The 64,418-nt window shown below is 48.3% G+C and overlaps 3 protein-coding genes across 3 annotated transcripts; all 3 read left to right on the top strand.

Moving 5' to 3' along the window:
• The first annotated feature begins 3,744 nt into the window (after positions 1-3,744).
• On the top strand, positions 3,745-13,649 carry LOC112105110 (membrane-spanning 4-domains subfamily A member 4A-like). Its single transcript, XM_024197775.1, has 6 exons — positions 3,745-3,804; positions 4,397-4,507; positions 4,762-4,818; positions 11,442-11,591; positions 13,079-13,201; positions 13,602-13,649. The coding sequence occupies exons 1-6, from the start codon at positions 3,745-3,747 to the stop codon at positions 13,647-13,649; spliced, it is 549 nt and encodes a 182-aa protein (XP_024053543.1).
• A 6,096-nt stretch (positions 13,650-19,745) lies between these two features.
• Positions 19,746-30,679, top strand: LOC112105070 (membrane-spanning 4-domains subfamily A member 4D-like). The gene is made up of 7 exons (XM_024197724.1): positions 19,746-19,786; positions 27,654-27,777; positions 28,077-28,187; positions 28,479-28,535; positions 29,398-29,553; positions 29,950-30,072; positions 30,450-30,679. Exons 1-7 carry the CDS (start codon positions 19,746-19,748, stop codon positions 30,534-30,536), a joined length of 699 nt encoding a protein of 232 aa, XP_024053492.1. The 3' UTR covers positions 30,537-30,679.
• An 11,068-nt stretch (positions 30,680-41,747) lies between these two features.
• On the top strand, positions 41,748-53,222 carry LOC113406319 (B-lymphocyte antigen CD20-like). The gene is made up of 6 exons (XM_026650506.1): positions 41,748-41,852; positions 43,014-43,133; positions 47,807-47,869; positions 52,173-52,394; positions 52,921-52,995; positions 53,127-53,222. Exons 1-6 carry the CDS (start codon positions 41,748-41,750, stop codon positions 53,220-53,222), a joined length of 681 nt encoding a protein of 226 aa, XP_026506291.1.
• Positions 53,223-64,418: the final 11,196 nt, after the last annotated feature.

Here is a 64,418-nt window from a genome sequence, read left to right as displayed (position 1 = left end):
TTGGTTGCTGTGGGCTCATGCTAGGCGTGTGGGTGTGCCTATGCAAACGAGATCCGCCCCTGGAGTTCTTTTCCACACTCGCCATAATTCACCACCAGATGTCAGGGTAGAGCTCATCCTGACTCTGCTTACAGAGGTATAAAAGAAAGAATCAAAATCACTTTCTGTCTGTGTAAGGGCCTTTTCTTACTGTAACAGTCTGAGGCCTGGTTCTTAGGCTAAGGCTTTTGGCTAAGCAGCAGAGGCAGCCATAAGCTGGGAAATGTATGGTCACATCCTCACCTTCCAAACTAGTCACATGGAAATAAGGTGCTATTGGGCTGTTAGGAATACAATCCTGTCCTGATATTCCTATCACCTCCAGAGAAAGGGAAGAGCCTAGAAGATGTAAAAGGAAACTTAGTTTAATAGCATCCTGTCTGGCAAGAACTCACTTATCAATAGCTGGGATGTGAAATCCTCATTTCTGTATTGTTCTATCGCTGTAGTCTCCACTTCCCTATTGTTTGTCTGTATAATCTCTGTCTGGTTCTGTAATTGTTTCTGTCTGCTGTATAATTAATTTTGTTAGGTATAAACCAGTTAAGGTGGTGGGATATAATTGATTAAATAACCATGTTACAGTATGTTAGGATTGGTTAGTTAAATTTCAGTAAAATGATTGGTTAAGGTATAGCTAAGCAGAACTCAAGTTTTACTATATAGTCTGCAGTCAACCAGGAAGTAAGGGGGGAAATGGGAACAGGGACTGGGGGTGGGAGAACTGGAATCATGCTTTGCTAAGGCGGGGTGGGATTGGGAACAGGGAATGGGAACAGGGAGACAGGCAGGGCTCTGTGGTGTCAGAGCTGGGAAGGGGGACACAGGAAGGAAACTGGAATCATGCTTGCTGGAAGTTCACCCTAATAAACATCAAATTGTTTGCACCTTTGGACTTCGGGTATTGTTGCTCTCTGTTCATGCAAGAAGGACCAGGGAAGTGAGAGGGTGAAAAAATAAGCCCCCTAACACAGAAGTCAAAGATTCAATCCCTGCTCCTGACAACTGCACCCAATGGCATCAGTGTTACATTAATGTAAAGAAAAGATTATGGGGTGACTTGATTGCATTCTATCAGTACCTATATGGAGTACATAAACTTGAAAATTAAGGGCTCTTCAGTCTAGCAGACAAAGACTAACAAGATGCAGCGGGTGGAAGTTGAAGCAAAACAAACTCAGACTAGAAATAAGATGCATTTAAAAAAAAAAAACAGCGAGGGTAACTAACCATCGGAACAATTTACCAAGGGCTGTGGTGGATTCTCAGTCACTAGCAAATTAAGTCAAGACTGGAAGCTTTTCCTAAGGAAAATAAAAAAGATGGAGAAAAGTTGTTCTCTGTTGCCACAGAGGGAAGGATAAGAGGAAATGGGTTCAAACTAGAGCATGGCAGATTTAGATTAAACCTCAGGCAGAGCTTCCTAACTATAAGAACAGGCCGACAGTGGAACAGACATGCCTAGGGAGGTTGTGGAAGCTCCTTCATTGGAGTTTTTCAAAAAAAGTCTGGCCAGCCACCTGTTTTGGATGGCTTAGACACAACAAATCCTTCATCTTGGCAGGGGGTTAGAGTAGGTGACCCTCCTTGCGGTCTCTTCTAACCCTATGGTTCTATGATCTGTGCTAATTCAAACAGTAATGAATTCAGGACAATCCTGTGGCCTGTGCTAAGCAGGACGTCAGACTAGCCGATCACAGAGGTCTCTTCTGGCCTTGGAATCTATTCTAGGTGGATGTTCCTGGCAATAACTGTGAGAGTTGGTGTCTCTCTCTTACACTGTAATGTCTGCAGTGATTGTATATGGGGCTGTGATCCATCCGTCTCCACTCCAGGCTCCAGCACTGGTTATTCTAGGAGTAGTGTGTGTGTGTGTGTGTGGGGAGGGGGGATGATTGTTGCTGGTGGGGTGCAGGGATGTAGCTGTACACTAGCAGAATTGGGGGGGAGGGATAGCTCAGTGGTTTGAGCATTGGCCTGCTAAACCTAGGGTTGTGAGTTCAATCCTTGAGGGGGCCATTTAGGGATCTGGGGCAAAAATCTGTCTGGGGATTGGTCCTGCTTTGAGCAGGCGGTTGGACTAGATGACCTCCTGAGGTCCCTTCCAACCCTGTGGTCTCCTGGCCACAAAACCAAACCCACAAGGTTTACTGGTTGCCCATGGCTGATGGGGTTGCTCCCAAAGAGAAGCCTTGTAAATCAACAGGCACTTGCAGCAGCAGCTTCCCCCAGCTGGGTCCCCTGTCTGGCCTGGAAGGGGCAAGGGCTGGGATTGCAACAGGTTGGTGGGGGCGGCTCTTGGACGGGCATAGAGAAATGTTGCTGTCTATTGGGAAGTGAAGAGGCTACCTGGGGCCGAGGTGTTTGCCCACCTGGGAGGTGTGTTGGGTGGGGGCAGACACAGGAAATGGCCCTGTGATTAGGCTGCTTTGGGGGGGGGAGCGCTGTGGCATGGGCACAACACCAGCCCCTGCCTCCTCAGTAGATAATTATCACCCTGGGTGCGACTGCCTGAATAACTGTCCCAGGGGGTGAAGGCTGTGTGTGGGGAGTGGGGTACTTGCCTCGGTGGGGAGACAGAGTGTTGTGTGGGGTCAATTGGGAGAGCTAGGGGTGGGGGGGAGATGTGTGTACATCCTGGAGGAGATGGGGAGGGGGGCAGCTCTCCAGGAATGGCTGATGGTTGTGATAATCTCTCTCCCTGAGGGCCAAAGGGTAGTGGAGTGGGTGGGGGAGAGAGGGGTGATCTCCCTGGCGTGGCCATCTTGGTACATCTCTTTCCCTGGTGGCCCTCCCCAACATATTCACATCTCCAGAACTGCAGATCCCCTCAGCCACTCATTCCCATCTCCTGGAGCCACCCAGCCCCACAGGCAGCTGTGTGACTTGGCCCCCAGATGGGCCATGCCCCTTGGCTCCTGAGGCACTGTGACCTTCCCTGGGCTGGATGGGAGCTGACAGGCCCGTTCCTGCCTCAGGCTCCCCATGCAGGGGCATAGTGACTGTGCAGGGAAGCATGTGTTGAGTTGTGTTGAAAGCTCCTTCTCTGTGGTAAGCATCCGGCAGCCCCACAGGAGGTTGGGACACTTCCTGGCAGGCCTCCAAGGAGACACGGGGGATCAGATCAGTCTGGGGGGAGCAGCAGGAGAACCAGGCATAAAGCTGGTGATTAGTACCCACACTGGGAGCCTGGAGCCCACCTCTGCACCAGGACAGAGAGACCCAGGTGACCCAGGTGAGTGTGGGGAGGGAGATATGGGTGGGGTGTGTGTGTCAATGGGGAGGGCAGTGGATAGGATGAGGGGTTTGGGGGCTGGATCACTAGAAGAAGGGGTGACTGGCCTGAGGGGGGTGAAGGACCCTCTGTGACAGGACAGGACCCCTGGCCCTCATTCCCCCTGGCCAGAGGAGTCTCTCATCCTGGGACCCCTAAATCTGTGCCCCTATCACAGTCCCCTCTGCTTCCAACTTGTCTCCTAGCTAGAGACCAGCCTGTTCGCCCTCCCTTGGGGCTTCTCCCACAGGGATCAGGCAGATACTCCTGGGGGTGCCTCTCTCATGAGGGGGCTGCATGGGCTGGGGTGGGGGAAGATGACTCTGCTCCATGTTCTCCTCAGATTGACACTACCCCATTACTCTCTTTGCAGGCTTGTTTTCAGGAGTCCACGAGGGGGTTGTTCTGTGTCACCACGCCTGGGGGCCGCCATGTCGGAGCTGGAATCCCTGCTGCACAGCTTCCTCAGGGTGCAGCCCAGAGTCTTTGGGGTGAGGCCTTTCCCGGGGTGAGGCCTTTCCCGGGGAGAGACAGAATTGGGGCTTCCTTCCCATGTCTCCTGCCTTGGCCTCCCTGATGTTCCCTCCACCCACAGCTGGGGCAGAGCCCCCAGACCTGGCTCTGTGGGCAGTGGGGACCCAGCTCCTTAGCCACCCCCTAGAGATGAGGGTGACACCCTGGGGGATGTGGAGAAGGTGGGTGGGGATCCAGCAGTGCCACTACCGGCTATGGGTATACGGAGAGGCCAATCTTCTCCCGGGCCTGCTCCTCTGCTGCCAGGACTCCAATCACCCATCTAAGGATCTTGAGTGCTCTGGGTCTTGGGGCTCTGCACTGGCCCATAGGGCTACTTGGGCTCTGATAAGGCTTGAAACTCAGAAGAGTGGGGGCAAGTAAATGCCCATGTGGTTTATCAGCACACAGCCCCCCACCCCGGCCCTGATGCCTGGCTCAGCAAGGCTGGCTTGTGCTCCCTGCATTCCAAGGGATGGCATCCCTGCACGTTAATATCTGACTGGCATCCTTAGTGACTGCGATGCTCCCAGCCCCCTTACCAATGGCTGCAGTGTCTCTCGTTGCCAGGCGGTGCTAGTGGTGGTGGGGCTGCTGCAGGTGGCCTTCGGAACCCTCTTCGTCATTGACAACTGCGCTTACACGGATAGTGTCGGCATCCACTTCTTCCCAGGAATCCTGGTAAGAGAATGAGTTGTTTCAGCTACCCCTGCTGGCCCACCCACCTCTGCCAGTGCCCTTCAACACTGACCTATAGCCCCCCTGCCCTGGGCTCCCCACATGCAGAACTCTGGTGCCCCTCAATCCCAGCCCTGCCCCTTCTGCAGCTCTGCTGAGGCCCTGAAGTGCCGGCCCTGCTTTCCTAGTGCTGAGTAGCTGTCTCTCCTCCAAAGCCCTGAGTGTTACTACTTGTGCTCTGACTCTTTTCCCAACAGTTATTCTTGGCTGGCATCATTGCCATCGCTGCTGACAGAGCACCTAGCATGGCCCTGGTGAGTGACCAATTCTGTTCCTCCCTCTCTCTCTCTCTCTCTCTCCCTCTCTCTCTCTCCTCTATCTCACTCCCTTGGGCACCATGTTAATCCATAGCAGCTGTGATAAATGGGGGTGGGGGGGAGGGTAGCTTCCTTTTGTGGACACCCAGCCAGCCAGTTAGCTAGAGAATCCCTTTTGGTAGCTGTTCTCTACTTGCTTTACCTGTAAAGGGTTAAAAAGTCTGACTGCATGCATAGGTAAAGGGAAGTGAGTGGGCACCTGACCAAAAGAGCCAATGGGACGGCTAGAACTTTTGAAATTCCCAAGTGCGCCTTCCTGGGTACCAAGGGGTTTTGCATTTGGGTGGTGGCAGCATCTACCCATCCAAGGTCAGACAGAAGCTGTAACCTTGGGAGTTTAATACAAGCTTGGAGTAGCCAGTATTCATTTTTAGAATCCTTGCGGGCCCTCGCCTTCTGCACTCGGAATGCCAGAGTGGGGAATCCGCCTTGACATGGGGGCAGAGGTGGGATCATTTTGACCCAGAAGCACAGACCTCAGGATTTTAAAAGGACACATTTTTCCTTTTGGCTGCTTGAAAGCCAGGGAGGTTGTTTTTCTTTTTCTTTGCTGCCTGAGGGGGAACAGGCATACAAAGGGTTCAGCCTGCAAAGCCAGCTAGTCCAACAAGCAGTTTATTTTTTTTCTAGCTTTGTGGCAACGAAATAGTTAGGCTAGAGTAGGGCAGCCTGTGCATGAGGCACCGAAACCTTAGAAAAACTAGTCTTCCCAAAGCGGCACGCCACGGAGAAGACAAACCGAGATCAAGCCCAGACATCCAGCTCCATGATGGAAATGCAGGGAGGGGATGGGGGATGGGGAACTTCCCGGGACTGAAGTGTCAGCCCTCCCCCAACCGAGACCCAGGTGCCAAGATGGAGGGATGCCCTTAACGCAGACTGAGTTCTGACTGTGGAAGACAGGATTTTTGTCCTATAGATGATGCACTTGGAAGCGGAGCAAAAATGAGAGGCAAAGCGCTTGGAGTTGGAAGTGGAGGAGAAAAGAGAGGTGAAACGCTTGGAAATGAAGTGCTTGGAGGCAGAGTTAGAGTTGAAGCTCTTAGAGCTGGAAAGGGCTAAGCTGGGTCCACCAGGTAACCCTAACAGTCCTTCTCCAGGTACTGCTCCCCATTCCAAGAAATTCCCCACATACTAGGTAGGCAATGATATAGGGGCCTTCTTAGAAAATTTTGAAAGGGCCTGCCTTGGGTACAACATCCCTACAGACCACTATATGGTGGAGTTGAGGCCACAACACAGTGGACCCTTAGCAGAGGTGGCAGCTGAAATGCCTAAAGAACACATGAATGAGTATAAACTTTTTAAACAAAAGGCCAGAATTAGGATGGGGCTAACACCTGAGCATGTCCGTCGGCGGTTCAGAGCCCTAAGGTGGAAACCAAACGTGGCATTTTCCCAATGCCTACCACATTGTAAAAAATTGGGATGCCTGCATATCAGGAGCAAATGTTAAATCTCTGGAAGATCTGTGTCTCCTAATACAAATGGAGCAGTTCTTAGAGGGTGTTCCTGAGGAAATAGAAAGGTACATCCTAGATGGGAAGCCCAAAACTGTAATCGAGGTGGGGGAGATCAAAGCCAAATGGGTGGAGGTGGCAGAGAAGAAGAAAGCTAGTAGCAGTTGGTGGGGATACCAGAAGGGGCAACCTGAGACGATACCCCACCATCGGGGTCAGCCCAAAGTCCCACCTTGCAAGGAGGAGCCCTCCACACATCCAGGGAGACCCCAGATGCCCTCTTGTCCCACCACCCCACTCTCCAGCCACCCACCTCACCCCAGCCCACAGTCAGCTGGGCGATGCTTTAAATGAAATGAGCTGGGGCATGGGAAGGCCAACTGCCCCAAGAGCACCAGCTGACTGCAACTCATCACCCCGGGATCCCACCAAGAGCCGTCAGGCCCAGATGCCTTGCAAATACCCCTAGAGTGAAGGGAAACTGTGAGTGTGGGCAGGAGGAAGATTACTGCATGGCGACACACTGGAGCACAGGTGTCAGCTATCCACCAATCCCTGGTGGACCCCAAATTCATCGACCCAGAAACCCAGGTGATGGTGCAACCCTTTAAGGGCAACTCTTTTTAACTTGCCTTCAGCCAGGTTGCTTGTCCAGTACAAGGGCTGGTCAGGAATATGGACTTTTGCAGTCTATGACGATTATCCCATTCCCATGCTGCTGGGAGAAGACTTAGACAACTATGTGAGGCTAACAAAAAGGGTGGGGATGGTCACCCACAGCCAGGCTAAACAGGCCTCCACACTGAACTCCATTCCTGAGCCTCCTACAGGGACCCAGCCAGAGGCGGTGAAACCAATCCAGAGTCTGACAGCAGTTGTAGCTCCAGTTCCTGGGACCCAGCCAGAACCAGCCCAAGGATCAGAACTGGTGGAACAGTCAGCACCAGAGCCCATGCTTGCAATCCCACCAGAGTCAGGGAAGCCAGCACCAAAGGGCTCCAGAAAGCCTGCACCTGTAGCAGCAGCTACACCGGTGCAAGAAGCTCAACCGGAGCCTGAAATACAACCCAGTGCACCAGCTGAGAGTGGTTCACACTCAACGGAGACACCCCCATCACCTGCATCACTTCCAGTGGGACCAAGCCCAAGTCCACAACCCAGCAAGGAACTAATGTCTCCAGCATCAAGGGAGCAGTTCCAGGCAGAGCAGGAAGCAGATGAGAGACTCAAGGGAGCTTGGATGGCAGCACGGAGTGACCCACTGCCTCTCAGCTCTTCCAATAGGTCCAGGTTTGTTATAGAAGGAGGACTCTTATACAAGAAAACCCTTTCTGGTGGGCACAAGGAGGACTGGCATCCTCAGAGACAGTTGGTAGTTCCAACTAAGTATAGGAAAAAGCTCTTGAGCTTAGCCCATGATTGCCCTAGTGGCCATGCTGGGGTGAACAGGACCAAAAACCATTTGGGGAAGTCATTTCACTGGGAGGGAATGGGCAAAGACATTTCTACCTATGTGCAGTCTTGTGAGATGTTTCAGAGGGTGGGAAAGCCCCAAGACCAGGTCAAGGCCCCTCTCCAGCCACTCCCCCCATAATTGAGGTTCCCTTTCAGCATGTAGCTGTGAATATTCTGGGTCCTTTCCCTAAGAAGACACCCAGAGGAAAGCAGTACATACTGACTTTCATGGATTTTGCCACCCGATGGCTGGAAGCAGGAGCTCTAAGCAGCACCAGTGCTAAAAGCATGAGCCAGGCATTGGCAGACATTTTTTCCAGGGTAGGTTGGCCCTCAGACATCCTTACGGATTCGGGAACTAGCTTTCTGGCAGGGACCATGAAAGGTCTTTGGGAAGGTCATGGAGTGAACCACTTGGTGGCCACCCTTACCACCATCAAACAAATGGTCTAGTGGAGAAGTTTAATGGGACTTTGGGGGCCATGATATGTAAATTCATGAATGAGCACTCCAATAATTGGGACCTAGTGTTGCAGCAGTTGCTCTTTGCCTACAAGGCTGTACCACATCCCAGTTTGGGGGTTTTACCCTTTTTCAACTCGTTTATGGCCACAAAGTTAAGGTCCATTACAGTTGGTGAAGCAGCAATGGGAGGGGGATACATCTGCTCCAGGAACTAACATTTTGGACTTTGTAACCAACCTGAAAAACACCCTCAAGGACTCTCTAGCCCTTGTTCAAGAAAAGCTACAGGATGCTCAACAAGAGCAAAAGGCCTGGTATGACAAACATGCCAGAGAGCGTTCCTTCAGAGTAGGTGACCAAGTCATGGTCCTAAAAGTGCTCCAGGCCAATAAGATGGAAGCATCGTGGGAGAGGCCATTTATGGTCCAAAAGCACCTGAGAGCTGTTAATTACCTCATAGCATTCCCAGGCCCCATCCTGAAACCTAAAGTATACCATGTTCATTCTCTAAAGCCCTTGTATTCCCAAGAAATCAAGGTTCTCCAGTTTACAGCCCAGGAGAGAGTTGACGCTGAGTGGCCTGAAGGAGTCTACTATAAAGGAAAAAGCAATGGTGGCGTAGAAGAGGCCTTTCCATCACCCTTGGACATAAGCAGCGATAGCAAATCCAGGAGCTGTGCACCAGCTTTGCGCCAATGTTTTCAGCTACCTCAGGATGGACAGAACGGGCCCACTCCATTGACACAGGTGATGCTCGCACAATTGAAGCCCAACTCTACCGGATGGCTCCTCAAGCCAAAACTGCGATAGAAAGGGAGATCAAGGACATGTTACAGATGGGTGTAATCCACCCCTCTGAGAGTGCATGGGCCTCTCCAGTAGTTCTTATGCCCAAACCAGATGAGGAAATCTGCTTTTGCCTGGACTACCGTAAGCTAAATGATGTAACTCACCCAGAAAACTATCCCATGCCATGCACAGATGAGCTATTGGAGGAACTGGGACATGCCGAGTTTATCTCCACCTTAGACTTAACTAAGGGGTACTGGCAAGTGCCACTAGATGACCCAGTCAAGGAAAGGTCAGCCTTCATCACCCACGTAGGGCTGTATGAATTTAATGTACTCCCTTTCGGACTGCGAAATGCACCCGCAACCTTCCAGAGATTGGTAGATAACCTTCTGGCTGGATTTGGGGAATTTGCAGTTGCCTACCTTGATGATGTGGCCATATTCTCAGATTCATCGGCAGAACACCTGGAATACCTCCAAGCTGTCTTCCAGCGCATAAGGGAGTCAGGATTAACCGTTAAGGCCAAGAAGTGTCAAATAGGCCTAAACAGGATAACGTACCTTGGACAACGGGTGGGTCAAGAAACTATCAACCCCCTACAGGCTAAAGTAAATGCTATCCAAAATTGGCCAGTTCCTAAGTCAAAGAAGCAGGTCCAATCCTTCTTGGGCTTGGCTGGGTATTACAGATGATGTGCACCACACTACAGCCAAATTGCCACCCCACTGACCGACGTAACCAGGAAAAAACAACCAAATGTAGTTCAGTGGACTGAGAAGTGTCAGAGAGCCTTTAACCAGCTTAAGGCAGCCCTTACATCTGACCCTGTACTGAGGGCCCCAGACTTTGACCAACCTTTCGTCGTAACCACAGATGCGTCTGAGTGTGGGGTAGGAGCAGTTTTAATGCAGGAAGGACCAGATCAACAATTCCATCCTGTCGTGTTTCTCAGCAAAAATCTTTCTAAAAGGGAAAGCCACTGTTCAGTCTCCGAAAAAGAATGTTACGCCATTGTGTATGCTGTGGAGAAGCTACGCCCATACATTTGGGGACAGCGGTTCCACCTGCAGACTGACCATGCTGCACTGAAGTGGCTTCACACAGTCAAAAAGAATAACAACAAACTTCTTCAGTGGAGTTTAGCTCTTCAAGACTTTGATTTTAAAATACAACACATTTCATGAGCCCTAACAAAGTGGCTGATGCACTCTCCCGGGAAGGTTTCCCAGAATCAGCTGGGTAAAAATGTCCCTGTATTCTACGTCATTGTAGTCCTTGCAATGTGAAAAATACTGTTTAGTTCATGTAATTAGCAAAATTAAAGATGCATGTATCTTATTAACTTGGTTTCCTAAACCTCCAGGAAGAAATCCCAGCCAGTGTGGACCCAACCTGAACCAGGCTGGCCAGCACTGTCTATGATTTGGGGGGACGTGTGATAAATGAGAGGGGGGTACCTTCCTTTTGTGGACACCCAGCCAGCCAGCTAGCTATAGAATCCCTCTTGGTAGCTGTTCTCTACTTACTTTACCTGTAAAGGGTTAAAAAGTCTGACTGCATGCATAGGTAAAGGGAAGTGAGTGGGCACCTGACCAAAAGAGCCAATGGGATAGCTAGAATTTTTTTAAATTGCGGGCGGGGGGGGGGACTTTCTTTGTGTCTGTTGTGGTTCTCCGGAGAAGAGGGAAACAGGGCAGCAGTTATGCTGTGAGAAGCTGAAGGCCAGGTATGAAAATCATACCTAGAATTGCTTATTTGGAACCCAGATATGTAAGAGGATCAGAAAATGTCTAGAAAGACACGATTAGGTTTATTTTGTTTATTTCTTATGGCTTGTGGATTCCTCTGTGCTAACCCCAGATGCTTTTGTTGCTTGTAACCTTTAAGCTGAACCCCCCAAAAAACTATTTGGGGTGCTTAATTTTTGAAATTGCTCTTTTTAAAAATCTAGCAATAGTCTGAGTTTTCAGATGTATTTTATTTCTTTTTGTTTTTAATGAAATTTACCATTTTTAAGAACAGGATTTGGATTTTTGTGTCTTAAGAGGTTTGTGCATGTTTTTAGTTAGCTGGTGGCAACAGCTGATTTCTTTGTTTTCCTTTCTCAGCTCTTCCCTGGAGGGGAGGTGAAAAGGCTTGAGGGTACCCCACAGGAAGGAATTCCCAAGTGCTCCTTCCTGGGTTCCAGGGGGTTTTGCACTTGGGTGGTGGCAGCATCTATCCATCCAAGGTCAGAGAGAAGCTGTAACCTTGGAGGTTTAATACCAGCCTGGCATGGCCAGTATTAATTTTTAGAATCCTTGCGGGCCCCCACCTTCTGCACTTGAAGTGCCAGAATGGGGCATCAGCCTTGACAGCAGCATTGTTCATAGTTCTGCTGTCTTCCAGATGAAGGCCTGTCTGGTGATCCAGATCACTGCTGCAGCTGTTGTCATGGTGATCAACTTCCTCTACCTGAGGGACCTGCTCTCCTATCTCAGTTTTGCCTGTGATCTCCAGGACCAGCTCCAGAATTGCCGTGTGCATGATCAGATCATGGTGGGTCCCCCGCAATCCCGTGTCCAGCCCTGCCTTGTTTTGGGAGGCCATTGACTGTTTTCTGGGGGAGGTATATGATCCTGGGGGATTCAGCCTCCATCTTTTATGCCTGGACTTCCACTCCACCCCCTCAGTTGCTATAGATCTGAAGGCCAGAGTAGACTATTGTGATCATCTAGTCTGACCTCCCACATAGCATAGGCCAGAGAATGTCATGTCTTAGGTTCTTCTCTCACCCCATTACTGTAGTATCTGAATACCTTACATGCTTTAATGTATGGATCCTGGGAGGCAGGGCTGTGCTATTATCTCCATCTTACAGATGGGAAAGGCTAACTCTCATCACGCCTAAATACTCATGAGGATCTGGGCCTAAGTGACTTGCCATAGATCACACAGGACATGGATAGCAGAGCCAGGGATGGTTGGACCACCCTTCCTCTCCCAATAATTGGACTTTACCCAATAATTCCTGCCCAGCTGAACCTAATATCTTGTTGGTTGAATTGCAGCATCTATCTTAGAAAAGGATCCAGTCTCAATTTAAGAACTCCAAGTAGTGGAGATTTCAGTCCATGGGAAGCCGTCCCAATGGTCCAGTGTCCCAAGATAGGCACCCCCCACCACTAAAGCCACTGGATAGCTGCAGAGACTTGTGGGGGTTTTGTTTTCAAAATCCTGCTCAATTCTCCTTTTCCCACCCCAGTTTGTGTTGGAAAATCTGTGGGATAGTCCCTCAATGCCCCTGATATGAATAGGATGGTTGGCTTTTGGATTGGAGGTTACTAGAAATGGTTGACTTTTATTTGTCTGATCATTCGGTGTTTTCAAACAATTCTACTGACTTTATGCAATGTGCCTCTGAAGCTGCATGTCTAAGTTAGTGCAACCTGGGACTCAGGGGAGCTGGATTGAAGAAACCTTGTGGTTAAGGCACTGATCTGGAAGCCAGGAGTTCTGGGTTGAGTTTCTCAGTCTGCCACAAACTTTCTGTATGACCTTGGACAAGTCACTTCATCTCTCGGTGCCTCAGTTCCCCATCTATAAAACGGGGATAACAGTCCTTCCAGTCTCCCAGCTTTTGCCTGTCTTGACTATTTAGATTGTAAGATCTTTGGGACACAGATCATCCCTTACAATCTACTCTTAGCACAATGGGATCCCAAGCTTATAGGTCCTACTGTAATATTAAATCATAATCATAGTCTGGTAAAGTGTCCAGCACATATTAGGTGCTGCATAACTAATAAATGAATGATGACTATTAAATATTCACACAGTGTAGAATTCCTATGGTGTACATTTCCTATAGTCCCCGGCATCACTTACAAGGGGGCTGGATGAAGCTCTTAAGAAGATATTGCAGTAGTATAAGGGACCATCCCCCACAGACTGCCTGTGGGGATGGATGTAGTTGTGTAGCTATAGTTTCTATGCTGGTTTCCAGGGAATTTTCTGTAACTCTCTGTCCCTGGTCTGTTCTCTAGGTCTACTGCACAGGCATGCGGGGTATTGCACTGTTCACAGCGACTCTGGGGTTGTGCCTCACTGTTTCTCTGGCAGCATTTGGATGCAAAGTTGTCTGTTACCAGAACTCTGAAGATGATGTGGTAATTAAACAGCAGCTGAATAGGGGAGAAGGGGAAGAGAGATAGAATAGGAAAATGGGGATCTCTATTTTAACAAAATAGCTATAACTGAAGACAAACACAGCTCCAGTTCCAGCTTTGTCTCTCTTGTTGACTGCAGGCTACACTTTGCTTGGAACTTTATACAGAACATACACCTAGTGGCTGAGTAATATGCTACACATAAATTATATCATTACACAGACGGTGGGCAAAAATGGAGGGAGGCCTGGGGTGAAGTTCCTAGGTACAGTGCCTTTTTATAGCAGGGCAATCAGGATAGGTGGGTGCTGGGAGGAAGCAGGATGGCAGCCTGGGGTTGGGTTTCATCACTGCTGTATGTGTGGATTACTCAGCACACTGTGTTTCATTTCTTTTCCAGCCCATTGTTGCCCTTAGCTCTCATGAGGAAAAAGCAGATCCTGAGTGAGAGGGGGCCCCCTTCCTGCCACCAGCCTGAGTGACATCACCAGACAGGTCCCCCAATGGACATGCCAGTGGTTCCCCCTGCCCCGAGCAAGTGCTGCTTCACTTCTGAGCAATAACCCATGGCAAGGGGTGGGGCCAAGTACCCAAGCAGTGCAGGATTCTGTGCCAAGGGGCACAGCCAGGCAGACCTTCTCCCTAGTAGAGATTGGCAAATTCCCCACAACCCCTGCCCCAGTGACTATTCCCACTGGCTTCTCCACCCAGCTGGCAAATGGCCTGGATTCTTCCCTGGTCAATAAATGGCCTCTATTTCCCCACCTGGGTACAATTAAAAACTACCCAGCTAGGCAAAAATACAGGCCACTGACCAAATGGATCAGAACACTTCCATGCCCCTGGGCCCCCTGAGCCACTCAACTCCAAAGGAATGAGAAAGGATGGGGTTATCCACCAGAACAAAGCCACTGGGCCATTTGCAGCCCTGGCCTAGGGAGATGCCCCTACACTGACTTCAAAGGGAGTCTGAACCCATTTACACCCGGACTGAATTTGACCTGTTTTGTCACCACATCACATGATAGTGCATTTTCCCCCATATAGGACCTGTTCGTATAGGGCAGCACCATCAAAAGTGGGTGTATGCAGGGATAATAGGAATGGTGGTACTTGGTGAGTGTGTCTTCAGAGACAGACACAGGCATCAACTTGACCTGGGTTATTGCTGATCTAAATTGTCTCTTGCTTTCATTTTTTAAAACAAATTAAACATTTCATTAAACCCCAGAATTCCTTCTATTTCTGGTGTATCGGGAAAAAGATCTTCCATGGATGCAGTGTCTCCCATCCCGATGAATGCCACAGTCCTGACTTCAGAATGGTTCTATACACTAGAGCTGAGCAAACATTGGAATTTCCATCCTGTAGGAAGTTCTGACAGTTTGATGCTTGTTTCCATCCAAATCAGGACAAAATATTAATTCTTCACTGAACATGAAGTTCTGAAAAATTTTAATTCAGAAATGTCTGAACACTTCCTTTTGCCATTTGCTATTGAACTGTTTTGAGATACTTTAGTGTTTACAGCATCTGCCTTAGATGCTGTAGTGCCTCATGGGAGTTATAGTTTGGATGCAGGATGCCCTAATTCTTCTTTATGAGCTTTGTTCCCTTGCTGGACTACTCTTCCCATGATGCATCATGCAGCTTGGTTAGAGGGGTGGCTGAGTTGCATCATGGGAGATGTAGTCTGTCCAAGGTACCTGGCCCATGGAGGAGAATTGGAGAATGAGGCACTGTAGTGCCATAGGCAGACCTAATTTAATGTCAAACTATCACAAAACAAAACTTTGCTTCAGTTCAACGACCTGAAATGTGTTGATTAGGGTTGAAATGGTCCAAAATTAAATGTTTCATTTTGATTTTTCTGACAGAACTGAAAAAATTCAGCAGAAATCAAAATTTTTCCACAGATAATTTAGATTTTGTAGAAACTGTTTTCTGTCAAAACCCCCTTGAAAATTCCTAACCAGCTGTAATATATACCTTTCATATGGAAAGCCAATGGTGAAGGATAGAATCCTGTCATTGTGGTTACCCCTGTCACAGAACCCATAAATTTTGCCATTGATATGGACCCTGTGGCTGTGCATTAGCAGGTTGTTAGTTCACTTTGATTTAGTCCTGTTTCTAAGAGGACTAGATCAAAGCAAACTAACCAACTGTTAATGTGTGGAAGCTGACCTTATTTTTTTGTTGCATGAGCACAGTATTTAATGCTTTTTTTTTAAACCAAGACTGTGCTGTGACTGATACTATCTTGTCATGGTAAAATTATGCATCTGTACCAATGGCATATTACAGATGCTGAGTTTTGCATTCAGTCAGGAAGTGCCAGAGTTTTAGACTGCAAGCTCCCCAGGCATGCACTGTCTCTTTATCTGTACCTGTCTGCCACCTAGCCCTACAGAGCTGACTCTGAGTAAGGTATGTGGCTGCTACCCTGATATACTTCTTTAATGAGAAGAGAATTCAGAATCTCTCATCTTTCTTCACGTGCATGAAGCTGCAGTCAGCAAGACAGGAAATGACATGGACAGACAGCAGTATTCTGCGACTGGCATGCAGCCACCACAGTTATTGTGGACACTATGACAATCAGGATCCATCTCTCAGACTCTTTGCAAAAGAAATGGGCATGAGCAATGTTGGCCTAGATTTTACCCTGCCCCTTGTGGTCAAAGGATGAAAACATCAGTGATCATTGCTTTCCCTGGATCATTCTGAGGCTATATAGGGCCCTGCTTAGTACCCAGTGTACGTTAGGGCAGCTCTGAGGTTCCTGAACTTATGCTTTGCTTCCATGGCCCGAGGCAGCTGAGAATATCCATCAAGTGGTGCACTCTGGCCACATGTCTGCCTCTCCCCTGATCTTCCCCCTCGCAGGGGCTGGGAGCCTATCTGGTGTAGCTCCTCCATACAGCTCTGTGCCATGGGGAGGCAGGCTCGCACCAAGACAAGGAGAGCTGGATATAAAGCATGCTCTGTTTGGGGGAGGGGAGGTCTGGCTACAGAACCAACTCCCACAGGGGATCACTGCAAAACCTTCCTCCTCAGAAAAGCTTTTCCAGCTGGGAAGGGATAATTTATATACCCCATCCTGGCTTTGAAAAGGTTAATTGGCATGAGGCCAATTAACTCATCTGGCTGCCCCTGCAGGCCTAATTAAAAATGATGCCCAGCTGGAGAAGAAGCTGCAAAGTGGTGACTATAGTGTGACCAGTTGTCCTGATTTTATAGGGACAGTCCCGATTTTTGGGTCTTTTTCTTATATAGGCTCCTATTACCCCCCACCCCTGTCCCAATTTTTCACACTTGCTGTCTGGTCACCCCTAGGTGACTATAAAGAAAGGAAGCACGGATTAGGCGGAGGCTGCTGGGGCAGAGGGAAAGAATGGTACAGTCCCTCTCTGGGGATGGGTAACTAGGGAGATCAGGAGGGTCAAGGGGGAAGCCCAGGGGGAGAGTGAGACTGCACTGGAATCCTTTTCTGAGTTAGAGAAGTCTGGTAGGAGGCTAGCAGAAGCAGGCTGTGGTGGTGAGCCCTGATAATAGGGCAGACTTTGAACTTCCAGGGAGAGAACCCTGGGGCGTTTCAACAGAGGAAGGGACATGAGGTCAAGCCTAGGGAGGGCAGAAGCAGGTTTACATTTGTATTTCAGTTTGGGATTTTGGTGGGGGAGGGTCCTGAGAGAAGGGTGAACTTCAAGAGGGGGAGGAGAAGGCCTGGAAAAGAGGCTGTTGTAGGAAGAACTCCAGGCAGGTAGCAGCAAGGAGGCTGAAGGAGCAGACCTTGGGCGGGCGGGCGGGCGGGCGGGGGGGTTATAGGATAAAGATTGTGTGACATTCCCTGACATTAGAGGGTAAGGACTTTTGAGAGCTCTGACATAAGGACCATGGGGCCCACAGCAAACACAAGGAGTGGAAATATTATTTGTTAAACTTTCTGTTACCCAAAAAGCGGTGGAACTAAAATGTGGCCTGATTGAGTTGTGAGAAGATATGGACCACAGTGGAACTGGAGCAACCATGGACATGGGGTGCTAGAAACAAAAGAGCTGCTACACCATGCCCACCCGTGAGGGGGTGCACCTGCTGTGAGTCAAGTCTTCTACACCGCCATAAGAATGATGCTTGTCCAACAATCAAAACTCCCTTACCCAAAGCAGAGTTTGGACCCTCTCAAGGGAGAGGTGCCAAACTCTGTTTCTCTATTGCAATCGATTTTACATGGAAAGTAACCAGATACCAGGGTGATGAGTGGTAGCATAAAACTTTAAGATAGCTCTATTGTAGAGGATAATGGAATCCTCCTGGGGAATTAGTGGCACTGAATAACATCATGGCTAGAAAACGTGATGTTTTTTTGCAGGGGGGCTAGAACTGGCCAAAAAAGGGAGTGTGGTAGCGGTACAATGCAGATCTCATAGCCCAGGGAGCGGCCTGTGACAGCTGGGCACAAAGCGTTGTCAGTCGAGGGGATCTGGCTACGGAACTATTAGCCAGATGAGATCAAGCTAAGCCAGAGTCTGACTCTTTGGGAAATGTTGCAAAACATTCCTCTTTGGGGAAGCCGTTCCACCAACACAAACACTCCCTTTTCTTTCCAGCCCCTCTCCCACTAAACAATAAAACCCTGTCCCAAGCAGAGTTTTTGACCCTAAAAATAGAAAAGTGCCAGTGACCCCAGGAAATCTGCTAGGGATTTTATTATTTATTTCATGTGGACAGTACTCAGATGCCACAATGATGGGTGGCAGAATAAACCCCTAAAATAGATTAAATAGATTTATTCAAGGGATAATAGAATAATATATACATAACAAACAGCAGTATCTATGCCATACCAAGAGTCCTAGACCACTGTGATATCAGAGGTAACTCAACCAATCACCACTCTTATTCTACAGATAATTTGCATACAACAATTTCATTGGTTGCATAGATGGTGGCTTACTTGGCCCAGCTGCACAGTTCTTCAAAAACATCCATACAACAACACAACTAGCACACGCAATAACCCGAAACACGTAAAGCCTCTCACTGTAGCACACCCCCATCGTTCATCACCCGCACAAATCAGCACAAATTTTCTAGCACAACACAACCTGCAAACAAATCAACACAAGCAGCACACACAATAAACTTGAGTGGCACGGCTGTGGGTCATTACAGGGTGGGGGCCCAATAAATGGCATTGATGAAAGAATATATCACCCCAGGAGGCGTTGATAGGGAGGGGTTGGTTAGAATCACACAATTAGCCCATAAAGAGAGCGTAGCAGGTATGAGCTACACTTCTTGTAGCCAAGACAAGCAAGAGGGGAGGGAAGGAAAGGAGCATTTTGCAGCACTGGGGAGAAATGTTTACATCTATTATGAAATGAACTGAGAACAGGAATAAGCCGTGAGCCAGGGACCAGACTGACTGAGCCCTCAGAGTTGCAAGGTTTCAGAGGTTCTCAATGAACCCTATCACAAGAAGAGAGTTACCAGTGAAAGCCAAATGCTGTGTGTTATGGAACCTGGGGATGGCCCACTCTAGCCATGTGATGGCCACTTACCGATCCTAGTGATGATGCAGAACCCAATAGGCTCTGTGCAGCTCAGTTCAGTCAGTGGGCCTCACACGGCAGGAGTGAGATTAAAGCCTAACCCATCAGTGGGAGCATGTAGCAGGCACGTGTGCTTTTGGAGAGTGGGGGTTACACCCCTACAAAATCTGTGGCTGGAAAGGGCTTTCCAGTAGAGCCCTGTGAATAATCCTTTTTTTTTTTTTTTTTGGTTCACTGGCTGTACCAAAATGTTGGGGTGGGGGGATTCACTTTGGATTGAACCACAACAAAAATAATTTCAACATTTTTGGCAAGCCACAAAGTCAGGAAAAATATCATTTAGAGTTGAATGGAAGGTTTCAAATAACCAATGTTGTTTCATCTTTGAGCTATTATTTTTTAAGAGTTTCCTAATTTTTTAAAAAGAAGATCAGTTAAGTTATCAGAAAAGGTGTGTTGAATCAAAAAGTTTGGTTTTGAAAATGTTGAGTTGAAACTTTTCAATTTTTGTTCAGAAAGTTTTAGGTTTTTTTTCCCTCTCTGATTTGGAGAATTCAACACAAATTCGCAAAACGTTTCAGTTGATCTGAATCTGCATTTTTCACCAGAAAAAGGTTCAAGCCAAATATTGCACCTAACTCTCCTTTCCAGGACCGGGAAAGCTGCCCCTGTATTGGGTCTAAGGCTGGAGGAAGTCTCCTGAAGGAGGAATGGGCCAGATGGGGCCTGTGGATGGGTCACTCTCATGACTCCTGGGGGGACAGATGTGCTAAGTGTCTACAGATCCCTGAGCGAGGATGGGGGTGGGGAAGCAGACCAAGCCTGATGTTGAAAGTCCCTTGTTTGCGGTAAGCATCCGGCAGCCCTGTGGGAGGTTGGGACATTTCCTGGAAGGGGTGTCCTGGCTGTGATGTAACAAGGAGGATCGGATTGGTCTGGCAGGCGAGTGGCAGGAGAAACAGGCGCGGAGCTGGTGCACAGCACTCATGCCGAGAGCCCACCCCTGTGCTGGGATAGAGCAACACAGGTGAGCACTGGATGGGAGATGCAGGTCCCAGGCAGGGCTGAGTGAGTGAGGGGACAATGATGAGGACAGTGGATGGGATGAGGGGTTTGGGGCTGGATCACTTGAGGGAGAGGTGGCTGGCCTGAGCGGGGTGAAGGACCCTCTGGGGCAGGACAGGACCCCTGCCCCTCATTCCCCCTGGCCAGAGGAGTCTCCCACCCTGGGAACCCAAAATCTGTGTCCTTATCTGTGTCCTTATCCTCTGCTTCCAACTTGCCTCCTAGCTAGAGACCAGGCCTGTTCCCCCTCCCTTGGGGCTTCCCCCACAGGGACCAGGCTGATCCTCCCAGGGGTGCTTCTCTAGGGAGGGCTGCACAGGCTGGGGACAGAGAGACTGAAAGAGAGGGAATGGATGACTTCAAAGGGGAAAATACAGCGGGATAGAGAGGGTGGAAGCGTGGGAGAGAAGAGGTGAGGGAGACAGGTTCTTAATGGGGTCAGGACATGGAACTCCTTTAGCAGGACATGGGAGTGATGCTGTCAGGAAATGGGTTGCACGGAGGTCGTATAAGATCTCCAATTACTCTCAGGTTTCTGGCTGGGTTGACCCCATCTCATTTTCATGGATTCTGAGATTTAAAGGCCAGAAGGGACTGTTAGATCATCTGGTCTGACCTCCTGTGTGGGACAGGCCAGAGAATGTCACTCAGTTACACCTGTGTGGAGCTCAGTAACTTGTGTTTGGCTGAAGCCTCTTCCAGAACAGCCTCCAGGTTGGATTTGAAGCCATCAAGAGATGGAGAATCCACCATTTCCCTTGGCAGCTTGTTCCAATGGCTAATCACCTGCACTGTTAAAAATGTGTGCCTTGTGTCTACTTCGAGTTTGTCTGGCTTCAGCTTGCAGGCATTGGTTCTTTTTCTCTTTCTCCGTTAGAGTAACAAGCCCATTAGCTCCTCATATTTTATACCCTGTAATGGCTGTTGCCAAGTGGCTACTATAACTTAAGAAAAGACACTGGAGACTTTTAAGTAACAGTTAACACTTCTCTGAACTTGTAGCTGAGAACTGTACAGATTGGTATTGCCGGCTTGTCTGCCTGGCTCCAAGCACAAGTCTGTGCTTCTGTTCATAAGGCTCACTGCATAATGATTCCCCCCATACAACACTCGGTTCCTACTCCAAAGTTCCTACTAACATTACATCTGCTCTTTAAAAAAAAAAACATTCAAATTAACTTGAATAGAATTCGTTAGTCTCTGTGGGTACATCTACACTGCAATAAAAGACCCAGGGCTGACCCAGATCAGTTGACTTGGGCTCATGGGGCTTGGGCTGCAGGGCTATACAATTGTAGCGTAAACATTCAGGCATGGGCTGGAGCCTGGGCCCTGAAACCCCGTGAGGGGTGGATCTCAGAGCCCTGGCTCTTGCCTGAGCCCCAACATCTATATTGTAATTTTATAGCCCTTCAGCCTGAACCCCGCAAGCCTGAGTTAGATGACCTGGGCTCTGAGACTTGTTGCCGTGGGTTTTTTTATTGCAGTGGAGACATACGTGTATCTAGCAGGTTTTCTTATTGCTCTGCCTTTAGAAGTAGTAACAGGACTATCAGACTCCCATTTCTTTTCTTCTATATTCAAACTGACCACTTGAGACTCAGTAGACTGGTCTGGTATTGCCTGCATGTCTGAGCTGGATGTTGACACCATTTCTGTTTGTTCCATATTTTCATTCCCCTCCTGTCCAATTCTTTCAGTGCCCATCAAATCATTTCTGTTTCTTCTGTAGACATCTCCTTCCTCTGTGTTAACAAGATAAGATCTTGGAGCAGTGTATTGGTCAATCGCCTTAGCAGGTTTCTGTGCTCTTTTTTTCACAAATACAAACCATTTCTCCTTTTTCCAGTGGTGATAAAGGTTTTGCATCTTTGTCAAAAAATATTTCTGCTTTGCTTGTCTCATTTTTAGGTTAGTTTATATGTCTCCTTGTATTACCTGGGGTTGCAACAGCTTTGATGAAGTTGGCAATCTGGTCCTTAGATGTCTTCCCACAAGGAGTTGAGCAGATGATCTTCAATCTCCCTTACTCCCTAGGTGTATTAGTCCAACAGGCTAAGATACAGATCTGTGTTATCCACATTAGCTTTTTTTAAAGAACTCTTTGTAAGTTTGAACTGCTCTCTCAGCCATTCCATTCGATTGTGGGAACAATGGACTAGATGTTTTATGAACAAAGTCCCACTGCTTTACAAAAGTTTTGAAGCCTCTGGAGCAAAATTGTGATTCATTGTCACTAATGAGTTTTTCAGGGACGCCATACCTTGTAAATATAGACATGCAGCATCAATGACAGATGCACTGGTGGTCCTGAAGCAAGCAGACTTCTGAGTATTTTAAATAATCTGCCAGAATAAGATAATCTGCACCTTGAAACGCAAACAGATCCATCAAGTTGTCCTGAAGTGGCTCAAGAGCATGAGCAACCCCTTGGCTCCTAGGGAAGCCTTCCTTTGTGATAGATGGTCCATTGCACCAAAAATCACAACAATATTCAGGTTACTCCTAATCTCAAAGGTCTGGTCACCTACCCCAGGTCAATAGCACTTTGGATCTCACACCAAAGACAACACTTGGAGCCAATCCTATAATAAACTCTCTAAAGATTTATTAACTAAGAGAAAGAAATTAGAGTTATTTACAAGGTTAAAGCAGGTAAACACATACACACAAACGAGTTACAGTCCTAGGTTTCCGAAGGTGATGGCAGGCAACTGCTGTAATATGCAATCTCTATATGTCCTTTAGGGCTAACCCAGGCAAAGCAGCTAGGGATTCCTTGCTCATGCTTAGAAATCTTGCCCTCCCAAAGTCCAAGGAACAGAGAGATCTATTTTCTTCTTGTTAGGGATTTTTATTCCCTTCCTTCCAGAGTTCAAGCTGATGGGATGAGTTCATGCACACGTCTCCTCTTCATAGGGACTTTTTTTTTGGCGGGGGTGTGTGGGTGTGGAATTAACAAAGTCTTTGTTCTTTGATGTTTCACTGACTCATTTGGTTTCAATGGGCCTTCTGGTGGGCAGGATGTAACACCGTCTGTACCATTTGACTTTAGTTAATGCTTCTTTCCTGTTCAGTGAGTTACACAGTTACAGGGGTTTACAATGCAAACACTTACTATTACCTTATCACATGCGGTACAGATATTATCAGTGAGATTAACACATGCAGCATCCTACAAGCATTTCATAAAGTCTAAACACTACAGACTTAACATCTATTTTAATGCCACTAGAACGCAGGTGAGCCAGACTGGTTTCCATCTATGCATTGGTCAATGTTTATTTGAGGCCTACGGATCTTGGCATGAGCTGGCACCAAGTCTGCCAGCCTCACAAGGTCCATATCAAGTTTCTGCCAAGGTCTGTTTGGGACCTCTTGTGGTAGCATTGGTTCCTTTCGATTTTATGTTTCTGAAGGTTTGACATGCATTGCAAGCATGTACTGTGTCCTCAATTTGACTACACCTGCCTGGCAAATAGACAGCATCTTGAGCTCTCCTTTTACATAGCTCTGCTCCCAGTTGACTCTCACGAATAATAGCCAAGATCTCTTTTCTGAGACTTTTCGGTACTATGATTCTGTCACTTTTAAAGACAAGTCCATTTTGCACACTTAGTTCCTCTCTATATGACCAATAAGCACGAATAACCTCTGGTACTACAGATCTATTGTCTGGCCCTCTTTGCCAAATAGTTTGCAGAACAACATCATTTGCAGTATCTGCTTGGAATTCCTTCAATTTCTGTTTGGCAATAGGCAAATGAAAGCTAATCTGATGTAGTGCAACATCAGCTTCCTCTGAACTTACTCCTTCATCATGCAACATGTAGACTCTGGATAAAGTGTCAACAATTACTATAGTAATTCTTTCCATGGTCTGTATCCAACTTCCAGTTGATATTTCTGGAGTATTAGCAACCACCTTTGAATCCTTGATGGAGTACTATTGTAACCCTTCTGCCCCTCTGAGTTGGCAGCAACAAGGGCCGGGTTCAGTATCTAGGGGTTCCGTTTCAATAACGCAATGCAAAACCGGCTTGAGCCCCCACCCAGTGACCTGGGGCAATTACATACCAACCCCCGGGCGCCTCTAGGAGGCAATACTTCCCCTCTCGCAAGCACGGAGTCTGAGTGTAGCAAAAGCCTTTTAATAAAGGAGGGAAACAATGCGGCATTATGTTGGGGAAACACCACAAACAGGATTCATAACACAAACCATGAGCAAAAGACCCACCTCCAAGTAAGTTTTGGCAGTGTCGTTTTCCCCTCAGGTTCTTAAGTCCAATCACCCCAAAGTCCAACAACCCCAAAGTCTCTGTCCCTGGTCAGTGCCACCCCAGAGTTCAAAAGTTTATCTGCAGAGTTTTACCCCCCCAGCCTGGGCGGAAATGGGGGGGGCGCACACGGGATGTTAAGGGGCACCTTACGTGGTCCGAGGCCAACTGCCCCACCTCTTCGTGGAGTTCTGCTGCAACCTTTACCACGAATGGCTCCGCTCTACCAGCCGCGCCACGCCGCTCCTCCAGCCGTCCCCGCAAACTGCTCCACTCTGCTCCCCGTTCCGTGGGCCGCTCCAACCATCCCACAAACTGCTCAGCTCTGCCAGCCGCTCCACTCCACCAGCCATCCCATGAACCACTCCAGCTGCCCCCACAAATGGCTCAGCGCCGCTCGCTGTTCCATGGGCTGCTCCAACTGTCCCACAAACTGCTCGGCTCTGCCAGCTGCTTAGCAATATATTTTCAGGTTCCCCCACTGGTTAACACAGCACTCAGTGAGCTCAGCTCAGCAATTTTAGCTCTTTTAGTGATTTCAGCTCATAGTAGGGGAGTCCTAGTGCACCATTGGCCCAAAGTGAATTCAGATCAGCAACTTCTAGCTAGACTCCAAATGAAAGCAAACTTAGCTCTGCTATTCAACAGTGGGGAGGCAAAGGGAATTGGTGTTCCAGGCCCTCAAAAGGGGCCCATACCATCACATACATGTCCCCACCCTCTTTCAATTCACTGGATTTTGTAACCCATGCCCCTTGTCTAGCGAGTGCTACTTAGTTACTGGTGAGTCCCTCTGTCATACAACAGTTCCACTGGCCTTGATTCACAGAATCAGGGTAACAACACTTTATTCTTCCTGCCCCAATAACAGAGAAACTGGGGATCCCACACCAGCCAAAGTAACCACTTTCAGTTGTTGTTGTTGTCCCAGGCTAGGCGGGTGGGTGTGCCTATGCAAACAAGATCAGCCCCTGAAGTTCTTTTCCACCCTCACCATAATTCACCACCAGATGTCAGGCTAGAGCTTATCCTGACTCTGCTTACACTATGAAAAGGTTTTCTGAAAATGGCCTCAAGACACTTGTGATTGCAGCCTTTTCATCTGCATGTCATACATCTACAGCACATTCAAGGGTTAAACTCGCTCGCACAGAATCAGACACAATATCACACACAATGGGGTCTCTACTGAGCAAGTCACACAGTTCTCCACATTTGGAGGATTGTGCTGCCAGTTTTCCATCAGTAGCATGCTGGTCTATATTTTCCCCATCTGTCTGACTTCAAGTGAAAACTGTTCCAGTCTCATATTGGATATTTCTTGGCAGTGGACAGTGGGCCTCAAACTTACTCTTTAAGACCTGTATATCTTTTTATCTGCTGTACAGGGCCGGCTCCAGGCACCAGCATTCCAAGCAGGTGCTTGGGGCGGCAATCTGCAGGGGGTGGCAGTCCGTATGTTTTTGCCGCCCGAAGCAGCGCGCCGAATTGCCGCTGCGGATGGCAGGGGCAGTCCGTGTGCCGTTAGGGTGGCCTGCCCGTTTCCGCGGTGGCAGCAATTCAGCGGCATCTTCTATGTTCAGCTGCCCGCGGCGGCAATTTGGCAGCTTCTGTCTTCCGGCTGAAGACTGAAGCTGCCACCGAATTGCCGCCGTCGCGGAAATGCACGTGCCGCCCTAACAGCACACGGACTGCCCCCACCATCCTTGGCGGCAATTCAGCGTGCTGCTTGGGGCGGCAAAAACAGTAGAGCCGGCCCTGCTGCTGTATCATCAAATAAAGAAGTGTTAAATACTTCTCTCATTTCTTCACCTGCCTTTATGAAGAATTAAAGCTGTTTGCAGCCACTTGTCTTTTTTGTCTCTGCCTCTCTCAGTGCCATCTTTGCTTCCATTTTCCCCAGTTTTCTGCTGCATTTCCTTCAAATGAAAACTTTCCTGGAAGCTTTAATTGGTCCATTGTTTTCCAGATTCATTCTCTTCTAGTCTTACTTTCAGTTTTGTTCTGACACCGTGTAATAGCTGCTGCCAACTTGCTATTATACCACCAGAAAAGATACCAGAGACTTTTTAAGTACAGTAACTCCTCACTTAACATTGTAGTTATGTTCCTGAAAAATGCAACTTTAAGTGAAATGATGTTAAGCGAATGCAATTTCCCCATAAGAATGAATGTAAATGGGGGGGCTAGGTTCCAGGGAAATTTTTTTTTTTGCCATACAGTACAGTACTATAGTTGGGAGGTGCCCCTGCCTTACCCCACACAGGCACTGGCACTGAAGACAATGAGGGAGGCAAGGAGGCTGAAGGTGCTTTAGGCTAGGAGAATCATGTTGCGCAGCAGCAGCTTCCCCTACTCTGCAAGCACCAGAAACAGGGGGCTCAACCCTCGGCCCGTCCACTCCACCCCTTCCCCCAAGCCCTCACCCTTAATCTGCCTCTTCTCCCCCGCTTTACTCCACACGCCGCGTCCTCGCTCCTCCCCCGTCCTTCCCCTGCCTCCTGCCCGCAGCAATCAGCTAGATTGCAGCATTTAGGAGGGAGGGGGGAAGCGCGAGGACATGGCGCGCAGGCTCCCCCTCCCTCCCCTGCCTCCTTCCTGCGGCAATCAGCTGGTTTGCGGCGTTCGGGAGGCAGAAGAGGGAGGGGGAGCCTGTGTGTCGAGTCCTCGCTCCTCCCCCCTCCCTCCTGCCCCCTGAACGTCTCAAGCCAGCTGATTGCCACGGGCAGGAGGTGTGCCGCGTCCTCCCTCCTCCCCCCTCCCTCCTGCCTGCGGCAATCAGCTGGCTTGCAGTGTTCAGGAGGCAGGGGAGGGAGGGGGAGCCTGAGCACCATGTCCTCGCTCCTCCCCCCTCCCTCCTGAAAATGCTGCAAGCCAGCTGATTGCCGTGGGCAGGAGGAGGGAGGAGGAGGGGGAAGGCGCTGATCCGTGGGGTCTGCTGGCGGGCGGGAGGTGCTGTGGGGTGGGGGCGTAGGGGAGCTGATAGGTGGGCTGCCAGCTGTGGACAAAGCAGGCAGCCAAACGACATTATAGCGAAGCACTGCACAACTTTAAATGGAGCATGTTCTGTAATTGAGCAGGGACATAAGATCGAAACAACATTAAGCGAGAGGACGTTAAGTGGGGAGTTACTGTAACAGTAAACACTTTCCTGAGTTTGTGGCTGAGAAATATACAGATAAGCATTGCTGGCTCGGCTCTAATTACAAGATGATGAGGCTCACTACATAATGATTTCCCCCATACAACACTATCGGTAACTGGTTACTCCAAAGTCCCTGCTAGCATTACATGCCCTGTGTACATTTTGTGCATGTTAGGCTGCTGAGTTGCTATTAGCAAGTCAGGCTCTTGTACCACATAATGGACTGGCAGCAGAGCCTTTCTTCTGGAGACATGTGTTTGCTATAAGATCCTTTAGTTCACTGCCAGGAATGGCTGTTGTGAGCTTAACTAAGGTATATTCCACACGGCGGCACCTAGCAGCTGAACGGTATAATGCAGTTTAGCATTCCAGTGCACCCCATGACCCAGTCCCTCTTGCACCCACAGGGCTGTCTTTCCCACTCCAGAGCCTGTGAGAAGTTTGTTCTATATCAAGACGCTGGGTTCTGCCATGTCGGAAGCTGGACCCCTGATGCAGCGGTTCCTCCAGGGGCAGCCCAGAGTCTTAGGGGTGAGCAGCGTGCGTGGAGGGTGGCCGAAGGCTGGAGAGTCTCTCTCTCTCTCTTGCACGCATGCATACACACACACACAAAGCTGTTGCCCCATCTCACAGCTCATCCCCTTGTTGCTCCGGCCTCACGCCCTCTGCCGACCCTGCACAGCACCTGGGGTCTTTGGGATCCTCTTGTCAGACAGGCCCTGGTGCCTGTTAGCCGGTGACTGGACACGGCGCCTGTCTCTGCCCCCTGCTGGTTGTCCTGCCCCTGCCCAGAGCTGCATGCTGATGGCGGGTTTGTTTCCCGTTTGCAGGCCCTCTTGCTGTTGGTGGGGCTGCTGCAGGTGGCCTTTGGTGTCCTCTTGGCCATTTCCCCCTGCGTCTATAGGGATGAGCTGCACGTCCACTTTTACTCAGCAGTGCTGGTGAGTGACCGACCCATTTCCTGAGCCTCCATGCCCAGCTCTGCCAGTGCTTCTCAGTCCCGACCCCTAGCCCCCTGCTATCTCACCACTGGGTTCCCTCCCCACCCCCCCCCCCACTGCTGTCCCCCCCAACCCCCCCCCCCCCCCTTTTTGCTACCCCACCCCCGGGTCCCCCCCCCCCCAGTTCTGCCAATACCCCTTAATCCTAACCTGCAGCCTCCTGCTATCCCTCCCCACCCCAGCTCTGCTGATGCCCCTGATTACTTTCTCTCATTCTGTCTTCCTCTCCAGTTGCTCTTGGCTGGAATCATCACTCTGGCTGCAGACACAACACACAGCCTGGCCCTGGTGAGTAATCTCTTGATAAATAAATAAATAAATTAATGGAGATATCCTATCTCCTAGAACTGGAAGGGACCTTGAAAGGTCATCGAGTCCAGCCCCCTGCCTTCACTAGCAGGACCAAGTACTGATTTTGCCCCAGATCCCTAAGTGGCCCCCTCAAGGATTGAACTCACAACCCTGGGTTTAGCAGGCCAATGCTCAAACCACTGAGCTATCCCTCCCCCTGGCCCAGGGCTACATCAGGGCTCAGTCACATCCCTCCTCATTCCTCTCCCCAGACAAGTGACCCTCCTAAGAGGGACTGTACCCTCTGGGCCAGTTGGGGCTGTGAGGCCCGAGGTATCTCTGCCTTGCACTGGGGAATTCTGTCAGAGGGTGAGGTGGGGAGAAGAGGAGGAAGCCACTGGTGAGGGATGGGCCTGGAGCAGTGGCTGAAGTGAACCCCATTGGTAGTGGTGCTCTGAAGGGCAGCTGTGGTACCCAAGGCCCAGCTGCATGAAGGGGAGCTGGAGCCATAGGCAGATCGAGGGGACAGAGCCAGGACGGGGCAGCCCTGGGGAAGAAAGGGGTGATCCTGGTCCAGTCCTAAGGAGAGGCAAGGCAGAGCTAGTTGGGAGGGAAGGGCAAGTCAGGACAGGAGGCCGAGCCCATATGTTAGTGTGAGATGGATCCAGAGAGGGGCTCTGCTAGGAGGTGATCTCTTGACGGGGCAGCTCCCCTCTGTACACTGGAAGGACTCTAGGGGAGCAAGATGGAGTTTAGGGCTACAGCCGTTATCTGTTCAGGAGCATTGGCCATCTCCCATTCGTACTCTTCAGCATCTTGGTGCTTCTAGCAGCGACAACCTTATCCCTTCATCTTCCAGGTGAAAGCCTGCCTGGTCATTTACATCATCTGCACGGTGGTGGTGGGCGTGATCAACTTATTCTACCTTGTGGACTTGGTGTACGATCCCCGTAACCGGTACATCCGGTGTCCTTCCAGCAACAGGTTGCACTGCAGGCGGCTGTACCAGATCTCGGTGGTCGCCTTCTCCATGGAGAGCTATAGAAGAGCAATGTTGGGGCAGCCAGCAGGCTGAGATCGGGGTAGGGGGGAGCAGGGATGGGAGTTGGAGATATATCTCCTGAGGAACTCAGGCCTGGGCTTCATTTCTCTGTCCCCCCGGGAACTGTCTCCTGGGGTAGGTGGGGGATTCATTAATTCCTGGAATTCCTCCTCCTGTTGATGGCTTCCTGGAGCTTGACTCAGTGGAACTGGACAGGACATGAGAATAGACTGCAGGGAACACTCCTTCCCATTCCCACCAAGGGATGGACAACGGAAACAAACAGGGCTGTCCGGTCGTTAGTTCCTCTGATCCGTGCTGAGTCCAGGGGCCTGTCTGTGATTCCCCATCTCCTGCTCTGTTTCCCAGCACTATTGCACGGGCATGCGGGCCATCATCCTGATCTTAACCTCACTGGGGTTCTTCGTTTCCATTGCCCTGGCAGCCTTCGGATGCAAAGCGGTGTGTCGCCAGAACTCTGCTGATGATGTGGTAACTACCCCGCTGCTACTGGGAGATGTTGGGAGGAGTGGGGTTAATACAGAGAGCTGGGGGGAAAGGAATAGAAGGAAACTAGGGATGGACCCTGGGAGGATTAGCAGAGATGGCAAGAGCATGGGAGACAGGCAGAGAGTGGCTGAGTAGAGAAGAAAGGGGAGCAAAGGGGTAAGACTGAGAGGCAGATGGGAGCAGATGCTCCATGGGGTGTCTATGAAGTGTTTACGTCTGTGCCTAGATAAGGGCAGGGAGATAGTAAAGCAATGAACAGACAGGCCAGGAAGCAGCTGCCCATGCCTGGGGGGTGATCGGCCAGAGCTACCCCACCTGAGCCATCACGCTCACTCCATGACTTTTTGTTTCGCTCCCAGCCGGTCGCCGCCCTGACAAATCCGCCCGCTTCCCACGAGTCCGCCGCGGAGCCCGAGCCTGTGGTGTCAGAGGGACCTGCGGCGTGAGTGTCCCCTGGTGGAGAGACCGACAGCCCCCCTCAGCAAGCAGCTACCCCATGTCCCTCAGCGAGAGGTGTTTCTGTTTCACTCTCTGCCTTCCCTCCATCATCCCCCCTCATGGAAAAGCCCCTGCTAACTGCCCTTGTGTGTTGTTGCTGCTCACATGCCCCCTGCTGGGCTACCGCACCATTGCGCCACGGTGCAAGCGCCCCCCAAAATCTGTTAATGTCCTGCAAGCCAAGGGCCTGTCCTGCAAAATCCTGGATGGGGAGAGGATGGCATAGCACCATCTGATGGGCCCTGCAACTAGCTAACAGGAAGTGGGCTAGAGAGAGGTGCAGAGCCTGGCACAGGTTATGGATTCCCTCAACCAAGCTCTGAACCCAGCTTCATCCATTATGTGTAATTGTTATGTGAAGGCATCTCCCTGAAACCTGGAACTCTCTGATTCATGGAGCCATAGATTCTAAGGCCAGAAGGCACCGTTAAAATCATCTACTCTGACCTTCTGTGTAACACAGGTCAGCGCATGTCACTCAGTTACCCCTGCACTGAGCCTGATAACTTGTATTCAGCTGAAGCCTCTTCCACAAAGGCATCAGTCTTGATCTGAAGCTACCAAGAAATGGAGAATCCATCACTTCCCTTGGTAGTCTGTTAATCATGTGCACCATTAGAAATTTGTGCCTAATTTCTAATTTAATTTGTCTGGCTTCAGCTTATAGCCATCGGTTCTCGTTATGCCTTTCTCTGCTCGATTACAGAGCCCTGGTATTTGATCTTCCACAAGAAGTCTACCGGGGGCATCTCCTCCTGCTTTAATTGGTGGGTCTATCAGCAAAGCTGCAGGCACGGATCATGACATGCGTTATTGCTCCAAAGGAATGGCTTTGCGGCTGATTGAGGTGTGCTGCCATTCCCCGCAGGATAGTTTCTTAACGTGTAGAACACCCCCTTCTTCAAAAAATAAACAAACAATCCAGTTTCACCTTGCTCATGGTTTGGTTGGTTTGTTCGTCTCTGAGATGAGGTTTACAGACCCCACAGGAGTTAGGAAAGGATTAATGGGAGCCTAGTCAGCCCTGCCCTATGACATCTGAGCAGGTGTCAGGCTTTGAGGAAAGAGCTAAAAAGGGAGAACCCAGCTCCGTTGCTGCCTGGTTGGGTAGGAGAGGAGATCTGGAGTGCTCACTGAGAGAAAGAAGGTTGGTGGAGGCCAGGAAGAGGGGGAGACTGCTGCCTATTGCAGGCTCCCTGCGGGAAGGGAAGAGATTTTGTTTCTTTGTGTTCAGTTTGGACTTTGGTTGCCCTGGAAGCGGTGGAACATTGATGTGACCTAGCTAGCGGGCAGCTTCACCTCAGCCTGGAAGGTGTTGGAGGCTGGGTGGATCAGCTGAAGGCCTGGAGGAAAACAGAGGCCGAGCCTCTGGTGGTGGTCTATGCCGTGAGGGCATGCAGCCACAGTCTCCTGAAATCTCTCACTGCTGAGTGAAAACATGGAGTGTTAGCCCATCAGCTCCAGTCGCCCGCCCTGCTGGGATCCCCGCTCCTCAGTTGAATCATGGAGGACTCTAAAGTAATTTCTGCCCTGTTCCTGCCAGTCCAGCTGATTATGCAGTAGCTTGGGTATCTGTGGTTCCCTTGTAGCATTCCATGTCTCGCAGCTGCATGCAGCCAGCGGGCTGGTTGCCTGACATGTTGGGATCTGAAAGTCAGCGGCGTTTCATGCTTGGTGGAGGATAAAATTAAAAATAATTAAATTCCACAAACTGTTCTGAATGTAGAAGGACTCACAAGCCTGCTCCTTCCTAGGCCCTTACGGGCTGTTCACTCACAGCCCTGAGCCACCAGCCAGCCCTCCATCCAGTCACAACGTAACACCCCAATGCCTGAATGCCAAAGGACGGTTTACCATAAGGAAAGATGACCCCAGCCCTCTAAGGCCTAAAGTAGAATTCTGAGTGCTTTCCTCAATCAGACAGAATCGAGGCTCCTGAAAGGAGCATCCGAATGTCAGTCAGAACAATAGGTGGCATCCTGACTGTTTCTACCCAATTGCTCTAGGAGTTTGTACTGCGTGTATCACAACAGAACCTGAGAATAGCCCTCATTGCATTTCAAAAGTTTTTATGCTGATTGGCTCCGTAATCCTGGGAGCATGGGGGATGGGGGGACTAGCCAATGAGGCCTCAAATTTGGGTATGATTAGGCTGAAGGAGGCTGGGGATGAGATTCCTTTCTTGGATTCCTCTAAACTACATGAGCATAGGCATTGACTCCGTGGGTGCTCTGGGGCTGGAGCATCCATGGGAAAAAAATAGTGGGTGCTCAGCCGTCACCAGCGGGCCCCGCAGATCAGCTCCTCCCCCTCCCCAGCGCCTCCTGCCCACCAAGGATCAGCTGTTCAGCAGCATGCAGGAGGTGCTGGGTGGGAGGGGAAGGCGTGAGGGAGAGGCACGTGCAGGAAGAGGCAGGGCGGGGGCTGGGGGAAGGGGTTGAGTGTGGGGCAGGGCCTGGGGCAGAGCAGGGATCAAGCACCTCCAAGAAACTCAGAAAGTGTACAGGAGACATTGCATCTTTCTCCCACTGGGGAGAGGTGGTGCCCTACAGGGACAGCAGGAAAAAGGGCAGAGAAGTCTCAGACACCCACATATAAAAAGGAACCAGGTAGAGTTGGTGGAATTACTAGTGTGAGTAGGGATGGGTAAAAGGTTTTGGCCAAAACCTGCTACTCCTTGACTGGATGGTTAAAACCTTTGAAGCAGGAGAATAACCAGTAACAGAGAGCAATAACTTATCTCAGGAATGAATTCTATTTTGGGCTAAAATCTCTGAAGCTATCAGGACTTGCAGCTGCTTTCCTTAATAAAATGGTGGCCTCCAAATACTTATGAGCAATGAAGAACATGACTGCAGCAGTGTCTTTGCTCTCTGCATAACACTAAGAATAGCAGGAATCAGTACAGGCAAAGCTGAGTTCCAGATAACTATGTTTACTCATAAGGCCTAGCTATATATATATATGGTCTGTTGAGTTCTGGTGGTTTCTCCCAAAGAAGACATTGAGGCTCACTAGATGACTTCCAAACTATTTAAAGGGATGTTATCCCATTCCTATACACTGCAAACCCATAAACTGCAGCAGAGCAGGCTTGCCGTGTTTATTTGCAAACCATATATTTAATAAGCTTTCAGGATTGTGTCACTCAGAAGCCTGTTGAGTCAGCGTGAAGTGATGGAAGTGGTTACAAGCATGGCCGAGAGCTGTTCTTGGTCAGAATATCCCCAGCTTGATTTCATCACTGGGATTCGCAATCTGTTACTGTCCAATTTTTTAAGTTCTCAGCCAGTAAATTACAGCCCGGGCTTTCAGCTAATGTTATCTACGTAATTAAGTGATAAAGAGTCAAGAAGGTTCCAAGAAAAATACTTAGATCCTCAGCTGCTGTCAATTGTTATAGCTCTGTTGGCTTGAGATCAATGCACTATAACAAGTGACACCACTGGGATGTCATTTAAGAAAAACTCGTGGGGGAGAGGGGGCAATAGATGAGTAATGAATGCCCACTGGCATGCTGAAGGGTTGAGAGCTGCATGATTACATCACATTGCAACCAACTGCGTTCTGTAGGGCTAGATCAGAAAAGAACAATGTTTGAAAAACTGCACTTCTTCTATATGTTTGGGAAGAAAACTTTATGATTGATTATATAGCTGGGGAAATTCAATCATCTTACATGTGATTATATTATATCCTGCAAAGTCAGGGCGGGGAGAGGGCAAAACTGGAGCACATAGACCTAAGAAAAGTCGGGGGGTGGGGTGGTGTAGTGTGGCGGTGCCCCACCCCCAGAGAAAAAGGGCTGAACCAGGCCAGAGAGGCTGTGCTGACCCGCAGCCAATCAGAGAAGGCCTGGGGAGAGCCAATCAGGGCAGGGGGAGAGGCAGCCAATCAGGACTGGGCTAGTCCTATGTAAAGGCTGCCCAGCTAGGGAGATATCAGTTGCTCCCTGGCTGGCCAGGGAGAAGGACTGGCTCCTATGAAAGGAGCAGCACCTTGGACAGAGCAGTGCTGGGCAGGCTTGGGGGAGCAGACAGGTGCTCCAGCCCCTTACCTGCTGCAAAGGGTCAGGAAGGTGCATAGGGCCAAAGGGGAAGTGGCCCAGGGAAACTAAGCAGGCGAGAGGGGAAGGAAGAAGGGCAGAGGGAGGCTGCCGTTAGAGGGTCCCTGGGTCAGGGCCCAGAGTAGTGGGTGGGTCTGGGTCCCCCCCCCTTTGTACTGCACCTGGCCTTTGTGAAGAGGGGCCGAGACAGACCGCAACTGGCCCCTGAGATAAGACTACAGGGTTGTGGATGGCCACCGAGGCAGTGCGGACGGAAGGACTGCTGTTACCAACACTCCCCCAGAAGGGGGTTAGATGGGACTAGTGGGCAGTGCCGAAGGGCAGTGTCCTGAAGTAAATGGAGACTATCCGGAGGAGGACGCCACTGAGCAGGAAGCCATGAGGGTCCCAGGGCAGCAGAGCTAATTATGAGCCCGACATCACATCTCGAGAGTGCTCCGCAGCGGTCGAGAGCTAATTCCCAGAGCAACCGGCAGGAGGCACCAGCAGTGGTGAGTCAAACCTCGTCACAGGGGGTGAGGCAAACCACAGTCTGGAGGGGGCAAATGCCCTCCTTGCCCTGTAGTAAATGACACCTCTTGAGACCACGTGAGGATTTGCCCCTTAGTGAGAGCTGACGTGCAGTAGATCCAGGGGAGGAGCGAGGACCCAGCTGGTACATTGTTTGTTTCATAACTGCCACAATATACCATCAATTCTTTGAATTTGCTTTGTTGTCATGTCTGCGCATTTGTGTTTCGACGTGGCGGAAATCACCACAGCCAGCTGCAAAGCTCAGTCTTTTTCAATTTGTGAAGCATATTAAGAGCAGGAAAACCATCACTCAGGCTGATTTCTCACAGCAAGGCCCAGGGGAGGTTAGTACAGCCCCTGTGTCTTCACAGGACATACGGGCTTTTACAGGGTTCAAGGCCAACTCATCAAGTAGCCCAGATAGAGACAGATCTCCCTGGGGAAGGGATTAAGTTATCTGGGTCTATGGTAAACCACTGCAAGGAGTGTACCACAGCCAACTAAAGCCATAAAGCACAGCTTACAGAAGCCATTGACTCAAATGGAGTAGCACTGATTTACACCAGCGGGGGATCTGGCCCATAGACAATTAGACCCAGATCCATTCAAATCCATGCGTGCTAGGGGCTTAAAACCTTTGAGGATCTGAGCCTTTGGGCCAGATTTTCAAAGTGCTTAGTCTGCCCCTTGCTCTCTCTTTTATCAGTGGGAGCTGTGGGGGGGGGGGGGGGGCGGGGCTCAGTACTTCTGATTCGTACCCCACCTGGTATTTATTCATCTCTCCATGTCTAGCAATTGGCTGGGGTGCTATGGTGGGGTTGGCTCAGGGCTGAGGGAGGTAATATGGTCACAGATTTCTGAGTGGGACCTAACATATATTAAAGCAAAGCTTCTTTACAAGGGCAGGCGACCGTTAGACTGATACATGGACGCTGCTTCTATAATGAGCTCCATAGAACTGCTAGGCCCTGTGGCGCTACCGCTCCCGTTAGCTCAACGTGTGACTGTCTGCAGTTTCCATTGGTGGCATTTATCTCTGGTGGGACCGTGGCTTGCAGTGGCAACTACTACCATGTCTAGAGAATCCCAGCTCTACAATCCACCCACACAGGTCAGACATCATCAGATGGGAAGTGCTGCTACCTGGGCCCAGGATGCAGAGGACTAGGCTTGTGAGGGATGGACCATCCAGTGGGGAAACCTCTTGCTGGTGAAACTGCTTAGAAATGTTTGTGGGCATCTGCATAGAAACTGGACAAGCAGCTCCTGCAGACCAACCTAGACACCAGTTAGTTGGGGTTGGTCCTGCTTTGAGCAGGGGGTTGGACTAGATGACCTCCTGAGGTCTCTTCCAACCCTAATCTTCTATGATTCTTCTACCAGGTGGCAGGGAAAGTCCAATGGCTGAGGAAGGTTAACCCTCCATGATGGCTACTCAGAACAGCCACAGTGAAAGCCAGTGGTGGCAGATATAGGGAATACAAAAAGGCTTCACTGGACCCAGCAACTACACTCATACCACGGGATGCTGGTGACTTCCTCGCCTAGGTCATGTAACCCTCACCCAGCCCACTGCTGCCCTGGCAACTGACTGATGGGCAAGGACCAACCCAGCCAATCATGACTCTTGGACAACTTTCTTAGGGGCCACCAGCAGCTGGCTGAAAGCCGGTTGAGTGTGAAGCAATCTGACCCCTCCAGCCTTTTCAGGGAGTGTGGACAGCAGCATTCTCACCACACCCTGATCAACAGCCTCTGCGCTAAAGAAGCCTTTGCCGGTCGTGTCTCGGGAATGGCTGGATGGAGATAGCTCCAACCAAATGGGAAGCAGCAACAGACAAACTCAGGGTACCTGCCTGCAAAGAGCCACTGAGTGTACATCTCTCACTCACACACACTCACACACACACACAGAAAAATTTCTCTGCTGATGCCAATGGATGACACTCCAGAGAAGTCAACAGAGCTCCCCCCCCCCCCACTAGTAGAAAATCTGCTCCACGGATTTCTTTTAAACACTGAGGCCCAGATCCTCAACGGCCTCTAACTCCCAGTGACATCAATGAGTGTTGGGCATCTGAACACCTTTGAAGATCTGGGCCAAAGAGTCCTGTCCCATTGAAGTCAAAGGCAAAACTCCTAATCAGCTGTAATGGGACTAGGAGTGTTCCCCACGAACAGCCCTTGGGGCAGAGAGATGCTCTGATCTTTGATTGTTTGGCTGCTTCCCTCGGCCACCCATTGTGGCACTAAAATCATCATTTCACCACGTCTAGTTCCTTTTCTTTTGTTCTGCAGGAAATGAATGTTTTGTTTCTGATGGTATTCTGAAACCACATGACCGTGCAGCACAAGTTGAGCACCCAGTTGGCTACAAGAAGCTAAGAGGAGAGGCAAGAAGCCTGAAAGAAAGGCAGATAAATCCTATGTTTCCTTTGGAGGCATCTTCCTTCTCTATTTCTGCTGCCTGAGATAAAGCTGGGTCCCAGCTCTGCTCTCCTGTTTGTCTTCACTCAGACAAGGAATAGGAAGTGGCTTTTTGAATCTCCATTTGGACCTTGTCCAGCTCTTCATTGCAACACGACAAAGGCGGCGCTGGTGGTTGACGGGACAGGTATCCTGTTAATTTCATGTACTAGCTAATGTGCATCAATAATTTCACAGTCTCTTACCTGCAAGAAGCTTTAATGAAAGTTTGTTAGCTCAGGAATGTCAAGAGATTCTTCTCCGAGCTCTGAGGAATGGATGAAATGGCTTTTTGACTCTCAGGGTGAATGATAATGTGGTTCTGAAATTAATGTTACCATGAATGGGTCAAATTTCACCCTAGCTTACCTCATATGCAATGCCCCTGGAATTAATGGGTTGAAGGGCATGTGATTTATGGCACATTTGGGGTCCAATTCTGATCCTAATGGCATAGGTTTAAATCTGGAGTGACTCTGTTTAAGTTACTCCTGATTTTACTTCAGCTAAAATGAGATCAGAACCCAATCCAATGCTTCTTAGTACAGTTCACTGCACTGATGGTATAAGTGCTGTAGAAATACCTAGGTAAGCACAGGGTTATTACATGGAATTCCATGTATGATCTAGGAGAGATGGGATTGTTCAGTGGTTAGCACATTCGTCTGGGACTGAGGACACCTAGGTTCAATTTCCTGCTTTTCTACAGACTTCTTGTGTGATGCTGGGCAAGTCACTGAATATCTCTGTGCTCCAGTTCCCTGTCTGTAAAATGGGGACAACAGCACTGCCCTGCCTCACAGGGGTGTTGGGAAGCTAAAGACCTTAGGTAGATATTGCCTTATGCCATTTGGTGATTGGAGAGGAGTTACCATTGTACCAAGAACAAACTCTCATGCTTTTTTGAGCAATGGAGGGTTTGCAGTCAATGGTGCAAGTCCAGCTGATTTCACCAGGAGCAGGATGGAGCCATGAACATGCTTGTTACATTGGCAAGTTACACTCTGTAGAGTTGGGCCCGGCTGACCACATTATGCCTCTTTGCACCATGTGCGCTTACCCAGGGAGCAAAGCTCTCTGCCCTCGAACAATGCATGCCCTGAAAATGGAGATGCTTCCCTTTCCAAGCTGTGGCTGCTCCCCTTTCCAAAGCACGAGTGGGGAGAGAGACAGAGGTGAATGTGGGGGTTTGTAGAAGGGGCAGGCTCTGAAGCTCTGGGGGAATGGGAGGTGTGGAGTGGCAGCAGGATTGATTTTTCTGTTTGCTGTATAAACTCATCTTCCCCTACTCTTTTCTTCTGTGGATCCTGATGAATTTCCCCCTCCCCATGCTATGTTGCAGGAGTTCTTATTGCCTGTGCCCTGCCTGGCTCTTTCAGGCACCACGGATACTGAAGTTGCTCTGGGAGGCAGAAGGACCCCTAGGGTGTATGCTTCCCCATGGGAACTCAGTCAACAGAGGACACCACAAGTCAGATGACTGCTACCTATGCCCCTCACCCACATTAGCTAGCTCTGTTTAATGGAACAGGGGAGATGCATGAAACTGATGTCAGGACAAGAGTGGTTTCGGTCCCTTCCCCCTTTATTCTGTAATCTCAGCTTTTTAAAATACTTCATGGCCTCTCCTGACCAGAGAGAACAGTACATTCTATTAAGGCTGATAAGAACAAAGAAATACCATTGACTACTTCCGCTCTGCTTGTGTTGAATGCTGCTCAGGAAGGAAAACATCTCTACTCTCAGTGCGCTGCGGTGATGCTGTGGTCAAAAGCAGCAAGCTCCAGATGTAGCAAAGATATCAGAAGGGGCTTGTGAAAGGAGCGAGATAGCATTTGTGAAATGAATGAGGTCCAGTTGCACAGACTAGCAATGAGCTCTACAGACACAGAGGAGAGAGGATCTTGTGCTAGCAGATAAAAACCAAGGACCTGATTCTCCTCTCTTGCACACACTGACTTCATCTGGGTTATTTCTGGTTTGTTCCCATGTAAATGAGAGAAACTGGAAAAGAAAGAAATTGGAAAGTGGACAAATTGGAGAGAGTCTAGCGGAGGGCAACAAAAATGATTAGGAGGCTGGACCACATGACTTACGAGGAGAGGCTGAGGGAACTGGGATTATTTACTCTGCAGAAGAGAAGAATGAGGGGGGATTTGATAGCAGCCTTCAACTCCCTGAAGGGGGGTTCCAAGGAGGATGGAACTCAGCTGTTCTCAGTGGTGGCAGATGACAGAACAAGGAGCAATGGTCTTAAGTTGCAGTGGGGGAGGTCTAGGTTGGATATTAGGAAACACTATTTCACTAGAAGGGTGGTGAAGCACTGGAATGGGTTACCTAGGGAGATGGTGGAATCTCCATCCTTAGAGGTTTTTAAGGCCTGGCTTGACAAAGCCCTGGCTGGGATGATTTACTTGGGAATTGGTCCTGCTTTGAGCAGGGGGTTGGACTAGATGACCTCCTGAGGCCTCTTCCAACCCTAATCTTCTATAATTCTATGAGAAGTGAGCCTAAGGCTGGTGTAAATTGGCATAGGACCACTGACTTCCCTGGAGCTACTCTGGTTGACATCACCCAAACTTCAGTGCCTTTGGGTCTAATTCATCATTGCCTGGTGCCTTGTGTTGTCATTTACACCACTGCAAAATGAGTGTGCACAGCAGACTGGCACTGTTTTACACTCAGTTTGCAGGGATGTGAATGGCAACTCAAAGGGCAGGGCTGTGTGGAGTTAGGCCGAGATCCACAAAAGTATTTAGACTCTTAACTTCCATCGAAGGTGGAAGTTAGGAGCCTAAATACCTTTGTGGATCTGGGCCTTAGTCTTAGTCACAGGGGCAGCTGGCCCTTTAAGGGGGCCGGGGCTCAGCTGCACTTGGGCCAGGCTTAGCCCATCTCCCCAGGTGAAGGGAAAAAGTCCTGGGGTCACATGGTGGTAGCATGCGATTCAGACGCAAGCCTATTGGGACATACAGGCCAGGCTGAGGAAGAGACTCAAAGGAGTGGAAGGGAGACTCGGGGCCTGGGAAGTGAGAGAGACCTGCAGGGGACCATAGGGGAGCAGGGAAGAGATTATCTAGGCCACCCAGAAGGAAATGCCTGGCTGGAGCTATCTGTGTATGGGGCAGGAGCAAAACTCCTAAGAGGGAATTAGAAGCCAAGGAGGGATGCAATGGACTGTGAGTTTGGTTTTGAGTTAAGCTGTTGTTTTATGTTGTGACCGAGAAGAGGATCGTAATTCAAATGCACCAGTTGTGGTGGTTTGACTGAAGAGTGAGGAAACTGAGGCAATGGAAGGGTCCACCAGTGGATGAGGCATTACAAACATCCTTAGACACATACCTACTTCACATATACTCCTTTCTATATCCACTCTTGATTGGGTGTTAGGCGTCAGATCCTCTTCTGATGTCAGTGACTTCAGCTGAGGCTCTGGCTCTGGATGTCTAGGCCCTCCAAGGAAAACTGAAGATCAGTTTTGAAAACTCTTAACCTAAAAGACAGAGCAAGAAGAAATACAGCTGCAGTCATATAAAGCCAACTGGCTTGATGGGATCTCTTCCCGATTCACCCAGTCATCCTGCAGTCATTCAGTACAAATGTGCTCCTTGGGTAGCCACTGACTGTCAGGGCCAGGTTCTGCTCTCTATTACACCAGCTGAAACCCAGTGGGGAGGAGGCCATTGGCTACACCAACAACCAGCTTTTAGAAAGTGACTCTGGATTTACACTGGTGCAGTTGAGGTCAGAATCTGCCCCTAGATGGATTTCCCATTTAGTGTAAGCTGAAAAACAGCCCTTAAACCAAATTGGTAGCTATAAAGGGGGCCTTATACAGTGGTAACCCTATGTTCCCCCGCAGAAAGGTGGGGCATGGGGAAGATATGAAGACATGCCCTTCCTGTGTGCTACAGAACGCTCCCTGTGCCCCAGCTTGCAAGAGGATTGGACATGGGATCCATGTCCCTGGTGATGAACAGCCCACGCCAAGTCAACATGATGTAACAATGATCCCAATAGTAATCTGATTGCTCATAAATTAACCTCTCTTGATCTCTCTCCCTAGATAAGCCGTGTCTCTGCTGTGTCTTTCTCCATCAGCCGTTGATATGCCATGGCCTTTCCCGGGACTGCGACCAACAATGTGACCCTGGTCATCCCCCCATACTGCCCTGATGACACTCATAGGAAATTCCCAAGAAAGAATGAGGCACTAGGGGTAAATCTGCCACCTTCTCAAACCTGCGTGCAAGGGAGATGGGGCACCCATTTCACTGTGGAGGAATGTCTGCTGTTCCCCTAAGGGGCTGCCAAACCTCATGTGAACCACCACCCCATGGGCCAAAATGGGGGGCACGATATGGCCTCGAGGAGGGGGGAAATTGGGGTTGATCTTCACCAATGCAGAGGCTAATGCTATGCACCCACACCTTGCCTGGGGAAGAGACAATTCAAACTAGTTAAGGACATTGCATAAGGTGGCGGGTTTTTTATGGTGAGGTTTCCAAACCCTCTTGGACAACTCATTCTGCAATGCTTCTAATCCCCCTGGGAACATGGGCATAATGCTCGATTTCTGAATCAGTGAGGTCCTGGCAAGCCACTTAACTGCTGTAGTGCCTCAGTTTCCCCCTCTTTTAATAACCTAATACTCACACTTTAATATCTATACTGTTAGCCTTTGGCATGAGCAGTTAGCCAATATTCAGGGCATTGTTGAGTTGTTTCCATGAGGGTGAGAAATTGATGCTAAGCCGGGTATATTCTTTGGTGTGCTTTTATTTATTTACAAAGAATGTCCACAAAGTCCTCTTTCCTGAACACAGTAGAACCAAACAGTAGCGTGCAGCTTCCTGGCTCAAAAATCCCCAATGTCTGCCTCTCCAGTAAGCTCTGTGCCCAAACAGCTCTGTCTCAGTTTCCTCTCAGGGTCACACTTGCAACTGCTTCTCCTGGCTTTTCTCTGCCTCCAACACATAGAGCTGCAACCAATCTCCTAGCCTTTGTGTTTGCAACCAGGAAAATCCCACAGCCCACATGGTTTAGTTCTGACCTGCCATGCACCTATTGCCTTGGGCAGTAGCCTCCATTGTTTTCTGCTGCCTTTACTACATAAACGGGCTTGAGTCCACCTTCTGTTGAGCCTGAAGGAATGTGCTTGGCCCATCCATTAGCTGTAATGAGGTTTGTGATTGTGTTTGGATCCAAGAGCCCATGATGGCAGCTGGTAGTCCCTTTCAACTCCATACGGAGTTGTGAGGTTTAAGTAATTAATGTCTCATTAATTAGCGTGTAATGCTTTGGACACCTTCGGAGGTGGGTAAGTGCTTATCATTAGGAGAACCTTACTGATTGTACTGACCTTGTTCTCTGCCTTCAGGCCATACAGATCATCATCGCCTTAATACACCTTGGCCTCGGGGGCATCTTGTTCTTCTCCTCAAAAGAATCTGTCCCGCTGTGCATGGCTTCCTGGTACCCATTCTGGGGAGCAGGACTTGTAAGTGGAATACACGGAATTATTATTGCTGAAACACAGGGGTGGCTAGATGGATGCTAGCTCTAGGGATAGGAACGATGAGGAGTTATGGATTGATGGCTGGATAAACATGGTATTGAGAAAAGCAGTGGAGGGGTGGCTTCATGGATTCTAAATGTGATCTCCATAAATACTGCCACACAGATTCGGTGCACCCCTATCACACCACTTGGGCAGAGCAATAGGGGGGAGGGAAAGCTCAGTGGTTTGAGCATTGACCTGCTAAATCCAGGGTTGTGAGTTCAATCCTTGAGGGGGCCATTTAGGGATCCGGGGCAAAAATCTGTCTGGGGATAAGTCCTGCTTTGAGCAGGGGGTTAGACTAGATGACTTCCTGAGGTCCCTTCCAACCCTGATATTCTATGATGATTCATAGAATCTATGATTCTATGAACAGAATCTTCCCCTGCTGGGAATACCCCTGACATGGGGGAATCCCCAGCAGGCAGACAAATAACAGAGCTGACTTCTCCTCCTCCTGCCCCACATCCCTCAGTGCAGAGGCAAGATAGGGTTAAGGAGGGGCAGGCAGGGGTGTTCTGCCAACACCCAGTTGATATATGGTCCCTGAGGACCCCAGCTGCTATAAACTGCACTGGGGGATCAGCAGCGTATCCCTGACAGCTCCCTGTAACTTGTGGCCCCTGGCTTACACTGGGGCACAGAGACACAAACCCTTAAAGGCTAGGGAATGTGGCCTGTCTGTTAACTATATTTTAGAGCCCACACCTCATGGTCCTACTGATAGAGGCAGGCTGCCTTCAAGAGATAAGGAAACACTTTACAGGCAGTGCATTCATCCCCCTCAGTCTGAGGCCAAACCTCAGCAGCTCTAGCAAACACTTAGCATTCGGTAGGTTGAGTGTGGTGTGTGGTTGTGAGGGAAATGCCAGGAAGAGGCCTGCTGCCCCTACCTCCAGCATAACTCTGCCCACTTTTCCAAGGTGTGAGTAGACTGTCAAGTGCTGTGTCTGCTCTCTGGGCCAGCCACAGTTCCAAGGGTTGCAAAGGCACAGAGCTACGAGCGAGGCCAGAAAGCACCTAGTATCAAAGCTCCTCTGCAACCATAGTTGCTACTCCCTCTGACTGAGTGGGAGCCCGCAGCGTAGACTACTTCCTCATGGTTTCCTGTCCAGATTTCTAAACATAGAGCATACGGCACAGCCATCTTCCTCGAGGACAGTCCCTGACTTCAATCCTATCAGAAACAATGGGAAGTTGTGTTCATTAGGGTTGCCAACTTTCTACTCACACAAAACCAAACACTCTTGCCCCACCCTGCCCCTTCTCTGAAGCCCTGCCCCCACTCAACCCATCCCTCCTCCTTCTGTCACTCACTCTCCCCACCCTCACTCACTTACTCATTTTCACCGGTCTGGGGCAGGGGGTTGGGGTGCAGGGGGGTGAGGGCTCCGGCTCCGGGTTCTAGTGTGGGGCTGGGGATGAGGGATTTGGGGTGCAGGAGGGGACTCCGGGCTGGGGCAAGGGGTTGGGGTGGGCGTGTGTGTGAGGGCTCTGGCTGGGGGTGCAGACTCTGGGCTGGGGATGAGGGGTTTGGGGTGCAGGAGGGGGCTCTGGGCTGAGGGATTCAGAGTGAGGGAGGGGGCTCCAGGCTGGGGTAGGGGCGTGGGAGGGGGTCAAGGGCACAGGCTCCAGGTGGTGCTTACCTCAGGCGGCTCCTGGAAGCGGCAGCATGTCCCCCGTCTGGCTCCTGTGTAGAGGTGAGGCCCGGCGCTTTGCGCGTTGTCCCGTCCACAGGCACCACCCCTGCAGCTCCCATTGGCTGCAGTTCCTGTCTAGTGGGAGCTGCAGAGCCGGTGCTTGAGGTGGGGGCAGCATGTGGAGGAGCCCCCTCACTACCCCTATGCATAGGAGCCAGTGCGGGGACATACCGCTGCTTCCGGGAGCTGCACGGAGCCCTGGCAGGCAGGGACCCTGCCTTAGCCCTGCTGCGCCGCTGACCAGACTTTTAACAGCTTTGTCAGCGGTGCTGACTGGAACCACCAAGGTCCCTTTTTGACCGGGCATTCTGGTCGAAAACGAGACACCTAGCAACCTTAGTGTTCATAGAAGCAACATCATTTTTATGCGGCAAGGCTTTAGTGGAATGGCAGCCATCTTCCTTGAGGGCAATCTGTGGCTTCAGTTCCAATGGAAACAATGGGCTGTGGCAGCCATCTTTAGTAGAGGCATACGCCAGTGACCATGTTTATTGAGGGCATGAGTAGCTTCAATCCCATTGCAAATCATGGAAAATGGCAGTCATTTTGAGTATGGGAAAATTGCAGCAACAATGGCAAAAACAGTGATCCTTCATAACTTTGCTTAACTGCAACCTAACTTCTTCAAATGTACACTGTCACTAATTTGCAGTGAGTTTTAGCAATATGGGAGGTGTCAGGGATAAAAAACCACAGTCACTTGTTAGCAAACAAGGTCCAAAAGAAGGTGAGATGCTGGGGAGGGGGAGGCTTAAAGGTCCCATTTTTAATTATTTTCCCCTGAGAAACTAAATAGCGGATTTTAGTTGAAAATCTTCAGCAAATTCAGTCTTTACTCCACCCCTGCAATTTGGAGAATGATGTGTAACCAACCCTGCTAGGGCGAGCAGTGGGATTTGAACCGGGAAACACTGAAAGCCTCTACTGATTATGCTAAAGAACTAAGTTCTATAGCTGGAAGCTGTGTAAGTCTAAAACTTTTTATATGAACCAGCCACTAGAAAGTGACAAAGACTCAGTGTGTGTTACAGAAATACTATATTGGACAGCGACAACAAAGCAGTTGAATCCATGCTTTAAGTGAAAAACTGAATCCAACCTTAATTATAGACATGCTGGACAGATGCATTCTCATATTTACCTATGGGCTGAATAGATCATAAATCAACATCCTTCTATCAGAAAGCGAGAGAGAGAGAACAGTGACATAGATGTTTCATAAGATGTTCCTATTTTTGTTTTGATTTGACACAGTCATATGTCTTGCCATGGGCCACTGGTTGCTTTCTGATCACTGGCACACTAGTGGGGCTACTGGCTGCTCCCTGATCACTTGAATCAACATACAAGGGACAGGACCAAGTTGTTTTATTTTAACTTTCTTTCTGTAGGTGAAGTGACATGTTAGTCCCAGCCAAAGACACTGTAATCGGGCGAATTTATAGATTCATAGATTCTAGGACTGGAAGGGACCTCGAGAGGTCATCGAGTCCAGTCCCCTGCCCTCATGGCAGGACCAAATACTGTCTAGACTATCCTTGATAGACATTTATCTAACCTACTCTTAAATATCTCCAGAGATGGAGATTCCACAACCTCCCTAGGCAATTTATTCCAGTGTTTAACCACCCTGACAGTTAGAAACTTTTTCCTAATGTCCAACCTAAACCTCGCTTGCTGCAGTTTAAGCCCATTGCTTCTTGTTCTATCCTTAGAGGCTAAGGTGAACAAGTTTTCTCCCTCCTCCTTATGACACCCTTTTAGATACCTGAAAACTGCTATCATGTCCCCTCTCAGTCTTCTGTTTTCCAAACTAAACAAACCCAATTCTTTCAGCCTTCCTTCATAGGTCATGTTCTCAAGACCTTTAATTATTCTTGTTGCTCTTCTCTGGACCTTCTCCAATTTCTCCACATCTTTCTTGAAATGCGGTGCCCAGAACTGGACACAATACTCCAGTTGAGGCTTAACCAGCGCAGAGTAGAGCAGAAGAATGACTTCTCGTGTCTTGCTCACAACACACCTGTTAATACATCCCAGAATCATGTTTGCTGGAACACCATCTGAACTGCTTGGTTAATATGGCAGGGTGTGACAGGACATACCATCCCTCAGAGACCTAAGAATGAGAGACCCATAGGACTCAGGGCTGGGAAGGCAAGGGTTAATGGACAGAGATCAGTCTGCTAGGGCTCATTAGCCTCCTAGAGGTCCAGTCTGCAGCAGTTATGAGACAACAGCTTTCTGGTCTGAGGGCAGTGATCCATCTGATCCTTGGAGAAAAAGGTTCTGTTTGTTTCCATTTGGGACTTAGACAGGAGTCAGTGAACTGAGATGAAGGCTGTTTCCTCCTGAAGCAGAGCAGGCTGTGTCATTTTGGTTTGGATCTTCACCCCACACCAGGTGTCAAGACCCAGCCATCTAGGTGAAAACTGGGAACTCTAACCACTAGGCCACGTGGACCCATACTTGGGTCTGGGGACAAAGCTTCTGGACTGATATTTAAAATAACTCCCCCAAAACTGCTGTTTAGGAACATAGGAGATAGGACTGGAAGGGACCTCCTGGGTAATCGAGTCCAGGCACCTGACATGGTAGGAAACCCCATCATAGAATCCAACACATAAATATACCAAGCTCCATCTTAAAACTAGTTGGGTTGTTAGCCCCCACTCCTGCTTTCGTGAGGCTGTTTGTCACAGGAAGGATGTAGTCAATGAGATGGACAGATGAGAAAGCTGTGAATAGGTGTGAGAGGGATGGGTACGTATGCTTGGGGTTGGCGGATGTAGATGGATGGGGTGGGTGGATGGAATGTTCAGACCTATGGATGGGTCGGGGGAGGAGCTCTTTATCTAAAACTTTAAAGTGACCCTCACCTTAATTAATGATCATTTACTCTTTTCTTTACAGTTCATCATTTCTGGGTCCCTCTCAGCTGCAGCTGCAACTGCAACGAATATCACAGAGGGTCTGGTGAGCTATGCAGTTTCCTGTTATTGGGAGATACTTACAGGTTAACAATAAGGGAAGAAATCCGAGCCCTTGTCTGTCAAGAATGCCCTCCGGGATATGGCTGGTGTCCCATAGGGAGGAGCATGTAATGGTCAAACTCAGAATTGAATGAATTCCCCTCTCACTCAAGGAGAGATGGGTTGCTACAGAAGTACATGTGGGTTTGCTTGAAACACGATTCCCTATAATGGGTGACCTAGGGAGGTGGTGGAATCTCCTTCCTAGAGGTTTTAAAGGCCCAGCTTGACAAAGCCCTGGCTGGGATGATTTAATTGGGGTTGGTCCTGTTTAGAGCAGGGGGTTGGACAAGATGACGTCCTGAGGTCTCTTCCAACCCTAATCTTCTATGATTCTATAAAAATATGCATTACATGTGGCATCATGTATGCAAAAGCTAGAAAATGCCAAAGTTAAGGTTGCCCATGCAGCTTTAACGGTGCCCCCTTGTGTATCTGCATTATTGCAGTAGTTTGTTTAAAGAAGTATGGGCTGGATGAATGGACTGTAAGGTGGATAGAAAGCTGGCTAGATCGTCGGGCTCAACGGGTAGTGATCAATGGCTCCATGTCTAGTTGGCAGCCGGTTTCAAGCGGAGTGCCCCAAGGGTCAGTCCTGGGGCCGGTTTTGTTTAATATCTTTATTAATGATCTGGAGGATGGTGTGGACTGCACTCTCAGCAAGTTTGCAGATGACACTAAACTGGGAGGCGTGGTAGATACACTAGAGGGTAGGGATTGGATACAGAGGGACCTAGACAAATTAGAGGATTGGGCCAAAAAAAACCTGATGAGGTTCAACAAGGACAAGTGCAGAGTCCTGCACTTAGAACGGAAGAATGCCATGCACTGCTACAGACTAGGGACCGAATGGCTAGGTAGCAGTTCTGCAGAAAAGGACCTAGGGGTCACAGTGGACGAGAAGCTGGAGATGAATCAACAGTATGCTCTTGTTGCCAAGAAGGCTAATGGCATTTTGGGCTATATAAGTAGGGGCATTGCCAGCAGATCGAGGAACGTGATCGTTCCCCTTTATTCGACATTGGTGAGGCCTCACCTGGAGTACTGTGTCCAGTTTTGGGCCCCACACTAAAAGAAGGATGTGGAAAAATTGGAAAAAGTCCAGCGGAGGGCAACAAAAATGATTAGGGGTCTGGAGCACATGACTTATGAGGAGAGGCTGAGGGAACTGGGATTGTTTAGTCTCCAGAAGAGAAGAATGAGGTGGGATTTGATAGCTGCTTTCAACTACCTGAGCGGGGGTTCCAAAGAGGATGGAGCTCGGCTGTTCTCAGTGGTGGCAGAACAAGGAGCAATGGTCTCAAGTTGCAGTGGGGGAGGTCTAGGTTGGATATTAGGAAACACTATTTCACTAGGAGGGTGGTGAAGCACTGGAATTCATTACCTAGGGAGGTGGTGGAGTCTCCTTCCTTGAAGGTTTTTAAGGCCTGGCTTGACAAAGCCCTGGCTGGGATGATTTAGTTGGGAATTGGTCCTGCTTTGAGCAGGGGGTTGGACTAGATGACCTCCTGAGGTCCCTTCCAACCCTGATATTCTATGATTCTGCATGACCGAGTCTGATTTCAGAGCATGGGTTGGATGGAGCTCAGTGAATGAGCCAGCTCTGCTCAATATTTTTCTTTATCCTTCAATCTTCCATGAGTGGACCTCCTGCCTCATTCACTGAACACCATCTGAACTGCTTGGTTAATATGGCAGGGTGTGACAGGACATACCATCGCTCAGGGACCTAAGAATGAGAGAGCCATAGGACTCAGGGCTGGGAAGGCAAGGGTTAATGGACAGAGATCAGTCTGCTAGGGCTCATTAGCCTCCTAGAGGTCCAGTCTGCAGCAGTTATGAGACGACAGCTTTCTGGTCTGAGGGCAGTGATCCATCTGATCCTTGGAGAAAAAGGTTCTGTTTGTTTCCGTTTGGGACTTGGACAGGAGTCAGTGAACTGAGATGAAGGCTGTTTCCTCCTGAAGCAGAGCAGGCTGTGTCATTTTGGTTTGGATCTTCACCCCACACCAGGCGTCAAGACCCAGCCATCTAGGTGAAAACTGGGAATTCTAACCACTAGGCCACATGGACCCATACTTGGGTCTGGGGAAAAAGCTTTTGGACTGGTATTTAAAATAACTCCCCCAAAACTGCTGTTTAGGAACATAGGAGATAGGACTGGAAGGGACCTCCTGGGTAATCGAGTCCAGGCACCTGACATGGTAGGAAACCCCATCATAGAATCCAACACATAAATATACCAAGCTCCATCTTAAAACTAGTTGAGTTGTTAGCCCCCCCTCCTGCTTTTGTGAGGCTGTTCCAGAGCCTTGCTCCCTGAATGAATTGAAACTTTCTTCTCATTTCCAGCCTAAATTTATTCATGGCCTGTTTATCCCCATTCCTTCTTTTGCCAACATTGTCCTTTAGCGTAAATATCTCACCTCCATCCTTGGTGTTTACCAACTTGATGTATTTATAGAGACCAATCAGATTCCCTCCCCCGCCCCCAGACTTCATTTGTTTGAGGATCCCTTGTGGACCCTGTCTAAATTAATCTGCAGAATTAGTCTTCCCTTTAAAAGGAGAGGGCCCAGAGGATGTGGATATTTACCTGCCTGTGGAGGCATTAATCGTCCCATTAGGGACCAGGAAGTGGATCTATGCCATGTTTTCTCTGGGGAAGAGGAAGGAATCTCAGGAGAGTTGGGGATGGCACCTAGATGGCCACCTACACCTTCCAGTCTGATACTGGAATTCTAAGGGCTTATCTAGATGGAGAGTTAGTGCACAGCAAGCTGGGGTGTAAATCTTCAGTGCTGTGATGGGGTGGAGTAGGCCCAAAGGGCCCCTGCTGGAGGCCTCGTGATCCTGCCACACCCCATCCCAGACAGGAGCAGAAGAGAAGTCCTCCAAGGGCCTAGAGTGACTGCAGGAGTGGCCAATCAGGGGACAGCAGTTCTATATAAAAAGGAGCAGTGGAGACAGTCAGTTGTTGCCTGGACCTGGAAAAGAGAGGACCATGTTCCTGGTTGGCTGAAAAAGCAGAGGACCATGGACAGCTCAGTGTGGCAAGGAACTGGGGGTGCTAAGAAGGAGTTCCTGGCTGGCTGCTGGGACTGAACAAGGACTGAGCCCAGGGAGGGCTGCAGGAAGACAGTGTCTCCAGAGAGGAAGCCTTGGGGCTATGGCCCCATACCAGGACCGGGGGAAGTAAAGAGGGCATACCCTGGAAGAGATTTGTTATGTTCCACCTACAGACAGTGTGTGGGGCTTGGCTGGAGGGCTGAGTCACTGAAGACTCGCCAAAGAAACCATCAGGCGTGAGGGCACTCGCAAGAGGTGGGTGCCACCCTGTTCCACAAACTCTGTGATTGCAGGCACACACACTTGACCAGTTTGTGGTGTTTTGTCAGTTCGTCGTGTTTTCACTGAATTGTTTATTTAGAAAACAAACAGCAAAATTCAGAAAAAAATGTTTTGACATTTTTGAAATGGTTTGAACTGACTTTTCAAATCAAATTATCCTCGAATTTTATTTTTAAATTTTCAGAAAATGTTAACATGTTTGCAATTGTAATGAAACATTTCATTTGGCTCAAAATGAATTTTTTTTTATTTGCTGAAAACTTTTTATTTCAATTTGACATCAAAACAATTTTTTTTATTTTTGAAAATTGCCAGTGAACCAAAAAATCCATGATTTGCACAACTCTAATCCTATGATACTATGTAAAATTGCCCATTAAGGAGACAGAATCCAGGTGTGATTAGCACACTTAACGTTGCCATTTCCTGACTTCTCCATCCTTCATTTAGTAATTTAATCATTTATTTCCGATGTAATTTTTTTTCACTCTCTTAGTACTTAAAAAAAATTGCTGAACTGTTTTTGTTCATTTTCCCCAAAAGTTCACTCATGGGCTTAAAACAAATGTGGAAAATTGCAGCCTAGAAAGTGAAAAGTTTGACAAAGTTCTAAGTAACTGAAAAAGCCCTTTCACACTCAGGCAACCTTAACTATAGAGTGTTGCTAATCACTCTGTCTATTAAAAGGAAGTGCTTCCCTGCCATATGTGTATTTTGTTGTTCTCTTAATCTGTGCATGGAGGGATGAAGTCAGAGGGAACAGGGCAAAAGAAGGCTGGAATGTTGCAAATATGGGTAGCTGTGCTTATGTATGTACATGGCTCAAAACTCAGTGGCCATGTGTCTGGGTATTGATATGACTGTCCTAACCTATGCCCTCTGCGTCTCTCTTTCAGGAGGCAGGCAGCAATATGTTGAATGCCATCAGCTTCCTTGCCTCATTAGCTGGAGGAATAATGTTGGGAATTGATTTGATTAATATTTGCATTCTAAACAAGTATAAAGTTTCCATCCCGATTTTGGATAAAATCCGCTTAGTCAGCTTCCTTCTCCCTCTTCGCTGTGAAGAAAGCCCCATCCCTTGGGACTACTGTCAGAGCATCGGTTCTTACAAGACGGTAAGTGCTGAGGTTCCACAAGGTGCTATGAATTCTGTGTCTTCTGAGCTATTTAGAACTGGTGATGGCTCAGCATTTAAGGAGGATCAACGCTTGGGTTTGGAGAGTTATCTACATTCACTGGAATCTCCTTGACCTTAGTATTACCATGGGAGATGTTTAAAGACAACAGGCACTACCTGGAACTTGGATGCATGGTAGCATGAGGAACATTGTTAGAAAATAATTTTAGTAAATGCTCATCAAATTCTCTGAAACATTAGAGAACGTTCAAGTCTTGTTTTATGCAAACTGATAGGGTTTTGTTTTTGGTCTCCCCATTCAGGCCCTTGTGCTACTTTCTCTCCGTGGGCTAAATTCTGCTCTTGGTTATATTGGTGTAACTCCCCTGAAGCCAAACTGCATTGACTTCAGTGGAATTAACTCTAGATTTACACTGATGTAGCTGACACCAGATTTGGCCCTATTAGTCCATAGAGGATAGTGTCACTAATTGTCTCTCTCTCTTTTTGGCGGTGTGGCATAGGGCATCTTGGCCTTGATGCTGATCTTCTCTGTAATCCAGAACATCGTTTCTAAAGCTGCTGTCTCCTCCGACTCGGTGAGGACTTACGATATTAAGTCAGTGCCTGTATCAGGGTGGGGGTTCTTTGTCTGGGCTGAGGGAGTGGATGGAGAAGGAAGATGGTGGCAAGGAGACCCACCAGGTAATGATTTTGTCTTTTCTTCCAGGATAAATCACAGGATCATAAGGCAGAGCAAGTGTTTCCTTTGCTGTTACCCCCACAACCACAGTTCAGCAATGGAACCAGTCCTCCATGGCAGTAGTCTATCAGCAGCATCCAACAAACTCCAAGCAGCTTTCATGGGTAAACAGCGTATATGCGTGGCACCTGAATCTCTCCCTCCCATTGCAGATAAGATGCCCTTCTCTCTCTTCTTGAGTCTGGTCCAGGGATCGCATGTGTTTTCACAGTACACAGAAGGGAAGATGGACAATAAAGACTCACTAGCTTTATCCATCCTCTTGGAAAACGCCTCCTAAATGACTTTTATGCCAGCTTCTTCAATAATGGGTTGAAAAGGGATCTTGAGTTGGTTCTTTCAATCTCACTTGATCTGAGTGTATGGGGGTGGTGGGTTTACCTCTCATCTCCCAAATGGGATGGATTTCCCGGCAACTTTAGAAATCCTGGAAGCCATTGTGACTGTGTTGAAATGTCACATGGTGATGAGCTGTTGTATTTCCCAGACAGAGCATGGAGAACAGAAGAGCCCTATTACAGCAGCAGCAACCTCTATTGATAATTGTTGGGGTTTTTTTCCTTTGCTCCCAAATTTCACCCTGTTAGGCTGAAATTTTCTAAGCCCTGGTTTCTGTTTTTAGGTGCACATGGAGTTTAAAAGGGGAAGTAGCTCTGCTACATCTGAGACTGTAAGAGTGACAAATATGTGACATTCCCTAATTATAAAATAATTCTTATGACACTCTTTTGAATGATTCTCTTGCCAAAATGGGTAGCAGTAGAAAGATGAAATTTCCTAGAAAAATAGGAATTTATGGGAAGGACCCTGGAGAGTTCTGGTGAAGATCAGCTTGAATTTGGCAGTAAAGGCTGAGGGTAGGTATCAGTTAAATAAGGGTAAAAATCCCTACAGGTGTCTTAGTTACCTAAAAGCCAGGCAATTCAATACTAAGGTTAAATTTACAAGAAACCCAACATTAGAAAATGTGGAAAGTAACTATTAAATAACCCAAACTACCTTAAGTCTGGCTTCCCTTAGGGGCAGTTTGTGGAGCCTTTACTTTAGTGAGTAGAACTGGGAGAGTAATTGCCTTTTTTTGATTTGGTGGCTGACCCAAAAAATCTGACAAGCTTTTTGTTTTCAGATGAACCCAAAATGACACTTTTTTTTAAATTTCAGCAAGAAACCAAAGCCGCCGCTAACAAAAACTTTGTTTTGGGTCAAATTAAATCTTTGTTCAATCCAAAATGTTTGTTTTGGGGTCTTTTACCCTTAGTTGTTGTTGTTGGTGTTTTTTTTTTTTTTTTTTTTTTTTTTTTTTTTTTTTTTTTAGTTAAATCTAGCTGAAGTTTTAAATAAAATGTTGACATGTTTCAACTTTGAAACATTTCCCCCCCACCCCAATTTTTTTCAGCCAAAACTATGCCAAATTCAACCCGAATTCGCCATCAGTTTCCGTTAACCTGCAACTGCTTTTCTTTGGCGAATTAACTATACACCAGAAAAAATTCACCCAGCTCTACTAATGAAGACTTATTGAAGTAGTCTTATTGGTTCCAGTGGAACAACTCGCCACTTGTGTAAGGGAGCCACAATCTTGATCTGAGAGAGCCAGATCTTTAATCATCCCTTCCTTGTTCCTTTTGATTGTCAATTCTTTTTCAAAGGAACCCAAGGGAGTTAAGCACCAACTACCTTCAGCTCATATGAAATCCCTAGCCTTCATATCAAGGTTATAAGCCATGCTTTGAGTCCCTGATACAAAAGCCTGCAGCTTTGCTTATTGCTTAAAATTTGTACAGCTTCTGTAGTTGTAGACTGTCCAGGTGCAAGGGGAGAAATGTACTCCAGAGAGAAAGAATTGGTTTAGAACTGGTTTCATGTTTCCAATATAAACACACTAGCTCTGTGTCTAATGATGCCGGCTGGCACATGGAATCACAGTACCCAGTCCTGTAAGCTGCTGGGCACTTTGAAGGATTGGGCCTTTAATGATGAGCAGGGAATGATCACGATCAGCATGTTATTTGTCTAATAAAAAAACTTGGAAAGCAGAGTGTTTTTTTCTGTGGTAGCTAGAATCAGCATCACAATGTGTGATTAAAAGTACAGGAAAGCATTCTGTCCTTTGTCGTCATAGGCGCTGACTTTCTAATGTGCCGGGGGTGCTCAATCCCTGGCTCTGCCTCAGGCCCTGCCCCCACTCCAACCAAGTCCCCGCCTTTTCCTGCCCCATTCCACCCCCTCCCCAAGTACACCAGACACTCACTCCTCCCCTCTTCCCTCCCTCCCTCCCCTCCCCCCGCACCTCCTGTATGGTGCAGAACAGCTGATCACGGTGGGTGGAATGTGCTGGGGGGGAGGGGGAGGCATTAATTGTCGGGGTCCACTGGGGGGGGGGAGACACTGGGGGAGCTGATAGGGGGGCTGCTGGTGGGTGCTCAGCACCCACCATTTTTTCCCAAGCACCCACGGAGTTGGTGCCTATGTTCATCAGCACTGGTAGGTGGAGACTAGGTAGCCTGAGCTGAAAGTTGCCAAGTTAAGCCAGTTGAAAGACAAGAACTACCACATGAGGCTGTACATGCAACATTAGCTCTGCCCCCTGTGGGTATATGTCTACACTGCAATGTAAGCTCAGAGACAGGGGTTTGAGTCAACTGGCCTATATTAGGGAACACTGGGCTTGAGCATCTACATTGTATTTTAACCCCACATTAAGATGTTTCTAATCTGAGCCTAGGTCTCTGGTGTCCACATAGCAGTATGCAGACCTGAGTCAAAGTAATCATACCCAGAGTCCTTAGCACCCTCTACCCCACCTCTGACATGTGGCTACTCTAGCCCTAGGACCGTGGTGCACTGTGGGAAAACATGTTATCAGGAAGCAGCTCGCTTTGCAAAAGGCTTGATCAGTTCGCTCTCCATTGCAAACTGAGGAGGCTCTCTCATAGTGAGCTTGCAGATCGGAATGTGTTAATGCTGACCTGAGATCTGCCCTTGAAAAAGTGGGGGTGGCTTCCATTTTCAATAGAGTAGATTGCAGCATGAGAGATAGAGAGGACTAAGGAAGTTGTCCCATGGAATTGTGGGATACTTCCAGCCAACTCCTGGGGCCTGACTCAAGCAGGGCTGTGGCTACCCTGCAAAGCAACAGGGCTCAGACCCTGGGTCCTGGCTTAACTCAAGCTCAGGCCCTGCAGGGTCCTGGAGTTTTTCACTAGGAGGGTGGTGAAGCACTGGAAGGTTACCTAGGGAGGTGGTGGAATCTCCTTCCTTATAGGTTTTCAAGGTCAGGCTTGACAAAGCCCTGGCTGGGATGATTTAGTTGGGGATTGGTCCTGCTTTGAGCAGGGGGTTGGACTAGATGACCTCCTGAGGTCCCTTCCAACCCTGATATTCTATGAAGCCAGGGGCATATACAAGGGAAGAATGAGCTCCTGCTGGGGTGGGGGTGGGGGACTCAGAATGTGCCCCTCCCCCCCCGCCCCAAAGGGGTCAAAGTTAAATTTCTGCACAGACCCCTGGTCCAAGCCCTGGGTTAGGACCATTGCAGTGTAGAAGCTAAGGGGGTTAAGCTTGAGCCCAGGTTCAAGCATGGGCTTTCATCGCATATAGACATACCCTCAAAGCCTGTGTTGTTACATTAGTCTGTGCTTTGAGGATCATATACTGTTAGAATCATAGAAGATTAGGGTTGGAAGAGACCTCAGGAGGTCATCTAATCCAACCCCTGCTCAAAGCAGGACCAACCCCAACTAAATCATCCCAGCCAGGGCTTTGTCAAGCCGGGCCTTAAAAACCTCTAAGGACGGAGATTCCTGTTATAGGTGGAACACTAATGATACCTCTAGTTTAGGTTGCCTAACTGTTCCCATTTTTCAAATCCCCTGTTTTCAGTCATAACTTTCCAAAACTTTTATCTTTTAGGCTGATATTTTGGCCCAAAGGTAAATGTTTTGGTAAAGTTTTAGCAAAAATAGTTTGGCTATTTTTTCTGTGGAGAAAAAATACTTCCTTCGTTTTCTTTTGCCAGTTTCTCCAACTTTCCATTTTTCTCTCTACTTCCTTTCTTCTTCCTCTCTCTCTTCACTCCCTTCTGTTTCTCCCCTTTCCAAAGGGAAAGGAAACAAAGAACCCATTTGCAAAGCATGAACCTATTTGAATTCTGGGATGGTGGGTGGAGCCCATTAGAAAAACAAAAGGCCCACCCCTCCAGATGAAGGGAACTCAGAATTTAACTGATTAGGGGGACAACGAATGGAAAAACAGAAATGGGAATGCAGGTCACAGGATCAAAACGAAGGATCCAGAGGGTGACACCAACCATAGCACCCAGGGCAACCCCCACTGCCCTGGGAAGAATCAGTAGATACCACCCAGAGGAACTCTGCCCTAATGCATGCACAAATGAGGGACCGGAAAAAGTCCCACAGTCATTGAGAACCCCTCTGCTTGTAAACAAATTTCTCTTCATCCGCCTCGTCTCTTGAAGATCCTATACTGTCCATATGGAATTATCAATGTTTGCCAACAGGATAGTCATGGACCTTCCTCCAGATTTCAACATCCAGGTCGGCCCGTGTTCTCTGCAACATGGAGAAGCTCTTTGGGAAGGAATCAGTGTTGCTACTGGTGAGTCTGTTCCCCCTCCCATCCCCAAACATGAGTCCATGTTCATGAGCCATTTTGCAGGAGAAGGGCCTGCACTAGAAAAATCTGTAGGGAGGCCCTTGCATCACACGTGATGCTCTTAAGTTAGTTGAGGATCAACACAGAAGAGGCTCAAAAGCAGGGAACCTTTGAATGATGATTGCACACTGCAGGGAAGGGAAGCCAAGTGGCCTTTACAGCTTTGCGAGAGATGCCCTGTAAGGGAGGCTGAGGAAGGGAATTCAAACCAAAACCAGGTAAGAATTTTGCCTGATGGGCAGGCTCCAGGTTCCTGCACTATTACTGGCATTGGGCATCAATGAGAACATCAGAACTTGTTACACGGGGGGGGAGGGGGGGGGAGGGAGGGTTGGAGAGGGGAATGGAGGGGGTGACAGAGGGTTGGCTGTAGCAGCCTGGTAGCTGAGGTGGCTGCAGCATGAAGAAGTTAACTGGAAGCAATTAGCCGGCATCTGTTGGGGAGATTGCTGACACCTGGTGGTAATTGCTGGAGTAATGAGACAATTGGCTATATAGCTGGGAGTAACGGGAAGCACTGGATCTCAGAGGGTGAGTTGGAAGAGGAAAGAAGGCTGCAGGTAAGTCTTCTCCTGCTGTGTACCTGTTCTGTTCTGTCAGGTTCTGTTTTGCTTGGGAACTAAACTTAGGCACCGACTCCGTGGGTGCTCCGGGGCTGGAGCACCCATGGGGAAAAATTAATGGGTGCTCTGCACCCACTGACAGCCAAGCTCCTACTAGTGGAATGGAACCGTATGATGAGACTAGCATCTGTTTAGTCTCAAATACAGAATAGAAATATTTATTCAACACTTCCGTTGCTCCTGTTCTCTGCCTGTGGCACACAATAGTTTAGTGTCCAGAGGGCTGTAATAGTTTGGCCTAGTTGCTGGAGTTGGTGTGTGGGTGCTGGGTGGTATTATTGGCCTATGATCTACAGGAGGTCAGACTAGATGATCTGGTGGTCTTTTCTGGCCTTAAAGTCTAAGACACTATGACATAGATGGACATTTTACAATAGTTGGAGCATCCGTGGCAGTAATACAGCTAAGGTTGCCTAAGCATTTCCAATCTAACATCTTGTTTTCAGTATCTCTGATCAGGCTGAAAGATAAAAGCTTTGGAGTGAAGTTTTCAAGCCCTGATCCATGTCCAGAGAGTCAAAATTTGAACAAAACTGGCTTCTCTGGAGAAAGAAAACAAAACCCAAACAAACATCATTCATTATCCATTCTCTTTTGTGAACTTTTTTTGGAGTGCTTCAGTGCTGAAGTGGGAGGGAGGGGGAGCTGACATCTGTCAGCGAAACAGTTCAGATTCTGGTGCAAACTGGCTTTGATTTAGCTGAATCATACAGATTTGAAAAGCATAATTCATACATATGTGGAAGTTGTTTCTAGCAGCGCAAGTGCTGCTTGGCAACCCTTTCTCCTAAAGGGAGGGGGCTGCACTGCGTATATAAACTTCGCTAATTTAGGATTGCAGCAAAAAACTGTGAGCGCTGCTTTCATTTAATGTGCTCTTCAGGAGCCATTGCCACTCAGTGCAGGAGGCAAGGGCTTCTCATGCCCTGACTTGTGTACCCAAACAAGGAGGCAGTGTGGTTTAATGGATAGATCACTGGCTTGGTATACAGGAGACCTGAGTTCTAATCCTGGATTTGCTGGGTGACCTTGGGCAAGTCATGTTGCCTCCCTGTGCCTCAGTTTCCATTGCTGTAAAATGAGGCTCGTGATATTAATCTCCTTTGTAAAGGGTTTTGAGGTCCAGGGGTAAACAGAACTTGATGGTAGTGTTATAAGCCAAATTCTATATTCTCAATCACAACAGTGTGAATCATGATGTATCATTTACTCCAGATCTCCCTTGTTGGTGAGTGGACACAGTGCATCATGGAAGATGTAGTCCAGCTGGGGAGCCTGGCCCATGGAGGAGAATGGGGATATAAGGAAACTGAACTACAACTCCCAGAAAGTACCACAGTGGTAGATTTCAATCAAAATATTTCAGTTTTGGGGTTTTTTGTGTTTTTTTTTTTTTAATTTATCAAAAATTGAAATTTGCTTTTCTAGAAAACACTTTTCATGAACAATTTAGTTTAATCAAAAACCCAATTTTCCATCAACAAACAGTTAAATTTTCAACCAGCCCTGCTAAGATGCCTCTCTTAATGTATGTGGGCAATTCCATTGACTTCAGAATACAGTTGGAATGGATTGCCAGTTAAACGAGTTTGCAATAAAAAATGAGTTAAAGGTAGCTGAAAGGTCCCTAAAAGAACAGTTTGAAATCTCCAGTCCTTCTCCCTACGTGCTCCCAGCTACCTCTTCTCCATCACTCCCTACTTCAAAGGCTGCCTCCGTTATGAATCCTTCCCCCTCACCCACCTGTTAAACACTTGCAGTAATAACTCCCCACACCATTTGCCTTGCTCAGTCAGATGCATTGTAGCTGATAAATGAACACTGTCAGCAGCCTGGTAGGCTCCTGTGTTGGAGGGATGGTTTCGGCAGGTGATCTACATTGAGGTTTTCCCCCCCCCTCTTTAGTGGTGTCTGGATCCCGATGTTTTTAGAAATCATGTTTTTTGTTCCATTAAAAACTCAAAGGGGATCGTAAATCACTTTTCCTAGTTTATTTTATCTCCTTGGCATAGGAATGCAGAAGAGGAGGTACCAGAGTCCCTTGAGGATGAAGGCATGACTGGGAAGATTTGGAATTAATTCCCAGCTCTGCCACAAAGTATGACCTGGGGAAAGTCATTTGGCATCTGAGCCTCAGTTTCCCTACCTGAAACACCCTGCCTTACCTTACAAGGTGTCATTTAAGCAAAAACAGAACATGATTTGCTAGAAAATAAGATGTTTCTGTCAGAACTAGCTAGCAGCTGCCCTTAATGATTTTAAAAATGCAACAAAATAAATTTCAAAACAAAAACAACGAGGAGTCCTTTTGGCACCTTAGAGACTAACACATTTATTTGGGCATAAGCTTTCATGGGCTAGAACCCACTTCATCAGATGCATGAAGTGAAAAATACAGGAGCAGGTATAAATACATGAAAGGATGGGGGTTGCTTTACCAAGTGTTAGGTCAGTCTAACAAGATATGCAGGTGAACAAGCCCCAGGTGGTGTGGCTGATGTGATTAGGTCCTATGATGGTGTCCCTTGAATAGATATGTGGACAGAGTTGGCACTGGGGTTTGTAGCAGGGTGTGGTCTCTAAGGTGCCACAAGGACTCCTTGTTGTTTTTGCTGATACAGACTAACACGGCTACCACTCTGAAATGTTTCAAAACAGTTTCTTTCCAAACTGAAATTTCAGAAATAAAACTTTTCCAACATGAAAGAATTGTGTAGAAAATAATTTTCTTAGGAAAGTTAATCAAAATAGACAAGGTTTTGCCAAAAATAACCAAACAAACAACAACAACAAAACCCAAATGCCAATGTAGTCACACCAGCTTTTTCTGATGGGGAAAACTTTTTTGACAAAATTTTGAACAGTGCTAGTCAAATGATTCATTTGATCCTTACTGGCTACCATTTTCTCTTAAGTCTCTGCTTTAAGAATTATCAGCCCCATAATGGGAAAGATCCTCGGCTTGCAAAAATCAGCATAGTTCTATTGAAGTTAAAGAAGCAATGCCAATTTCTACCAGGTGAGTACTGGCCCTTTCTTTTCAACCAGAAGCTCAGCCTTCCTTATAGGCAATCCCAGGAAATAATCACACCAGTGTGAAGCCAAGTAACCTGCAATCTTGGGTGGCCTATATATGTCAGCAAATTCTCACAACTAAACATGTTTCCCTGCTATGTATTTAGAGTCCAATTCCCTGCTTCTTTGCAAAAGCCCAGTGGCCTAAAGTTCTAGAGAGTATGAAGCTCTCTACTCCCATCTGTTGGTGAACAGGGGAAAGGATGGCCAATGGGCTGGCTCATTTGCATAATATTTCTACCCAGAATTCAGTCAGACACTCCAGGAGCAGTACCAGGTTTACAATGGCACCAATGGCGCTGTGGAAGATGCACCATTGCTGCCCCCCAAAGGCTCCATCCGCCGCTCGCTCCTCTCTGCTCTCTCCTCTCCGTCCCTGCCGAATCCCATCGCTTGCCCTTTTAAAAGTGATGGGGCCATAGTCCCCTGATCTGGCGCCTCTGCCAGGTGTACAGTTTTTACTGAAAAGTCCAGTCAAAAAGCAGACCTGGCAGTGCTGGTAAGGAGGGCTTGAAGAGCAGCTGCTGCTGTCTGGAGGAGCTGCAGCTCAGCTGGAGAGAGAGAACTGGCTCCCAAGGACCTGGCTTTGGTGGAGAGAGGTATGTACTGGCTCCACGCCACCCCAGGGGCGGGGGATACTGTCTGCCCCCTCCCCGCCCCACTGTGTTTGCTTTCGACCCCTGCCTCTCTCCGGGGACCAAACTGGGCAGCCCCCTGCTAGCCCAGCCCTGGGCTCCCCTCACATCTCTGCCAGTGCCTCTCAGTCCTGACCCACAGCACCCTACCAGCCCAGCCCTGGGTTCTCCCCCAGAAATTAAGGAATAGTTATAGATGAAGGCAGCATGGTGAGAAGAGTATTAGACACAACTTTTCTATTGTTGTTACTGGAAATTGTGCATTTTATCCTCTGTGCAGATATTGAAATCTCAAGGATTTTAATTCTAATCCTGCTCTGGTATATAGACAATATATAGCTTTGTTTTATAATTTTACTATTATAAAGAATTTGTTACCATGTCCAGAAGTCTTTGATTTTTGGATGCCAAAGACATTAAACACTACTGTTATTTATCACATTAAGACATTATTTAGTAATAAATGTAATTAAGGTCTGGCTTTAGAAAGTGCCATGCACTGAGTGGCCAAAAATTGTATGGGGTTATGAAGGACCAAACTAGGCTCATATATGGAGGAAAATGTCATGCATGTTTATGCCTGCATTTCTTGGAAGTGGCTAGTTGATCCACATGATGAAGTTTTTTTGTTTGTCAGAAAGGAAGTATATGGACATATAAAGCAAAGCATACAGTGACTTCATTCACTTTGCTTAAACCCCTGTGGGGGGACGGTGGTGGAGAGCATTGAGCGATGGGGAAGGGAGAGGAGCAAAAGCAGCAAGAGGCGGGGCAAGGCCTCGATGGGGGGGGGGGAGGTTCTGGTGCTCCTGCTGTAGTGTCCCATGGGAGCCCACAAATACGTTTGGTGCCAGGCCCACAACAGATTAATCTGGCCCTGTCCAGGAGTCACCTGTACAAAAACTCAGAATTGGTTGCATAATGGAACTGAGTGCAAAAAGGAAAGGTTTTTGGCAAGGAATGTATCCCATGGAGGATTTTGCTCAAGGATCCTATGTGCTACTAATTTTTCTCCCACTGAACATTCTTAGTTGTTGAGAGGATGTATTTATTTTTTATTGGAGGGGATGTAGCAGCAGGTACTTGTTTGGGGGACAACGCAGAGAATGCTCATTGCTGAAACTAATGAAGGAAGCTGCAGAAAGAGAGGTGAGATTCTTTCTGTCCAACCAATAAATAAAGCTGAAGTCATTACAGCTGGGTTGGGAGTGGAGTCTCAGGAGAGGATCAAACAGCATTCCCACAAGAGACTGGGGACAGGACTGTCTGAGTGCATGCCTGGACTGCGGGACTACGCTAACAGCTGACCAAACCTTGAGTGGGGTTCAGCAGGTGGGAAAGGGGGAAGGGCTGTGGTACAGGACATTTGCCTGTTGGATATTCACACCTGTGGGTGGAGAACTGAGTTAATGGCCTACAGCCAAAGTTATCATGGGCAGGGGGGGGGGGGGAGGAGTCTTTTATTGAACATTCATGTAGATATAATGTTGTGTTTTCCTAAGTCGATGCCAGGTTCCATTTCCCTGAATTAAGTTCTCCTTGCTTCATGTAGAGACTCAGTTGCTTGTGACTAGGGCAGTACTGTCTGTTAAAGGCATTCAGGAAAGGTATTTAATGATCCCAGAAATTCTGGGTGGGGGCTTGAGCTACTGGTGTGTGTTTTTAGAGACACACCTAGATATTTGAACCAGCCTCTGATGCTGCTGAAAACATCGAGCAGAAATGTTACTAGTGTCATTTGCACCTGTATAAAATGCGCTCATTCCGATGTGGAAGTATTGTACCCCCACTACATGGGCTACCCGTGTGCCTCTACGTTTGTAGGGAAAAACTAGTATGGTTATTGTAACCCATTTTCAGTGTGACTTTCTGCCCCTCTCTCGTGGGGGCTAGGCCACAGCTAGCAATAGGCAGCTTTAGTTAGTAAAATTGGGACTTCCAGCTCAGCTAGTAGAACTTAAGTTTCAGAGGCTGTAGGTTTGATCCTTGCTCACGATGATATGCCCTAGGGTTCAGTATTATGCTGTTGTGAAAATGACATAGGTGTAGATTTTTACACCTGATTTCTTGCTATGCTGAAGAAGTGCGCAGCTGAGGAAGGTTGTGTTGCATGTGGCTAACTTAGCTGCATAGGGGAAAGTCTTGATGAGACATGTTAGATAAGGTGTTCTTGGTTCAGTCCCTGGAAAGCTTGTACGGTGAATCAGAGCCATCAGAGGTGATCATATCATTAAAATGGGCAGCCAAACGCC

The sequence above is a fragment of the Terrapene carolina genome, unplaced genomic scaffold (genome assembly GCF_002925995.2).
Source record: "Terrapene carolina triunguis isolate 2854851 unplaced genomic scaffold, T_m_triunguis-2.0 Scaffold90, whole genome shotgun sequence".
In the NCBI taxonomy this organism is placed as follows: domain Eukaryota; kingdom Metazoa; phylum Chordata; order Testudines; family Emydidae; genus Terrapene; species Terrapene triunguis.
The sequence above is the reverse complement of the archived record's forward strand: the minus strand, read 5'-3'. Positions and strand labels throughout refer to the sequence as shown.

Excerpts from the sequence above, each read along its gene's own strand:
- LOC112105110 (XM_024197775.1), top strand. The coding sequence starts at position 3,745 with ATGTCGGAGCTGGAATCCCTGCTGCACAGCTTCCTCAGGGTGCAGCCC. Across the intron at positions 3,805-4,396 it reads TGCAGCCCAGAGTCTTTGGG|GCGGTGCTAGTGGTGGTGGG; the intron begins GTGAGGCCTTTC and ends TCTCGTTGCCAG. Across the intron at positions 4,508-4,761 it reads ACTTCTTCCCAGGAATCCTG|TTATTCTTGGCTGGCATCAT; the intron begins GTAAGAGAATGA and ends TTTTCCCAACAG.
- LOC112105070 (XM_024197724.1), top strand. The coding sequence starts at position 19,746 with ATGCCGAGAGCCCACCCCTGTGCTGGGATAGAGCAACACAG. Across the intron at positions 19,787-27,653 it reads GCTGGGATAGAGCAACACAG|GGCTGTCTTTCCCACTCCAG; the intron begins GTGAGCACTGGA and ends TTGCACCCACAG. Across the intron at positions 28,536-29,397 it reads CAACACACAGCCTGGCCCTG|GTGAAAGCCTGCCTGGTCAT; the intron begins GTGAGTAATCTC and ends TTCATCTTCCAG.
- LOC113406319 (XM_026650506.1), top strand. The coding sequence starts at position 41,748 with ATGGCCTTTCCCGGGACTGCGACCAACAATGTGACCCTGGTCATCCCC. Across the intron at positions 41,853-43,013 it reads GAAAGAATGAGGCACTAGGG|GCCATACAGATCATCATCGC; the intron begins GTAAATCTGCCA and ends CTCTGCCTTCAG. Across the intron at positions 47,870-52,172 it reads CGAATATCACAGAGGGTCTG|GAGGCAGGCAGCAATATGTT; the intron begins GTGAGCTATGCA and ends TCTCTCTTTCAG.